The 72,089-nt window shown below is 37.6% G+C and overlaps 2 protein-coding genes, 1 long non-coding RNA gene and 1 pseudogene across 3 annotated transcripts in view; 3 read left to right on the top strand and 1 right to left on the bottom strand.

Moving 5' to 3' along the window:
* The first annotated feature begins 23,687 nt into the window (after positions 1–23,687).
* On the top strand, positions 23,688–24,558 carry LOC148737332 (uncharacterized; annotated as a pseudogene).
* A 3,829-nt stretch (positions 24,559–28,387) lies between these two features.
* LOC148737331 (uncharacterized) lies at positions 28,388–38,566 on the top strand. The gene is made up of 3 exons (XR_015996620.1): positions 28,388–28,453; positions 34,501–34,572; positions 38,321–38,566. It is a non-coding gene; the product is annotated as an uncharacterized LOC148737331 (long non-coding RNA).
* A 5,054-nt stretch (positions 38,567–43,620) lies between these two features.
* LOC148737330 (uncharacterized) lies at positions 43,621–66,769 on the top strand. The gene is made up of 18 exons (XM_088749293.1): positions 43,621–43,673; positions 45,801–45,872; positions 46,236–46,307; positions 46,685–46,756; positions 47,420–47,491; positions 49,475–50,471; positions 50,838–50,922; positions 51,513–51,572; positions 51,714–51,794; positions 53,040–53,293; positions 53,825–54,092; positions 63,775–63,831; positions 64,210–64,269; positions 64,663–64,707; positions 64,884–64,949; positions 65,417–65,491; positions 65,669–65,740; positions 66,666–66,769. Exons 1-18 carry the CDS (start codon positions 43,621–43,623, stop codon positions 66,767–66,769), a joined length of 2,565 nt encoding a protein of 854 aa, XP_088605419.1.
* A 4,780-nt stretch (positions 66,770–71,549) lies between these two features.
* Positions 71,550–72,089, bottom strand: part of LOC148737329 (uncharacterized) — a 6,036-nt gene continuing 5,496 nt past the window's right edge. The window contains exon 1 of the mRNA XM_088749292.1: positions 71,550–72,089. This exon is cut by the window's right edge and continues 5,496 nt beyond it. Coding sequence (XP_088605418.1) covers positions 71,550–72,089 — 540 coding nt within the window.

The following is a 72,089-nucleotide window of genomic DNA, read 5'->3' as shown; positions in this document are numbered from 1 at the left end:
AAGTGTTGCGGCGTTTACAGTACGGCAAGTGCATATTTACAGAGGAAATGCACTCGCTTCTCGACAAGGCAAAGACGCCTTTGAAAAGCATTAAGAAGGATCTACTGCACAGACCTATATTGCCACTTCTGAAATTGCAGAGTATAGAATTCAGGCGTTACTGCAGAGCTGGGCATTGCGATGTTCGAGAAAGGCTTACCATTTTAGTGCTAAGCAGAAGGCCTTCTTAGTAGACAAATTTAAAAAAGGAGAACACAGTGAATCATAGGAGATCCGGCAGAGGTGGCTCAGGATATGGGGCATGGAAATCATAAATATTGGAGCGCATATCAGTCATTGTAGATGAATTCCCAGCACCCAAGCAAATGATGGTCAGTTGCCTAGGGTATTCCTCTCGCAACTCTGATGCCCGCTGGCGTAGAAATCGTCAGCGGCAGTTGGCACGAACAGTAAAGGCTTCTTCAAAAGTGGAGGCAATAAATGACAGCGCGAACACATCAAACAAACTATGTTTAAGGCATTTAGGCTTGGAGGATGAAACAGAGAGAGGAGACCGGTTTTGTAATACCAAGATGAAGATTTCTGCAGAGAAACAATACGTAAGGAGGTTTCGTTTTGCAGAAAATAAACCCAACTATGGGATGAGAGACCAAGAATGGTGAGAAAATCACGCTAAGTTTCCAAAGGCTCGACACAACAGAGAAATTTGGTCTCCGGCGAGATTTAAGGGAGAGAATTTTCTCAAGAGGCGGCACTTTGAGAAATTTCCTTAGGATGGTCGCGTGCTTCAAAGTTACAGCGGCGAGTCAATTATTGTTGTGACGCAAACTACGCCGCTTCAAATTATTTACTCAGTATAACATGAAAGGGTAACAACCTCATTTTACGTGCTGCGCTATGATCGAGAAGGATTTGGAAAAGACTCAAATTTACAAAAGCTTTTGAATTTGAATACGATCTAGCTTGACAGTTAATTAGGTAACAGCAAGACTTGCTAATGTTTGGTAAGACCTTGTCACGAAACTTTCATATAGCAAAAGAATGACAACCCTGAATGTAATCTGAAACAGTTTTCTGAAGGAAACATGTTTATTAATACAAGTATATATTTTAAAATCTAACCTTTATATCTTGTAGAAAGAAATACACTGGAGTAAATAAATAGAAGTATGGTTTTACCTAAACATAACAGCTAAAAGCTTGCTAATTATTTGACCAACAATATGTCTGATTCATCTATGCAATTATCCTATCAGTATAGAGATATATACTCCTTTTACATACAAATTTCATTTATCTATGAAGACTTCATCCTGCTCTTAAAACTATCAAGCTGCTACCTTTTGTAGCTTTTATTTAAGAGAAATCCATTACTAAAATAAATGCATTGTGTCAACATAACAAGCAAACTGCTCAGTCATTAGTTATTAACCCTTTGACCCCTAACAGTGACCAGCACTTAATTTCTTCTTAAAATATTGCCCAAATTAAACAAAGTCACAAGACAGGAAATATTACTAACTAAAGAAGCTCTTGATTGTTAAACAAATTCTCCTTGTCGGCACTTTGAAAAATGTATTGAGAACAGTATGGAGAATATTCATACTGTTGTTAGCATCTAAACGGTTTAGTGGTGAAACCTTTATGTACAAAACTCCATAAATACATTAGAGCAGAAACCCTGCCTCTAAAATGCAAGTCAGTTAAAAAAACGGGTTGGAAAGATCCTGGAAAGACCCTGGAAAGACCCTGGAAAGACCCGACTTACCGGGACAGAAAAGTGGAACTTGGGGACCAAGTAAATACAGTGCCGGAAAAGATGCCCAGATGTGTTATAAAATATGTGAGGTCAAGGTTTCTTAACCCTCCAGGCATTCCTTACATGGGGCATAAAAGGTAATAAGGAAATTCTCATACAAATGCCCATGTCAAGGAGAGCAATTATAAATAACAATTGAATAAGTTCATGAAACATATACAGTAAAAAGAAAATTAAGAGGTGGAAACATCAATAAAACTGCATGGAAAGTCCCTGAGTAATACCTAATACTCATGAATGCTTCACTACTTAGTACCAGCAGTTGCTGTAATTATTCTTCCCTGGTTTCCTCACATCTTTTACAAGACATTTGAGCTCCCAAGTTATCGCGAGAAGTCAGAATCACTGGTAAGCAGAATGGACATCAGTTATTTAGATTAAAAAAGGTAGACCAGATGGTTTCCCTGAATTTGAATGTTTTTGCAGTAAGCACCCTGATCTCTGCCAGACGCTTCGGATTCCGGGCAAAGTGGTAAATCTGCATAGACAATACTTCTCTATTCACATTTTCATTCTGCAAGAGAAATAAGTCAATAAGAAAGAGTAAGCATAGCATTCAAAAAGTGCCAAAGCAATTGTGCAGAATTAGCAACAGCATAAGTCTTTTACGCAATCAAGAATGGCTAGTTCCATGTGCATGTTTGAGGTGTCATCCCCATAATGGATCCGCTTAGCAGCAGAAATGAGCATCACTGAATGGAGAGATTCAATCCAGTAGGTTTCCCTACACTGCAGAAGGTAACAGATTTTGAGTGGCTTTTACTGTAACTGGAATTTGAGTTTTTTGCAACTCTTTCAAGGCCTTAACTGCAACGTCGCTAATTTGGAAAAGGCAAACTTTTTCATACAAAGAAACAAACACATACAGTAGCATGTGCCAATTAATTACCCGCATGTAATCATATGCATGTCTATATATTGAGGTGCCCAGAATGGCTTTCCTATATGCAGCTACAGCTTTAGGTTTAATTAAAACCTTTTGCTCATTGGTAGCCATTCTACTTGCACCGTGACTCTGAATGGCAATTGACACGGTTTCCCTGAGTCATAAATAAAGAAAATTATAGAAAAACAAATTAATAGATCAGTATTAATAATAGTAAGTATAATGCTTCTGGTTTTCTATTTTTACAGAAAATTGTGTAATCTTCAAGTTCATGAATTATGCTATGTCTTGTTGGAATTACATAACACAATGTGTTCATAACAACAAAAATTAATAATTAATAATTTTGGTTTCGTGAAATTGTTCTTTTGAAGGAGTAACCTAAGAAAAACTCTTTGTACATTCTGACTACTACGCATTCTCTCAAAAAAGAGTCATTCAAATCACCTGATTAATGGTCAGCAACAATCAGCAGATTAGCCTGAGATTCTTCCTCACTGAGTGGACTGTTCTTCCTGCAGAAGTACAAATGAGAAATAAATAGACAAACAAAAACAAAAGAATTACTTTAGTCACACTATAAAGGATTTTTCTGTCCTCCATACTCATATTACATCAATGGTAGCATATTATTGAGGATGCAAATGTTCATACCTTGGGTCTCAGTTAGAAAAGTCAGCAGCTCTTTTGTCATAGGGACTTCATGGCTCGCTGTTGAAGTTTCACTAGCCCTACTCCAGTTTACAACTCCTAAAACTTTTTTGGTCCTAAACAGAATCAGTAAAAATAAAAATAGTTTTGGGAATAGCATTGAGTGTATCAAGGTTCAACATATCATACAAAGCATCTTACTAGAAAGAAAGGGCCGACACCGTCGTGTGTGCTGCTGATCTACTCGAATCATTCCTTGCATCTGTAATAACACACTACAGGAAGAAATGGTAGATATCAAAACATAACATTGAACACATTTCTGCACCCATAAACCTCTCAGGGTTTACAATTTGATATCAGATATTGTATGCTTAGATGTGCTAGTCAGCAGAACTTTGCAGAAGTCTACTAGATCCCATGCATCAAATTGACTGCTTGCAGAGATGCTGGCTTGCAAAAAGGAACATTTGAACAAAACTCAAGCATGCACCTCCCATACTCTAAGACTGGTGTATAAGTATGTCGCCAAAGACAAAATAAAATCGAAATCAACTTGTACCTCTCCAATTACAACAGAACCAGGGGTGTTTTTCACTTCTTCCTGGGCAGCAGACATTGACTCATTACAAACCCTATTCACAATGGTTGCATAACAATGGTTTTTTAAGACTGTTGAAGTAATTAAAAAAAGAGGTATTTTAGAATTCAGGTAAAAAAGAAACCATATAAAAAACTGCTCAGTCCATTTGAAGAATTTTGGTGCATGGAGAGATCATCATTTAACTTCCTGTAAACTGTTGTTGACAGCCATTTGCTTGCTTGAAGAAATACAACATAGGAGCATTAGAGAAAGTGCATTGCCAATCTATGAAAAACAGAGGCAGATAAGTGACCAGTTACAACAAAACTCAAGAATACAGAGAGAGCGAATTTCAGAACATTTCCAGCTGGAAACGAAAAGGTACTTACCTCAAATTTACATAGTACTTTGGTGGAGATCCTGCCATGATAGAGGAGGAGAGCCACCTGAATGAATCTCCAGTACACGTGAAACTGTTACGGGCACAACGTGACTTTGTCGATTAAAGATTTTTAAATCGCAATAAATGAGTTTTCCATAGTAACAGCATGCTGTGGAGAGAGAGAGTTACAAAAAAAAAAAAAAGAATACAGAGTTCGCAGAGCTCCCCCGCTGCAGAGATAATTATGGGGTCGTTCTCTGCTGAAGGCGTAGTGATCTGCATTCTTTGTGGTTTATGGTCTGCATGTGGAGGGGAAATTGGAGAAACAGCATCAGTGAAAGGTAAAGAAATACACGAAGATGGAGTGGAAGACGCTAAAGGAAAAGAAAACCGTGTGGTAGATGGTGTAGAAACAAGAGATGGGTCCGGACTAGCTGTGCTTCCAGTTGATGATAAGCTCAGTTGGCTCGATGTCAGTCCTTTCCTCTCCAATTTCTCCTCAAAAACCAACAGAAGAGCCTCCATCAGATCCGCATTCTGTGTATTTGAGTTCGCTTTTATTAGATTTAGCGCGCCTATTGCCATTTTCACGCGGTCTTTGATGCCAAGAAGTCTGCTCTCTTTAGGAAGCTCTCTGTTGAAAGAGAACTGCTGAAGACCTCGATCTGTTGGACGCTTTTTCTTGGGCATAGATGGGTTATTTCCGTCAGCCATAACGCACAAAATTCACAATAAATATCCTTTGAGCAGCGACAGCTAAGAGTGTTGCCGAACAACCACTAGAGTTCTGAAATTCTGGCTGCTAACCGCACTTACTTAGAGGCATTATCAGCGATAATATTGCTCATGCAGTATTTATGACGCCGCTAGTTGCAATGGGAATAATCTGAAGGCTCTGTTAACCGATGTGTATAAGGGGCTTGGGGATGTAAGCCAAAGTTACACAGCGCGAATTTTGAAAAGACAACTGTACGACTGCATAGTGGATCGTAGATCGCACTTTGAACGGCCTAACGATATGTTGGTGCCAAATAAAATGCATAGAAGCTAAATTATGGGAATGAGAGTCAACACGACTAAATATCTTTTAATTGTTGACCCAAAATAATACTTTTACAGCGTCTTCCATGCACACGGTTTCACTTATGGTCAGACCGTTGGTCGCAATATTGGATGACTCTTTCATTTTAGCTTAAATCAAGGGGCGGAGCCAACCTATTTATAGCGCGCCCTCCTGTTTAAATCTGCTCAAGCCGTGAACGCGTCATCACGTGACCTTTAAGATAGTAACGGGAGGAATTTACAAATCAAGCGGGCATAGTATTTATATGATTAATTAATTAACTAATTAATTGTACACAAATGACTTTATTTCATCTTTACATGCTCACTTTAGAGGCTGGTTGGCTGCCTGTGATGCTTTAATGCATGTGATGCTTTAATGTGACAGCGTGATGCTGTTAGTGAGCCTCTATGCGCTAGCTGATGTTTGGCTGTGTAGCCGCGTGGTGCGGTTCCAGTCAATCCTTGGGTCTCACCCACGTGACCAATACCTTAGCAACGGTTACTATCCGCCATCTTGGTGTCCCTCGAGCGTAAACAAACCGTATCTAACGAAGAGTTCATGTGAGAAAGAAGGGATGGTTTTATGCATTATTGCTGGCTGTTCGAGCAAAAGTGGAAAGCATAAAGACAAAGGATTTTCTCGTATAATAATTTAATAATGTTATTATTTCTATAGCGCAGAACTCATTATATATATGATCTAATGCGCTATACCTAAGATCATCACAAATCAAGGGGAAGAACAGGAGGAACTAGAAGTTGTTGTACTGTTCGAGGCTTGCGGCTGTTGTAGATCCTCGACTTTTTGGTCGAGCTTTTCTTTGAGCTTCTTAGCCGATGAGAAATCGATGTCTTTAGCCCTCGCATACGGCACTTCCTTGACCTATGTCGGCAAAATCCATGAGCATTTTACCTGAGTGCAAGTAAGCTTGGGGTGTCACGAAAACTCACACCCCGAAAACTCAGACCTCAGACCTCAGACCCCGAAAACTCAGACTCCTCGAAAATTCAAGAGATAAACATGACTCATGATCACTCCTGGTAATCCCGCGTGTATTTTGACCTTTTGGGTCTTCATCCAACTGAAGCAGCAAAAGCAAGGCCGCAAGTTGCACGTTTCGCAAAATCGTCCGATGGTTGAGTATTAAAACATTTTAGAGTGACACAAGATTTCATTTACCTTAGATTTCCTCCATTTTTCCCGTTAATCTTGAACTTTTCATTCACAGTTAACGGGATCAAATGCGCTCGCTCAAACACCAAATAATTAAAATGTGGCGTGATTTTGACGAGCCGAAAGGGACGTTTGTTTACCTTTTTGTACTTCGTCGCACAGATCCTTGTTGTCGCTCTGTTAAAATTCTTAAATATTTCGCGATAATAATGGATACAAACAGAGACTCGGCCCACCAGTCCAAAAACGAAGACAATTTTGCGACCCTTGGGCTAGAGTTCTTAAATGAGGCAGAAAAAGAAGAACAACGCGAAAGAAGACTCGGCATCAGCGCCGTCACGATTCGCCTCACTGAAGAATCACTCTTGATACTGTTGTCCGTCTTACGCGTCGGATTTGTTGCATTATTCCACCGGTTATATTATAAAAAAAAAATGATTCATGCCTCATGCTATGCACTATCGAATTATGGAGCACTTCGGAAGCTTGGAGAACACTTCGAGGGACCTGAGTTTTCGGTGTCGGAGTTTTCGTGACACCCAGCGACCTTGCCATGAATTCTAGTAGTTGCCTCTAACATAAATAAAACACTGGCGATATGTTAGCATGACTCAGCCAGTCCAGCTTTGCATTCCAAGCAATGGGCTGGCAAAATAGTCCCATCCTTTTCGGAAATGACCCAAATGTTCACTAAAGGATCATTCATATGCTGTGAATGCCAAACTCGTGCTCTCGCGGCATACTTGCCGGCGATTACTTTGCCTACAACTGAGGTTACAAATCCCGACACCATTTGATTAAACGCCTCTAGACTCTTGAACGCTTTGAACTGCTTCTTGATGTAGGAGCTGGTCTCAAGAACGAGGTAACTCAGCAAGTCCGACGCTTGCACAGGAGGCAAGCATTTTGGACTGAACTTCTCGGCTGGTATGCTTGCAGGGTCAACCCCAATGACCGAGATCTTCTGCAAACATCTTTCCTTCCAACTCTCTAAGCTTTTGGCATACTCAGAGAGCACTGGGATACCTTAAGATGAATGCCAGATACTTTTATCGCTTTTTTCTTCCTGGATATTCATGTAGTTGGCGAAATAACACGGCGATAAGAGAGAGGGCTTCACTATAGAAAGCGAATAATTATTGATAAATTTGACACCCGAGGGACACCAACATGGCGGACACTAACTTCAGCAAAGCTTGTGACGTCACCTGAAACCCAACCATACCCACTAATTGACCCTTGCTCACCATAGAGTCTCCTGTAGCTCATTGGTTAGAGCATCCGACTAGATCACGGAGGGTCGTCGGTTCAAATCCAATCTGGAAACTCGATTTTTTAATTGTTTATTTCATCTTTACATGCTCAAAAATGACTTTTACTACTTTATATCTGCAACGATTACAATATTTCCGGGTGCAGATTCTGAAAACTATTCCAATCTTTTTTTTTTTTTTTTTTTTACACCAATGTCTTTTAAGCGCAAAAGCTCACGAATAAAATAGATACCGGGATAGTATGAGAATGCACGGTGCGAGTAATATGAAACATTTATGCATTTTCTTTCCAGAATTTATCATAATTGTACACCGTTCACCGTCCCTCATTCAATTCTTCATTTTAAAAATCCCTGTGCTATTAAGTCAATAAACCTCTTCTGGCCCGCGGCTGGTATGTCGGCTGATAATGTCCGCGGCTGAGAGATTGTCCGAAAAATGAATATTTAGCCGAGAAGCAAAGTTTCGAGGGCAAATATCAAATTTTTAGGATAATCTCTCAGCCATGGTCATTATCGTCCGACATACCAGCGAGCCAGGACGGGGTTAATTTATTTTTCAACCCTCCCAATAATTTCAAATTAATTTTTGAGCAGGAGAGTGCAGGCGCGAGCCTGTGTTCACGTACGGTAATCCTCCGAAGCTTTTTAATCTCTTTCGTCACCTGATTCTGTGACTATGCTTTCGGGAATTGAGATATTATTTGGATCTAACAATTGTCAAAGGTCTTCGACTTAAGCCTCAATGAATTTCTCCAGAAAAATGCTTGATCTGAAAATCGCTGGAGAAACTAATTATGTTAAAAGACAGAAAGTTTTGATATCTTCCTACTAAAAGTCAGCTGTCAAGGACCTAGAATTAAACAATCAACCATCAAAATTGAGAACGATTCATCGTAAATTGTCAAAGTTAACATCGTCTCCCCACCCCCCCCCCTCCCCACCTCTTAAGTACAACAGTTTCATACAATTTGTCACCCAAAGAAAAACTCGGTAAAATATTTCCATTTGTACTACAAAGACGATAGGATTCCACAGAACTTGGTTGTCTATGAAGATGCAAAGTAATAAAGTTTACCTAAATCAATTACGGGTCAAGCGATCATAAATCCTTAGGAAAAAATAAGGCAATGTCCACAGATAAGCGGAAAGGATAGGATATCCTTACCGGAAAATGATACTTTGGAAATGAATACTGCTCTTAAAGGCACCAAGTTTAGTATAAATATTGCTTATTAACTTGTCAAAGACTCGATCTACAAGATCGGCGATAAGTTCTGAACGGTAAGAGCTTCTTCGCGGGATTATTCCAATGTGCTCACTTCCAGTTGTATCGCCAGCAGCTGGGTTCATATTTCAAGGGTAGAAATTATCGTAACCGTATGTGCTATCTTAAATCTGCAAACTTGGGGTGAACACTCTTGCACATGACCTCTTTATCTACCTGGTCAATTTACAAATAATTGCTCATTATTAGAATGCGTAATAAATTCTCGTCAGGAAATATAAGAAAATACACTTGCATAAATGTGCCCTTCTACCAAAGGAAAATTTATATTCTAGATACATGTAGGCCTGAAATAAAATTCACTGTAGTTTCAGTACTTTCCGGATTGATATATCAAGGAAATATAATACAAAAGTTAAAAAAAAAAAATTATTTTTGCTGCAAATTTTTTTTATCAAGCTAGAATTGAATCTCGATCCCTGGGTTGATATACACATATGCGATAGACCGTCGAACGAAGAATCTTTCTCTCTTTCTTTTTTATCCTATTCTTTGGAGCGTTCTTATATCAAAGCGGAGAACTGGAATCTATACTTGAAGAAATTACCAAAGTATTGGGCGAACATAGTGTAGTACACCGCGGTTAAATTGAAAAGCGTTTACTCACGTCCGTTACACATATGCTCTTAACCAAAAAAAAGAAAAAACTGCATATCCTAGAGTAAATGAAATATATGCGATATATATGCATGCAAATCCGTAGGTCCTGAGTGTATTACAAGTTGTTGCTTACTGTTGCTCGCGGATCTTGATTACTAGCTTTATCGAGAATTACGATCTAGACTTGTCTTTTATTCCAAAAAGGATCATGAGTACACGGTGTCTTATCCTGGACTAAAACTCTTATTATAATTTTTTTTTATCTAAAAAGCACTAGCTAACTAAACAAGGAGAAGTCAATCTAACCAAACTATCAAGAAACCAAAAAGCGATTAGTAAAGTAACCAGATCATTCGGCTTAAATGAAAACCCTGAAAATCTCTTAAAGTTCTACTTTAAGGGTTAACAAATTGGCGTAAACGAAATGTCAAAACAAAAGTATATTATCAACACACCGACACTGTGATGTTTTCATAGGTTCTACCTTATCTGGTTTGGGTCATCGTTACCACGCGCTGGTCTTTGGCTGGCCCATAATGACATTTGTAAATTAATTGCAAAAATTACAAAAATTGTGAAAAAATTATCTCTCCTTACATTTCATAATGGCAAAGAAAAAGGTTCCTTTCTACAAAGTTAGGCTTTTAATTCTGCATTACTGCGCAGCACCTTATTACGAAAAATTGATACATTGTTTCAAATACTCCTTGACAAAACGACTGTGTTCTCAGTTCATTTCTTAATGGTAAAGGAAATGTCACCAAAGAAAGCACGAACGCCCTGTGGATTCTCAAAAATAGGATTGGCCAATGGCTAATACATGTTACATGGATGGATGTCTGATATATGGGCTCCGCGGGATCAACGAAATGTAATATTGCAGTGGACACGTTTGGCTCACAATATGAATCTCTTGCAGTATCAGTAGCTTTCCTTCTTACCCAATACATTTTTCACAACTTGAAGGTATTGATGATAACGATAATGCATTTATATCAGCAATGCAGCTGAACGCTCGTTACACAAACTAACTGCCATCATTTGTTGACAGGCACTTGAACAACAACCAGTTGGAGGACTTACCAAAAGAGATATTCCTGAACAATACCAAGCTACTGGTCCTGTAAGTCAAAAATGAAGCCTGTTCCTACTTATTTTAATCCTGCAGGCAATGTAAAAGGACAATGCAGTACCTGTGAGTCAAAAACAAAGGCTATTCCTCCTATATTTAATCCTACAGGCAATGTAACAGGGCAATGCACAAGGAAAACGAAAGTGTTAAAGAGATAGTTGATAGTTGTAACAGTTATTACACTGAAATGATCAGACATATTCACCAAAGTTAAAAAATATATATATACTATTGTTTAAAATAGAATACTGATATATAAGGCCACACTTCGTAGTCGTCAATCAGACAATCGTTATGATATAAGTATATCAACCCAGTCCACAGGTTCTTAGCCTAGTTACCCTTCGAGTTTTAGGGTGGGAGGAAGGAGGTGGGATGGAAAGTTGCGCAGCCACTGGAGGCATATTTCTTCCATCTTAGGGGGGAGGAAACTCGTCCACTTCCGCTTGATTCTGCCGGCGTGAACTCCCTAGCGTCCTTTTTGCGGTAGAAAGCCTTACGGGTTACCAGGACGAGACATGAAATGAATGATAATCTTCTTTCTGCTGTGAATTCAAAGCAATTTGTAGGGGGCATGGCCGGAAGGTTGAAAGGAAAAGAGGCTGTAGTCCAATATCTCTACCAATAGAAAATAAATTACGCTAGTCAATAACGCTTCAGATATAAGGTGACGAAATATATACGTAAGAAGTACTTAAGTCTTTCAATTCTACAAGAAATAAGGTGACTATGGTAAAAAGAGAATCAATTTCAATTGAATAAACCTATCTGAGAGTCGCATGAGAAGAGTATGATTTTTAACATAAGAGATGTTGTTTAAAAACATTTTCATTTCTCAACTTAAAGTCAGCCGAAGCACATATAATCAGGGAAAATGGCACAGACAGTGTATATATCTAGTAGTATATCATCAAATGTTACAACTTTCATATTAGAGCCGTTAGACCACGAGGGATATTTTGTTCTGGTTACAATGCGAACAGTTTTTGCAATAATATTTGCTTACTTGCCATAAAAAAATATTTAAAGTGATGACAAAAAAATACAGTTTAAGAAGAATTTTTTCTTACTCTTTAGTTACAGTGTAACAAGAACGTGGTTACCTTGTTTCCTTTTATTATAAGTTATTTTGATGTTTTCCAAGCCTTTTTACTTTTTAATTTAGCATGGGGCGGTGGAAACATTCTACCTATTAAAGAGGTGTTTAATATTGAACCAGAAATATTTTGTTAAGATTCGGGTGTAAATTTAAAGAAAACTGTTCAAAACCAATAGTGGAAAAAAACAAAAAGGATAGAACAGAATACGATAGCAGACTTATTTAAGACCTTCAAACTTTCTGCCTATTCTGATCTAAACAAGTCCGTTTGCAAATAATCTTTCTTTTCCACCGTTTGGAGCGAACATCAGTAATCATAAGATATGCAAAGTTTGTGTAATACAGCTTGAATGCGAGACAACTATGTCGGGTTTCTTTTGATTTTAAAAGCTTCAGCTGATTCCTTAGCAGAGAGACAAATTCTATTCTCTCCCTCTGCCTTGAGAAATAAGCCTGATCGTATCATATGAATCTGTGCGTGCACGATAGAACAGGTTTTAGGTAATCTTCAACAAACTATTTCCAATATACGTTTTACATGACTATTCCAATATTTCCCGCTCCAAACCATTGCTGTTAATTTACTCACCCTTTATCCCCTACTCAGTGTTGCTTGCATTATTATGAGGACTACAATACATGACAGTGTGTAATGTCGAGCCTTGTGTAGTACAACAATAATGAATCAATTTGCTTTCAGAGCTAAAAAAATCGAATCTATCTCAATTCATATTGTCACAGATTATAGCTTCTTATCCTCTCTGGTGCCTTGAGATGTCAGACTAAAATGTAGATATCAAATCAATGACAACATTGGTTTAATGAAGTGTATGATATTTTAGGCCCTCGTATCAGCACATGAGGAATAGATTCAAGCATTACAATGGAATACATGAATCCCGTACAGGCCGGATTTTTTTCAGGTCTGATTTTCGCTATTGCTTAAATAGCGCTATCTACTGCGAGGATCGTGCATCATACGTATCTAATACCGCAGTTCAAAATATATGAACTTCATGCATTCCATTGTCACTGATTAGTCACTTTCACGGGTTTATTACGAATCAAATTAATGGCCTGCTTCCAGTTGGCTTGTTAGCTCAATTGGTAAGAGCGCTGCACTAGTATCGCAGAGGTCAGTGGTTCAAATCCCGTACAGGCCTGATTTTTTTCAGGTCTGATTTTCGCTATTGCTTAAATAGCGCTATCTACTGCGAGGATCGTGCATCATACGTAGATTGAAGCATATTTATTTTCTGATCTTCGTTGTCAAATACTATGTAATTGACACTACATTTACTAAATTTCGGCTGGTGGCTGGACAACAGCCAGTTGAAGAAATTGCCATCAGGCATTTTCAGTAACAATACCCAGCTGGAATGGCTGTAAGTTTGGAGTGTTTAATTGATATTGGTGTAAGAGAAACAAGTCAAATTTGACCTTCAAAACAGACATTTGAATGGGTTGTATTGCATATTTCATGTATATCATTGGTCATGTCCCAATAAAGCCGCACTAAAACACAGACTAAGAAACTGCCTCTAGAACATGCATTGTATTCGTTCGCAAAAATGGATTATCGAAGAAAAATTTGTGAGGGAATTTGAGGGAACATTCTAGTGTCAAATTTACCGTTAGACCCTTCCCCTCTTCTTCAAATAGTCTCGCTATCAAGTCAAGAATATTCTATGTAATTCAGTGTTCAAGGGTGTGTTTCAGTCTTCTGTTTATTCTCCTTTGCACGAACGAACGATTAAAAAAGATTAGAAAAAAAACAACAACAACAACAACAACAACAAAATAACAGCTTAGTGACACCTATAGTGACAACCCAGTTTAAATGAGCCAGCCGCCAGAATATTTCGAGAATCGAAAATCAGTGACGAAAAATTAAATTTTTTTCTATTTTACCAACACATCCCTTTCTTATATGAGCACGATCCTTCGTAGTAAAGCACTATTTGAGCAATAGTGAAAATCAGACCTGAAAAAAAAAAAATTTCAGGCCTGTACGGGCTCATATACGTCTCATAACCGCAGTTCACACATATGTTTCATATGTTTGTTGTTGTTTGATTTATCATCTACGGGTTTATGTCGAATTAATTTGATGGCCTGCTCCCAGTTGGCTTGTTAGCTCAATTGGTAGAGCGCTGCACTAGTATCGCAGAGGTCAGTGGTTCGAATCCCGTACAGGCCTGAAATTTTTTTCAGGTCTGATTTTCACTATTGCTCAAATAGTGCTTTACTGCGAAGGATCGTGCTCATATACGTCTCATAACCGCAGTTCACACATATGTTTCATATGTTTGTTGTTGTTACATCCCTTTCTGTGATCTAGTTTCGAAAAAAATAGTTTAAAGTTCCAGCGTTTTTTTTTTTCCGGCTGAAATTGAAAAAAGTTTGAAAATTCCCTAAAATAGCCGTTTTTGCCTTGCCTAAACGTGGGTCAAATTATCACGCAACTTTAGAAAGATGTTGGCAGCCCTAAACAAGTCCATTCCTCATCAAACTTTGCAGAGTAATTACAATATCCCTGCACGATAAAAGCATATAAAATTTTTTTGGTAATTCTCTTTGGTATGGGTTTTACCGCCGTTTTTATATATAAAGGTGTATTTTGCACGTCTTTTTGGGAAACAAAATAAAGGCTAACTTTGACCAGTTTAAACGACACCTGGTACCTAAAAAATTTCGACATTAAAACCATATCAGACGAGAGCTCATTTATCAAACTATATACCTGGAAAGTTTGGCCGTTGGATACTAATTCTCGTCTCGGTAGTTAAATAAACGTGATGCCACCCAAGCGCCATGTAAGCGTGCAGAATTCGATGTTCATTTCAAGCTAATTGTGTTTGTCGAAAATACACAGAAAAAACCTAAATGACCATTGAACGGCGTCAGCATCGTTATGTTTCCTTTGTGAAGCTGTGAATGTAAAGCAAAGTAGTTTTTAATCTTTTAATCTTTCTTAATCACGTTTGAAGTGCCAGCCTGTCTCTTCACGCATGTTAACACGGCTGATGGGATTTAAAAACTTCAGAACATGTCGAAAACAATCATAGTGTTGCCTAAAACGCCGCTAAATTAATGATGTGTTGAGTTGCTTCTTATCAAATCCACACAAGAGTCTTCGTGCTAAAATGAAGAAAAATAAAGCTATGTGGATTATTCACAGCATTCATGGCATAGAAAACGCATGCAATTTATCAAGTTGTATAATGATCTCTGCGTGACCTAAGTCGTGACGCTTAACATGTTCAGGTAAACAAAGAATCCCCTCAAGTCCTTTTATTTCTGCTTTAAAAATCTTGGATGAAAGAAGAAGATAAAAATCCGTCGAGGAAACTATCTTAATATTTTTTTTAAAGAACTTTCCGAGAATTATTTGTGGAAAAATCTATCGTCGCGTAATTGGCCTCCTTGAATGGCAGGGATTTTCCCATGAAATCCAATCGTGCAGTCAAGGAAGTCCTGAGGTTGTAGCTATCATGCAGGATGTTCTGAAGACCCTAAAGCTGAACACGGGGAAGGAAGGAAGGCATATCTCTGCCAAGACAACGCCGGTTGCTATCATTCATCATGTTCGATCCTAGCGTGTCCAGCCATTGCAGAATCTACTGGAGTCCAGGTTATAGGAATTCACTTTTTTGACCCGCAGGGAGGTAAAGGTACCGAGTAAAGGCCACGTAAGGGTCTATATAAACGAAGGCAACGACAGGAAGACAGTTCCAAGAAGTTCTCCTTTCCCATAGAGGCATCGAAGGAGCGAGAGTAGTTACAATTGACAGCATGGAGGATTTCGTCATTGATGAAGCAAGGAATATTCCCGGTATGAGCAAGCTCAACAATTTTAAGTTAAACCCCGAAAGCATTATAGCTTAGCGTGCCTATGAAATCGGGAGTGGGAGAGATATCGGATTAGAGAAGCAATCTTCCGGTAAGTGCTAGGGAGCTACATACAGTGTTGACAAGTAGCATATTTTTGTTATGTTGCAATCTCCTTTGCCACCTGTCCGTGCGCAAGTCCCCGGTCCATATTCGACCACACCCGTGTTCCTGGGTGTGTTCACCCGACCGTCTGATCGTGCATCCATCGATTCTTCTTTCTCTTGTCGAGCATGTGTTTGTTAATTGATCGCTTCCTTCCCACTTACCGTTTCTCCTTTTTTTTTTTTTTTCCTGTCGATCAGATCCGTTAGCCAGTCTCACTTTAGGCAATTTACAATTAACATGGCAATACTTATTTTTACATGCATGGTCTTTTTCGTACCAAATCTTCTTTGCAAAATCGCATAAAAAAATTATCACAAGTTAACAACGTCCTCTTTACGTAATTTTTTGATGACGACAACATCATTCTATTTTCAGAGTGTAATTATCGCTTGATGGGGTCAACATTTTCCACAGGTAGTTTTAAATTGCTCAGCAAAAAACAGCCCACGCAGACGGAGCCGGAGACTACAGAGAAATCTGAAGTTTCTAAGACGCATGAAGAGACTGCTGGTAATGAAGCAGCAGCATTTGTCTGCCCTCAAGACGGGTGCGTGAGAGTTCTTCTAAGGCATTCTGCCTTAGAGAAACACCTGTCCTCAGAAAAATTCACAAAGTCTTTAGAGAAGAGATCTTTGCTAGACCTGGCCAAGATCGCATATAAATCTGCATTGGAAAAAGGTGTGGGAACCATACCAAGTCTGCAACCAGTTCCAGAAAGTGAACGTCGAACTGATTGCTGTGATAAGACTGAGATTTTAAGTCAACCAAGAAGGCCTACAGGCTTATTGAGAAGCAAAAGGCATACCTTTATGCCAAACTCAATATTGGCCAAACATCAGGTAGAAAATTAGATGGGGAAGTAGATGCAAGAGAGATGAGACGTGCCCAAGGACCTGACGGTGCCAAGGTTTGGAAACAACTACCGGATGATCGCGATGTTCAGGCCAGCGAGGAGGAAATCAACCTCACGATGGCAGAGAATTTGGCCCTAGAAACCATCTCTCTTCAGCACCCAATAGTGTTCGATCAGTTCGATATCTGTACCATAGTGAAGAACGACACGTTGAAGAAGCTAAAGCTTGGCATGGTGCAGAGTATTTGCCAGAACTTGGAGCTGAGTATTTATGAACCTGCCATTCGATGAAAAGCACTATACTGTAAGAAATGATTGACAATTCATAGTCACGTGACTCGGAGCACATGCTCTCGCAAGCTAGCTAGGCTTTGTTTTTTACACATTCTGTATGATTCTCGCTCAGTTATGTTGGAATGTGAATCGAACGATTAAACAATTTTAATTTGGTTGTGGAAAAACTCGAAATATTTGATACATACCTTGCTTTGCTTGGTGAAGCCGTTTCCCCGTGCACACGCCAGACTCGCCAGTAACCTATCTTAATCAGTTCTGATCGGTTATCTCGTTTGCCTGTTTTCAATACCTAGGGCTGTAATTGCTGAACAGATCGCCTAATCAATAATATTTTATTTAAATAAGTAAGTTTTAATCAGCCATTTTGGCCTTTTACGTGGTTTAGGAGTCTCTGTTTTGGTCATTTTAAGTTAATTAGGACAAGAGCCTCAGTAATTGAACAAAAAACAAAAAATACAAAATATACGTACGAGATAAGATTTAAAAAGACATGCAGCCAATGGAGTAAATTGATAACTTAATATAACTCTAGAAAAAGCGAGAAATGGACAAAAAGAACACAATTGTGCGATTTTAAAATTTCCCCCGTAACTGGGCATGTTCTAATGGTCCTTTTATCATTGGGGTTAGATTTAGTTCTCAGTAGACGTGTTTGAGACCCGAACAAGTGGCCCCTCGCTTAGGTTAATATAGTGGGATTATTACATGTTAGTTGACTTGCACATGTTGCACGGTGTCGACCAAGGCCACATTTTTTTTACACTAAAACGGGTATTTACTTGCTTTAACAGTGCCGTAAGGTGCTAGTCATTTGACGTTCGGTCATGTTTAAGTTGGCTTTTCTAAAACTATATGCAACTGTGTTTTGACAGCTGTTAAATTTCACCACTTGCAGCCCATCTCAAACTGCTTTCCCCAGGGAAATTCTCAGTTATGTTTCCAGTGCACTTTCTCTTGCGGATTTTCAGTGTGGCACCAAAGATTCTTCATAGGAGTTTGAAGAAGTGAGCAGGGGTTAGGTCACGTACACAAAATGGTCACGCTAAGGATGAACTTACCAGAGAATTTTCAAATGTTATCTACGTTTTCGGTAGTTATATATAAGTCACCAAACCTAACATACTTTCTCTTTTACTAAGTTTAAGTTTTAAGAAGACGCTGAAATGCATTTTTGGATATGTAGTATAAACTAAACAGATCATCTCTTCAAGTATAAGAAGCGATGTTTTTGTTAACAAATGTTTCGAAAGGTTTTTAAGTTCATAAACCGCTTCTGTCGCGTTAATAATAATAGTAACAATAATAATAATAATATATTTATAGAGCGCTTAAACTATTGGTCAATATTGAAAAGCGCTGTACAATAAGAATATATATCAAATAGACCAAAATTCACAAATTAAAAGCCTTTTTAAAAAGAAAAGTCTTAGTCTTTTTTTAAACACAGAAATAATGGTACTAGAGCTAATAGTCAGTGGTAAAGAGTTCCATAGAACTGGTGCAGCGTGGGTGAAAGCGCGATTTCCAAATTTAGAGTAGTTGACTCTGGGAACTGAAAGAAGAAACTGTGAGGACGAAAGAAGAGAACAGTTGGATCCGGTTTTCAGAGACAGAAGTTCGTTAATATAATCTGGAGCATGGTTATGTGAGGACTTATAGACAATTAGAAGCAGTTTGAACTGGACTCGGAACTCTAAAGGGAGCCAGTGTAGGTCAACAAGAGCAGGCGTTATGTGGTCGAACTTAGACAATTGAAAAAAAACTCTAGCTGCTGCGTTCTGGACTTTCTGAAGGCGATCGAGTTGATATTTAGGTAGGCAAAAGAGACATGCTGGCACTTAAAGCGTGATTAAGAAAGATTAAAAGCGACTTTACTTAACATTCACAGCTCCACAGAAGAAACATAAAGATGCTGACTACTTTCAATGGTCATTTAATTTTTTCTGTGTATTTTCGAAAAACTGACTCTATAACTAGCTTGAGATGAATATTGAATTCTGCACACTCACATGGCACCTGGGTGGTATCACGTGTTATTTAACTGCCGAGACAATACTTAAATTACCTATAGCCCCCAAAAACTATTTTGGCCATATTAAATCTCTCTATTGCACTGAGAAAAAGGCCGAAAAAAAGTTGTGTTTGGTTAAAGCCGCAATTTTTGACGATTTTTCAAAGTCGGGTTTATTTTTCGAGCGCCAGAGTGAACCAGAGACTGGGGCTAGTGACGTCATTCCAGACCATCGCCAGTGGCCCTCTGATCCAATCTCAGTCAATATTGTCGCGTTATATTTGGTGGAAAAAAAAACAGAGCTTTATTTAGCTTTTGAATAACCTGTTCTTGGAAAATGGCATCAAGCGATGTTGCTTCTAACTTAAGCTCGGATTCTGAGAATTCTGAAGCCTGGGAGACAGAGTCAGAGGCAGAATACACTTTGGAAGTGGAAGGCTCACCAAACTCGAGCAATGGAGAAGACCCCGATCAAACTGAACCAGAGGAGGCCAGGCATATCAAAAGTTTCACAAACAGCAAGTAAGTTATATAAAGCGATACGTTCACAACGAGATGAAACCTTCGCTAAAGCCTGATCTGTTAAATTTTTCTCACCTTTCTCTTACTTCGCTCGCTTTCAGCTGATTTCGTCTCATCAACATTCCACGCGTGAACAGTCGGAAAGACGCAAATTCCAACTCCATCTTTTCCAACCTTCGCTGCATGGTCTCGCCAGTCGGAGCAGAAAAAAATGACTGAATAGTCTTCTTCTCGGAAGTGGTTGGAACACACGGCCGAGTATTCTGTGGGCTTCCAATGTGCACGCTTCAATTGCACAAAGTCAACCCACTTCTTTCTTTTAATTTTTTTTCTCAGGTCATTTGTCCCATGAAAAGTTATCGGATAAAGTGCTATGGGAGTGTTGCTACACCTGGAAAAACGCACTTATCAGGCATATCCGTCAAGTTACTTAATCCAGTCCTTGACTCTGAAGCAAACTCATTGGAAAGCCTGGAATGACGTCATAAACTGTGTTCGACCCAGACCCACCTTAATAATTCCGTGCCTCGGTCATGTTTTGCAAAAGTGCGATTTTCCACTACTTTGAAAACTCATAAAAAATCGTGGTTTTAACCAAACACAAAAACTTTTGCGGCATTTTGTTCAGTGCAATAGAGAGATTTAATATGCTCAAAAAAATTTTTGGGGGTAATAGGCACTTTAATTTTCAAAGGCCAAAGTCTCCAGGTTTAAATTTTGATAAATGAGCTTTCGTCTGGTATGGTTAATATGTCGAAATTGTAGGTACCAGGTGTCGCTTAAGCCGGTCAAATTTAGTCTTCATTTTGTCTCCCAAAACATCGTACAAAATACACCTCTATGAAGACAGCGATAATAATCATACCAAAGAGAACTACAGAAAAATTTTTATATGCTTCCATTTTGCAGTGATATTGTAATTATTGTGAAAAGTTTGATGGTGACTAGACTTTCTTAGCGCTGCCAACATCTTCCTAAAGTTGCGTGACGATTTGACCGCTTAGGCAAAAAGAAAACGGCTTTTTTAATGAATTTTCAAACTTTTAAATATTCAGCCGGAACTGAAAATCGCTGGAACTTTGAAATATTGTTTTCGAAACTAGATCACAGTGAGGGATGTCTATGAAAAATAAAAAAAATTGGATTTTTAGTCACCGATTTTCGATTCTCGAAACTTCTGGCGGCTTCTCCTAAACTTACAGTGCAATAACTGTAAACGACTATTTAAAAATGTGTCATTTCCCTAATTTCTCTCCAACCGTCTATGAAATATTATTACGGTGTATGCGAGATTTAGAAACTTTGTTGATCTGAGGAAAATGTTCAAGACTTTGGTGGGTGTGCGAATCCCGTGTACTAGTCCTTCCTAAATCCAGACCCCCCATTCTTGTGTCTCCGAACCACCTTTCTTTAGCTCAATGAAGTAACAAAATACCAGTGGTGAGCACCTCAGCTCTCATTCTCTGCACATTATCACAAAATACAGGACGGTGTTAGATAACTCACGAACCTCCATGGATTTTTTAAGGCCTTTATAGAGACATCTGGCTCCTTAGAACCGTACTTGAATTTGACAATTTACTGCTGTTTATATTTCTGTTAACCTGGATTAAAGGATGCGCTAGAATTAGGGTGCAAAGGGGGTCTGGTGTGTTGTTTCCATTTTGTCCTTTTTCCAAGTCTTCTAGTTGAAAATTGTTTTTTAAATCAGATTTTTTTACAATTTTGAGGTTATAACCTCGGATATAAATACAAAGAAAGTAATAAAATAGCATAATTCAAAAGAAACTTTTACTTGGTGAGCGACTTTGGCCAATTTTTTCGTAGATCAAATTAAACTTAATTACTTAAGAGCGGCCATCCCTAAATATCGCCTGGAGGAGCTAGGTGTGCAATATGAAAAAGTCGAAAATCCCCAAGCTTTGCCAGAATATAAGTCTGGATAAACTATTTTTAGACAAAATCGCTTAAGTTCCATTGTATTTTTAACTTTACACCAACGGCGGTAAAATGGGTTTGGAGCTCCCATGTCAGCTTTACTAGGTCCAGACAACTCATTATTTGAACGTCGCTTGAGGATAAAAAAAAGATAGTAAAATAGGGTAAATGTGACCAACGATTTTCTCAATAGAAAGAAAACGTATATACGAACAGTCTGAAGTGTTATTTGTCTAATTCCGTCGCGAACTAAGTTTTTGGGAAAGTTTGTTATTTTCATGACTCCACTTATTTAGGGGAACAAAGAGATGGGAAAGTTGAGAGGGTAAAATCGCACCTTGGTATATGGCATGGAGTTATACCTAGTTAATCCATCGAAGAAGAAGGCTTCTTATTCACAAAAATCCAATAAAATTTTTGGGCTACTCAAGACTACGAAACGTTAGGACCCCAAACAAAAGTAAGACAGAGGTCAAAATAAGCCATTCCTAGTCACGCAATTGGAGGTGAAAAATCAACAAGGCGGCGTTGAAAAGACATCAGGCCGTTATGGGGCAAAATATCGTTTCTACACTAGATAGAAAGCTAATTTACTTCAACTTTCGTCGTTTCTGTTGTTCAGGTTACCTGATATTTAAAATGTTAGCGGTTATTTTCCAAAGAAAACAGGCCAAAATGCAAAATCGTCCAGTAAAGTGCGGATACAATTTGAAACTGGTAACGATCCATAAAATCAATATGCCTGCCATATTTACACTTGAATTTGAGTATTGTTAATGAATTTGTACATACCATGCATTAGCGCCAAACATGGATTTTGCATTCGCTTCGCTCCTGTATCTATTAATTCCGTCTCCTGCATCTAATAACTAGTTAATTTGGTTAGGCAGGGGAAGTTAAAGAACCCACTCTCGAGATTACTGTGATGTGGTCTGGCCTGTTTATTGGGAGTTGGGGTGAAGGGGGGATATTGAAATAAGTTTCCTTCGATTGTTTGTAAACTGCTGATGCAGTCCGGCCAAAGTCCCCCGAAAAGTGTTGTGATGCGCATTTGATCATATCCACTTGTTAATTTGCGCAATATAAATAATAAATTATTAAAAATTATTAAATTATTATTCGCTTCACAAGTTACTGCCGTGAACTCGCCCTCTGCTGCTCTCGGTTTGCATGAGATGCGGACCCACAAGTCCTGGGCCACAATTGCAATAGCACGCGTCTCTACCACAAACACTGGCATTCTTTCCTTATAAACTTGCTCGCTTTTCCCAAATGTTAATTTCTCACGCGTGTTATTTATAGTCATCTTTTATAGCCATCTTTTCATCCTCTCTTTTTTTGTTCAAACTGATGGGTTCAGTGACGGATCCAGTCTTTCCCGACAGTTGCTTTTCTTCGGGAGAATTCTAACTGAAGACATCCTTTTGTTTGACAAAAAGCAGTCTTCTCTTTAAGAAAAGAAAAAAAGATATCTTTTAAGGAGAGGAGAAGTTGCATCCATTGACAGCAAACACGCCGATCTTTTTTCTTTTTAAGTTGAAGGATCCGTGAGTACTTTTCAGCGCCACTACACGGTTTAGCAGTGTATACAGTATGGCAAGTGCATATTTATAGAGGAAAGGCACTCGCTTCAATTCTCGACAAGGTAAAGATGCTTTACATTGAAAAACATCAGGAAGGATCTAGTGCACAGCCGTATATTGCTCGTTCTGAGATTGCAGAGTAAAGTGTTGAGGCGTTACCGCAGAGCTGAAGCTGGGCATTGCGATCCTCCTGAAAGGCTTCCCGTTTTAGTGTTAAGCAGAAGACCTTCCTAGAGGTGAAATTTAAAGTAGGAGAACACACTGCATTTAAAGCAGATCCGGGACAGGTGGCTCAAGATATGGGCTTTGGAAATCATGAATATGGAGCAGCAGATCAGTCATTGTAGATGAATTCCTAACACCAATGCAAATGAAGGTCGGTTGCTTAGGGTTTTCCTTCCGCAACTCTGATGCGCGCTGGCGCAGAAATCGTCAGCAGCAGTTGGCACGAAAAGTAACGGCCTATTCAAAAATGGCGGCAAATAATGACAGCGCGAGCACATCAAACAAACTATGTTTAACGCACTTCGACATGGAGGATGAAACGGAGAGAGAGAAGACCGGTTTTGAAATACCAACTCAGTAGAGATGAAATTTTCTGCGGAGAAATAATGGTTAAGGAGGGTTCGTTTTGCAGAAAATAACCCCAACTACGGGATGAGAGACCTTGATCCCGTGTTAGAGAAACTCACAGGCAACAAGCTGGAGCCTGCGGGTCCGTGGTGAATGGCTTTGTTAAGGAAATCGGGCTCTCTATTGATGCAAAGCTCACTCGCACTAGAATGACCGATCCTATGACCCCAATCATTGTATTTATGCCATGTCAAGTCTTTAAGCATATCTGGGTTTTTAGTACAAGGCTACGGGGGAAGCGCGGAAACAACCAAAAATGGTAAGAAAATCACGCTCAATTGCCAAACTGAAGGCTCGACACGGCAGAGAAAATTTGGTCTCCAGCGAGATTTAAGGGAGAGAATTTTCTCAAGAAGCGGCACTTCGAGAATATTCCTGAGGATCGTCGCTTGCTTGAAAGCTACAGCGGCAAGTTAATTGTTGTTGTCACGCAAACTACGCCGCTTCAATCGATTTACTCAGTAAAACAACAAAAGGTAACAACCACATTTTACGTGAAGCGCTATGATCGAGAAGGATTTGCAAAGGACTCAAGTTTACAAATGCTATTGAATTTGAACACCATCTGACTTGGCAGTTATTTAGGTAACAGCATAACTTGCTAATGTATTGTTAGCCCTTGTCACGAAACTTCATATAGCTAAGAATGACAACCCTGAACGTAATCTGAAACAAAGTTCTAAAAAAAAATACATTTTTAGTACAAGCATATATTCTACAATTTCATCTTTATATCTTGTAGACAGAAATACACTGGAGTAAATAGATAGAAGTATGGATTTACCTAAACATAACAGCTAAAAGCATGTTTATTACTTGACTGACAATGATGTCTTATTCATTTATGAAATTATCCTATCAGTATAGAGAATTACTCCTATTAAATACAAATTTCATTTATCTATGTTTGCATCATCCTGCTCTTAAAACTATTAAGCTGCAACCTTTTGTACCTTTTATTTAAGACAGATCTATTACTAAAACAAATGCATTGTGTCAACATAATAAGCAAAATGCTGAGTCATTAGTTATTATTCCTTTGACCCCTAACAGCTACCAGCATCTAATTTCTTTTTACAATATGAACCCCAAATTAAACATAAAGTCACAAGAATGAAGGAAATAATTACTAACTAGGGAATCTTTTGATTGTTAAACAAATTCTCCTTGTCAGCACCTTGGAAAATGTATTGAGAACAGTATGGAGAATATTTATACTGTTGTTAGCATGTAAAGGGTTTATTGGCCAAACCTTTATGTACAAAATTCCATAAAACATTAGAGCAGAAATCCTAGCTGCCTCTAGAATGCAAGTCAGTAAAAAAAAAAAAAATGGGTTTATAAAGTTTTCTATCTAATATATCAGTGCACACCAGCAAATATCAGTGACAAAAGTACTTTTGTGTTCCGACAGGTTTAACCTGTTTAGCAAACATAGCTACTTTAAACAGCTTTGCACCAGTTTTAAAACATTTATCTTATAAAGTAGGCATATTACTCACATTACAGGTACACAGAATTTGTTGAGAGCTTAGTTATCATTCTAATAGCAAGGATGCCTTATTGTGCACCAACTTAACCAAGAAAAATAAAAATCAAATGAAATATTTTAGGAGATTGAAACTGTTGATTAAAAAATAAATCAACTACTCTTCTCCAGCCAATGCACCTTCAATTTCCTTACTACCTGCAGTGCTTAATCCTCTACTATGTAAAGCTTCCTTTAAACCAGGTACTGTCATCAAAGTTGGATTGATAGCTACACTTCTTACCTCAGGGGTATTGCAGGACTTCAGATGAGACAACAGTGATAAGTTATCAGGAAAGCAAGTATTGCACTATTTATAGACAATGGGTTTTAGTGCACACAACACTGATTCTGTCAGGTCTCTGTTGCTTGAACAAGTCACATGGTCAATACTAGACGAACAAACTTGACAACTGAGAAAGTAATTTTCTTTATTCCCACCACAATTGCAAACATTTGATTGGCAACAGTGTGGTAGAGAACGTGATAGGTAGTGTTATTTAATTAATCATTTCAGCTATCTCAGTATATCTATATTTTTATTTGTAATTATCTTTCATTAATTGAGTGTAAATAAATATATATAATTTATGATTTTATACAAAGAATTGTATAATTTTAGTTATTAATTACTGTTGTGATGAGCTTTTGAATATTTTATAGAAAAAGCGATATACAAATAATAAATGTTATTATTGTTATTGTTAGTGTGAGGTATAAGAAGAGGGCATTGGTTGATGTTCTGGGAGGTCAAATCAGCAAAAATAATTACTTCACATTACTTGCCACCATTTACCTGTGGCAGTGCTTACATTTGACCGGTTAGTTAAGGTTAAATCTTCCTTCACTCCAGAATGTTTGGCCTCTTTAGCCTGCAAAGAGACAATGCCATAACCCACCCTATACCTCGTAAACAGCAAATTTGCATGATAGGGAATAGCATGTCCAACTGTTCATGTTGTGACATTAACACTGGATGAAAAAAACAAAGACATCAAATTAAAATACATACTACACATTTCTTTCAGTTCTGCCACTTGAGCAGAATTGGTCTCTATTCTATTAACCCCCTCCCCCCCTGCATTCCTCAGAAGGTTAACCCATCCTGCTAAGAGCCAGTCATTGGATTGTTTGTGCCTCAGTTTCATCCTCATTTCTTAAGTGTCAACAAGACGATAGTAATATCGAGCCAATGAAATGGCTTGAATGCCAATAAGCCTAACTGGTAACTTGTTATACCTGTTAGCTTCATCACTAAAATGTTCTTTTACTCTTGAAGCCAAGTATCCCAGTCCGCACCCCCTGACCTGATACCTACCTTACATGACGAAAATCTGTCTTCTGCAAGTATTGTTTCAGGTCCTCCTCTGATTTCTGCAACATCTCCTGCTTTCTAGCACGCTCCCCAACGCCGTCTTTACCAGAAACCCTCAAAAGAGTCTTTGGGGGTGGTCCTCCTTTAACATCTCCATCTCTATTGCCTATAGGTGCTCTCAGAACAGAAACAAAAGGATCAAACTTTCCTCTTCTCACTGCCTCTAAGTATAGGAGATCAATACAATGCTACAAGGCATTGATCTGTCAATGCATGGGTTCTGGCCTTAACCTGTCTGCAAAATGCCCAATCCAAGGGAGACCTAACTGTCCAATGCCATTTTAAATCGTGAACTGTAACTCTCTGGAATTTGTATTTTTTTTTTTTTTTTCTGAAAGGTTTGGGGGAAGAGAGGCAAGAAAGTTGTTTACCTTTTCAGTATTAGAGGTTCTCATTTCCATAGTGTAAGGCTTTCAGATGTCATCTTTACCCATTCCAATACTACCCCCCCCCCCCCATAGTGTTTAAATTTCCTTTATGAACATTTGCATATGGGGAAGGATATGTAGCTGCCTGGTTGAGTTCATTGGCAGCCCAGCTCTGCCAGAGCATATCTGCTCCTGGCTGAAATTCGACAGTGCACTCTTTATGATTTATAATTTTGACAAACAGTCAAAACATTATCTTCCAACATTTTCACCTCTTCAGTGTGCTGCTTCCAGAGGTAATGCATTATTTGATCTGTCTCTTTTACACTTACACTGTGGAGGAAGTACTGGAAGTGTCTACTTCGTACCTGATCACCAAAGTCTCAGCACACCATACTTCCAATTAACATTGTCAGCTCATTTGATTAAGAAGTTCCATTATTTGAGAGCTGAAAAATTAAATGATTTTAACTTTCACTGCACCAGATAAGTTTACAAGAATTATGTGTTTAATCACGTTTATTGGCATGAAAATGGTGGGGGACTTACACGGGAACAATTATTAAGAGAATATCACAAGACACTTATCAGTTGTTGGGTCAGGTAACACGTCCAGACATAATCGAGAGAAATAAAAAAAAGGATTATTAGGCGAGATTTTGTTGGATAGTAGCTCGTTCCTGAGAAATTTTCATGAGCTGATACGGCCTCCTCCTCGCCTTTAATAGAAAACCCCGTTTCCAGCACGACATTAAATGAATTCCAATATTCTTTCACTCGCTTATATTACGACCAAATATGTAGGTAGAAAATACTTGAGTCCTGCAATTCTACAAGAAATAAGGTGTCTACATTATATGTTAAAAAGAGAATCATTATAAACTGAACAAACTTATAATCATGAGAAGAAAATAATGGGTATCTAGGAGATATTGTTTGAATTTATTTTCGTAGTCAACTTTACTTCAAGCCCATCTCAGCCCATATGAAAAGGAGATGGAAAGGGAAGGGTTTATTTCACTGTAAAGCGTTGCCTTGTAACCAAAAATTCTTCTTCAACTTAGCCTCAGCCCACGCCCTTCCCTTTCTCCCCTTCCATCCATCCCTGTCGTACACAGGGATACCAACAAGGATGTTACTTGTTGATGTTGTCTGTTTGTTAATTTTTTTCCTTGTTCCTTCTGTTTCTCTGTTTGTGTTTTAATTTGTCTCTTCATTTGTACACAGTGATGCCATATTACTTGCCGTTTTTTTGCTTTTAGGTCTTTTGTCATCTTAAAAGTCTTTTTTAATCAATGCTTTAAAATATTTTCTTGTTATAGGTTTCTCGATGAAAACCAGCTGAAGAATTTGTCTTCAGGAATTTTTAGAAAGAACCCTTTTCTGTTGTATCTGTAAGTAGGGGATGCCACTGTATTTAGTAACAGTACTATGCGAGACACCTGTGAGAAAGCCTGGAGGACCAACGGATAATTTTTTTTTAATGTAGCTCTGATTTGAGTTTATTCATGTTGGCTCGGATAAAATCTTGCACTTTTATGGAATTCCTTAATTAATTTTAAATACCCCAAAGCATAAACTGCAACCAAAATTGCATGGAATTGTAATGAACCTTGTCAACATAGTTACGTGGACTCTATTGCATGGAGAGTTCAATTTCAGCAGAAATGAAGACCGCGCGTTTGATACATCAAAGAATGCGCTAGTTGAATCAGATTTTTAAGTAAAAGGGTGCAAGAACCTACACTATACGAATGAAAAATAATTCGGTGTTCATCATCAGAATTGGTCTGAGTGGAAAAAATAAGGGAAGACGATTAAAACGAAGGAGACAGGAACACAAAGGCAAAATAATAACAATATTAAGGATAATAGTTAAAGAACTGATGATTATGATGATGATTATAATAATGATTATTATAATAGTAACAGTAATACCTATATTGTTGTTAATAAATGAGCTAACAGGTGAAATAAAACAAATAACAGGGGGTTGGAGATTTATGAAAAAAAAGAAAAAGAGTGGCCGAACGCTCCATGTAGCATGAGACTTTTTCTTATAAGCGTTACAGATATCCAGAATTGCGAAGAGAGTTTAACTGTTCCGGAAAAAAATTTGAAGTAGATGGAGGAGAAAAAGAGAAGGCTAAGCACGACTTTTATGAGTTTGAAACCGCCAGATAGATGGCAGAGAGATAGCAAAAAAAAAAAAAAACAATATATATATATAGCCAAAATAGCCGAATGAGATCATCATCTACTAAAAAGTGCCCAATAGCAGGGCTAGAGCCATGGATAATAATACCTCAAGGTTTAGGTTACTCGAACTTTTACTGCAACTCTGAGTTTCATGCCTCTTGCGAAGCAATCGTCAGGCAACTGCCAGAAATAACGGTTACAATCCACCAAAATTTAAAAGACAAAACAATGTGTACATGCGCGCACAACATACTGCACGCGCTATCGTAACGTTACGTTCTTTAACACGAATTTCCTGACATGTCTGCAACTTGATGTCAGCTCATTTCGTTTGTTTAAACTTGCCATCTGCGGTTTACAAATGATAAAATATTTTTTCCACAAACACAAAGTGCATCTTTTAGCTACATTGGAATACGAACTAGCTTGTTTCACCTTGCGCCACTTAATATTAAACTTAGTGTCCTTATCTTTAAGACTCCATATATATTTGCTAAGTTCAGTAGCATGCCTGTAAAAAAATAAAGTAAAAAAATAAGTTCAGTAGCATGCCTGTTGTTACAGGCATGCTACTGAACTTAGAAAATATATAGGGAGTCTTAAAAATATATATGGAGTCTTAAAGATAAGGACACTAAGTTTAATATTAAGTGGCGCAAGGTGAAACAAGCTAGTTCGTATTCCAATGTAGCTAAAAGATGCACTTTGTGTTTGTGGGAAAAATATTTTATCATTTGCAAACCGCAGATGGCAAGTTTAAACAAAAGAAATGAGCTGACATCAGGTTGCAGACATGTCAGGAAATTCCTGTTAAAGAACGTAACGTTACGATAGCGCGTGCAGTATGTTGCGCGCGCATGTACACATTGTTTTGTCTTTTAAATTTTGGTGGATTGTAACCGTTATTTCTGGCAGTTGCCTGACGATCACTTCGCAAGAGGCATGAAACTCAGAGTTGCAGTAAAAGTTCAAGTAACCTAAACCTTGAGGTATTATTATATATATATATATATATATATATATAACTAACTGCAGACAGTACTGTTTCGGCGTTCTGGGCCTTATCAGTGCAATGCTGATGCTAAGATGGGGGGGGGGGGGGGAACCGAGACGTTCACCCCAAACGACCCAACCTTTGTGGTATCCTCTAAGCCATGCCAGAGTGCTCAAACTAGAGTAAACTAGCGAGCATGCGCAATTGCAACAGCAATGAATCATCCTAGATAGAGTGCTCAATTTGGACATGAAATCAAAGCTTTGTATGCCAAAGAGCTATATCTAACCTGCAGACAGTAATGTTTCGGCCTTCTGGGTCTCATCAGTGCAGTGCTGATGCTAGGATGGGGAGAACCGAGATGGTCACCCCAAACGACCCGATATATATATATATATATATATATATAAAGTGTCACTTGATTTTCGTAGAACAGTGCTCAATACATAGAAGTAGAGCGAAGTATATATTGTGGTAGGAAAAAGACAAGTAAACTACAAGTTCATCCCTACAAGCCTGTTTCGTGGTCGCCCACTCATCAGGGGATTTTCCTGATGAGTGGGCGACCACGAAATCCCCTGATGAGTGGGCGACCACGAAAAAGGCTTGTAGGGATGAACTTGTAGTTTACTTGTCTTTTTCCTACCACAATATATATATAATTATCCATAGCTCTAGCCCTGCTATTGAACACTTTTTAGTAGATGATGATCTCATTCCGCTATTTTGGTTATATATATATATCAAAACACCGAATGGTGGCTTGGTTTTAGTTTGAAGTTATTCATTTTGTTGGGTCAAAAAGTAAAAGCATGTCATCCCCGCGGATTTAGAGCATCAAACAGTTGAAAACTGTCTCGCTTTGGATCGATACTTTCGGGGTATCGTTGAACCCGCAGAACTAAAAAACGACATGATTAGTAGGCCTTCCCCTGAGGCGAACGCGATAAAGTTCTTAAGCGAAATGGAGTACAAAAGGAAAACAAAACAAAACAGAAGGCGCGTACAATTTGGTGTTAGGATCTGACATACGCTTTTCGGGGACCTTCGGCATTTGGCTTCAATCCATAATTAAAGTGAAAAGTGTCTGCATGTATCGAGAACAAGCTATGCCAGTAGAGTTTAATTGCATGGAAATTTGAAATTTCTATTTATCCATTTATTAATTCGAAAAAGACACCTTGTTGCAGGCATGATTAAATACCACGGTAATTCCAGAATAATAGATTAAACAAGTGAAATTAAGCATAGAAGAGAGCTAGTAAGGAGAGGTAGGAAAAAAAACATTGTGGGGAAGGAAACCATTCAGACAATTAAAAAACACAATTATAGATTGGAATTGGGTGACTATAAAGAAAGAGTCCCATGAGTATTTTGACAGCGGGCTTGAACCCAGACCACCGGATACAGTACTCTCATCGCGCGCTAACGCTAACCCTATCAGAGAGCCTTGGAAATATCGTATCATATATATATATATATATATATATTTATTTATATATATAATAAGTTAAAAGGCCTCGAGCCAACAGTGACGCCGCGCCAGAAGGATCCAAAAGGATTCACAGTCCAAACCTCGATAAATGGTAGGAGAAGTAGTGTAGCACACGAGGACGGACAACTTCGAGCGAAGGGAGACATATACTCAATGAAAGGTCTAAAAACTCTAATAAAAAACGTTTCGGTCCGAGACATTCATCAGTTGTAATACAATGACTTAAAAATTCCTTGAATAGATTTATATAGGGCCTGATGACACATATAAACAAACACAGTAATTACTACCCGAAAAATTATCACTATAAAAAGAAATAGAAAAATTGTCCAATCCACTGAAAATGTAAAGGAACCAACGTTGACTTGAAAGGCGAGAATTGTACTAAAATTCCCAATTAACGCTGAGACTGGGACCTTTGACGCCCGCCCAATTTGAAAAAATTATCCGCATTAATTATAGTTTATTATTTTTTTGGGGTGAAATTCCTGGCGCTTACTGAAGCCGAAGGGTGCCAGAGGGAACAGCTGTGTGCTCCAATATGCTTCTTTGGTAATTAGAAGTTTCTCGATGTTACCTGAACTGTTTACTGTTGCCTGCACTTGATCAATGCATTGGAATGAGAAATCGGTTAAATCATGTGGTGTTTTGTTAAAATGTACCGCTACTTCACAGGTCTTTTTCTTAGTGACCATAGCAGACTTGTGGTTGCGAAATCTAACCCTAAAGTCATTTGATGTGGAACCAATGTATTGTAGGCGGCATTTCTTGCACGAAGCCAAATAAATTATGTTCTTATAATCACAGGAAAGTTCCGATCGTACCTTGTAACTTTTGCCTGTTTGAAAACTTAGAAAGGTATTAGATTCAACCAAAAAGTTGCGACAAAGATCGTATCTTGTTCTATTACATTTAAAACATCCCTTGACCACGGCAACCCCTTCGCTTTCAGTGATAGGTCCGTAACGGGATGGCGCCAACAATTCTTTAAGGTTTTTAGAGCGGAAGGATGCTATGATGGAATTTAAAGGAAAAAGCTCTTTTAACTTGGGAATGAACTCAAAAATACCCAGATGTTTTTTAATGATGCGACTTACATCAGGTAAATTTGGATTAAATGTGGTCACAAATGGGAATAGTTTTCTCTTAGATCTGGCCTGAGTCCTAAGTAGATCATCTCTAGGTATGGTAGAGGCCTTACGAAACTGGTCGTCCACTAATTTGGAAGGGTAACTCTGAGTAACCAGATAACCCTTGTATTCGGTTATTCTCTTGACAAGAAAAGCTTGTTCGGAGCAATTTCTTTGTAACCTCGTCGCCACACTATAAGGGATCGCTTTGAAAACGTGTTTAGGATGACTATCAGGTGACTATCAGTTGGCTTTGAGTAAATGTCTGTCCTAATAAGACCCTCGATAAGATGTAGAGTTAAATCTAGCACATGAAGCTCTCCTTCGGAAAAAGCTAATTCGAATTTTATAGGGGGGTACAAAGAGTTTATAAATTCAGTAAACTCATGCAGTGCCGGAAGGCCTTTTTGCCAGAGATCAAAAACATCATCACGGTATCGCCACCCCAAAGCCGGCTTTATGTGGCCAGACAACTTAGCCTGAGAATCTATTTCACCCATGGCAAGATCTGCATAACTGCAGGCGTTCTTAGGGCCCATGGCTATGCCATGAACCTGTAGAAAGAAAGTTAACAAAACACCACACGATTTAAGCGATTTCTCATTCCAATGCATTGATCAAGTGCAGGCAACAGTAAACAGCTCAGGTAACATCGAGAAACTTCTAATTACCAAAGAAGCATATTGGAGCGCACAGCTGTTCTCTCTGGCACCCTTCGGCTTAAATAAGCGCCAGGAATTTCACTCCAAAAAGAGAATAAACTATAATTAATGCGGATAATTTTTTCAAATTGGGCGGGCGTCAAAGGTCCCAGTCTCAGCATTAATTGGGAATTTTAGTACAATTCTCGCCTTTCAAGTCAACGCTGGTTCCTTTACATTTTCAGTGGATTGGACAATTTTTCTATTTCTTTTTATAGTGATAATTTTTCGCGTAGTAATTACTATGTTTGTTTATATGTGTCGTCACGCCCTATATAAATCTATTTAAGGAATTTTTAAGTCATTGTATTACAACTGATGAAGGTCTCGGACCGAAACGTTTTTTATTAAAGTTTTTAGACCTTTTATTGAGTATATGTCTTCCTTCGCTCGAAGTTGTCCGTCCTCGTGTGCCACACTACTTCTCCTATATATAAATATAAATTGGGCGGGCATCAAAGGTCCCAGTCTCAGCATCGATTAGGAATTTTAGTACAATTCTCGCCTTTCAAGTCAACGGTGGTTCTTTAACATTTTCAGTGGATTCCACAATTTTTCCATTTCTTTTTATCGTGATAATTTCTCGCGTAGTAATTACTGTGTTTGTTTATATGTGTCATCACGCCCTATATAAATCTATTTAAAGAATTTGTAAGTCATTGTATTACAACTGATGAAGGTCTCGGACCGAAACGTATTTTATTAAACTTTCTTAGACTTTTTATTTCAGTAGATGTCTTTCTTAGCTCGAAGTTGTCCGTCCTCGTGTACTACAATATTTTTCCTATATATATATATATATATAGGCGAGTAATTACCTCTCTTTGTTACAGGTTTCTAGCTTCAAAGGTCTTAAAATAAGTCTACAATTAATTAGTTATAAATGCACTTGTAACTTATTTTGTTTTTGTTGCATTTGTAGTTCATTGTCCAGAAACCCGTTGAAGGAATTGGCGTCAGATATTTTTAGTACAAATACCGAACTGGGTTGGCTGTAAGTTGGGTTTAACTATTTTAAGACACTATAAGAGTAGCAATAAAGAGCTAAAGTACCCATTTTCCTTTATAGCGTATAATTCGGTGACGCTTCCACTTTTAGATACAATAACTTGATATGGGAAATTATATTACATGTAGGAGGACTTTTTCAAGAGAATGATTGTGCCAGCAAATTCATGTTAAAGTCCGTAGATCAGAAATCTCAAGAACAACTTCAAGATTAATTCGTATGAGGAGGAAGGAACTCACGACTACGAACTGAACAGTTGGCAAAGGCATCGTTCATTACTTTTCAGTTGTATTTTAAGAGATCATGCGATCACAAACAAAACTTATAGGATCGTTTGTTTCAAGAGCATACATAAAGCAATGCGATAAAAGACAAAACAAAAGGAAAAATAAATGAATAAAGAAATAGAAAACAAAAACAAAAACAAACACGCAAATCTTTTAATTTACCTAAAGCTGCTATAAGAATAGTTATTATCCTATGTCTATAAATTTGACTTATTGTTGAAGTTTTTGACCCTATGTGGATATGGATTAATGACCCTTTGGTTTCCTTTTTTTCTTTTTTTTATTTGAAAACTGATAATTTTAGGGCGAAAAGAATGACGCTGCAGTGAAAATTTTCCTCATTAGTAACCTCAGTCTCTACTCCGAAAAAGACCAAGCATTATTGGCACCATTAGAGTGAGGAGTATGCAGCTAGGCCACTAGGAACTGGATGTTCGACATCTTAGGTTCTTTGTGGGACTTTACTGTCGATAAATATGCATGGAGATTCGCTTGCTTGCTTCTGGCATTTCCTATACAATGTTAGACATCGAAAAGTTAGAAAGAAGTAATGGAAAGTCAATGCCCAAAAAAAGGCTACGTCCCTTTAAAAAGCAATGTTTTGTTAAGGTTATAGCGTCCTTCTCTTTTTTTTTCATTTTTTCCTTAAAACGAGCTTCCAACGATAAGTTTTGCCCGGTTATTTCTCAAAAGCTGCGATCATTCTTTTAACAATTAACCAGAGGTTTTCATAGAAACATTGTGACCTCTTTAAAAAAATATCTTCTGCTTCATAGGCCTGCCAATCCTGGTTTTGGTAGCCTCTATTTTTATAACTGAATTGCAATTAGTATATCAAGAAACGCAAAATGATTCAAAATTCATCTACTTCATCGAAAAGTATTTCCTATCCTATATATCCAAATATATAAATGACTTTAGACTAAGAAGACTGAATGCTAAAAAAAAATCAGAGCTACGATCAGCAATAGAGCTGCACCTGTTTGGCATGATGATTAAATTCAGTAAAAGCTGATAGAGTTGTCGGGCATATGTCGTAAAATGAAAACATCGCAAGTCGAAGCTATTTCCGAGACACCATATAGGAAAAGGGCTCGGGGAGACCGAGTAATATCTGAAGAAGAACCGCCTGAAAAACATTTGTTTCAGGTCGTTAATTGTTGGAATGGGGCCAGAAAACTCACATCAGACTGGTTCAAATAAACAATACCGCAAAGACTCTATGTGCCGGTTGGCACGAGATTTACAGATTATGACAGCTATAACTATTACAACTATAATGACGATGATGGATACAATAATCCAACATCTAGTCCGCATGAGGGGTAAGACAAATTTGAGTACAACACTTACTGAAGATTCTTCCTCACTAATCCCAGAGATTTGAAAACCCAGCTCTTTTTTTACGTGGAAGGTGGGTGTAATGATTGAATTTCTTTTCACCATGGCCATTACTCCTCTTTACACTGCAATTCCTAATGGCGAAGGTCTTCTGGTCCTCCCATTTTTTTTTTTATCAACGCGCTGTTAAGGAACCTAACTCTGAAACCCTACTTCGCTTAACTGAGCTAGAGCTCGCGCTTAATTGTTTTTCATTCGGGGACCACTTTTTCAAACAAACCAATGGCGTAGCCATGGGTACCAAAATGGGACCCATCTATGCCAATCTTTTTGTAGGTTTTGTTGAACACAATTTTTTTAGCCAAAACATTGGCCCCAAACCTGAACTATACGGTCGCTACATCGACGAAGATATCGGCGCTACCTCCTCTACCAGAGAGGAGCTAATTCAATTCATAACTGCAGTCAATTCTTTTCACCCGGCTCTGAAATAAACCTGGGAAATTTCCGACAATTCTCCCCCTTTTTTAGATATCAAAGTTTCAATAGAAGGCTTCGGTTTATGCACTAGTGTGTATTACAAACCTACAGACTCACATAGTTACTTGCTGTATTCATCTTCGCATCCATCTCATGTTAAGAATTCCATTCCCTTTTCTCAGTTTCTAGGACGTCGTCGTTTACGTAGTGATGACTCTGATTTTTCCCACAAATCAGAGTCAGTGTGCCAGATTTTCGAAAAATGTGGTTACCTTGTTTGTGTTGTTCGAGTGGGTCACCACCGCCCAACTTATTGATCGACAGTCAGCACTACAAACATCACAGAAGGAAAGTTCCGACCGCATTCCATTCACTCTCACGTTTCACCCTCACAACCACTCAGTTAAATCCACTATTCTTAAAAACTTTAAATTACTTCAAAATGATCGAGAGACTGGCACTATCTTTTCGCAACCTCCACTTATTTCATTCCACACTAATGACCAACCCGGTACTTCTATACGTGTTCGCGCACGATGCAAAACTTGTACTTTCATTCAAAATGCTGAGAAAATGTCGGGACCCAAACGATCCATTAAGATCACCGATCACTTCACGTGTACCTTCGCTAACGTAATCTATTACATGACTTGCATTAATTACAAAAAGTTGTACATCGGCGAACCAGGAAGACGAATAAGTGACCGATTCCGAGAACACCTTCGCGACGTAGAAAGGAATGACAAGGACGCATCAAAACCGTCGCTAGACATTTTAATTTATCTTATCATTCTAAGCAACATATGGCTGGTGGCAATCTGCGGTCTTTCCTTGCATTTAGGTAATACGGAAAGCCGCAAAACTCTTGAACAAAACTTTATCTTTCAAATCGACACTCTTAATCCCACAATTATCAACGAACGCTTTTCATTCCGTTAATTTATTCGTGTTATTCTCGTCGCCATGTTCCCACCTATGGCGTAGCTCCACTTTCTGCATATAAACCCACACACAACCCACAACTCCTCCATTCGCTCTGACGAAGGACTAACGCTCGAAACGTCAGCTCTTTTACTCGTTACCGTGGCTAATTTACAATTTCAACTTACTTGATATAACTAAATTACCTGTGAATCTAGTTACTATGTTCCGTTTCGTATTTGCTGGGATTTCCTCGTTCTTGTCATAACTTGCCACCAATAAGTACGTTAGGAATTCACAAAATTTTCAAGATTAAATGTCAAGTGAAATGTCCTTCGCCAGAAGACACCTGATTACAAATTCTTGCGGCTCAGAATATCATGAAAATTAAGTGGGCTTCGAGGTACAGTCAGGTTTACAAACAAATAAGGTATCTCTGTGGCTGGATACATTAAGTTAAAAGATGTGCTACTGGCACTTGGTTTTACCATTAGTTTATACCAAGAGAAATCATCTTACAGCCTATTAATTAATATTTATTCGAAAAAAGGAATCGAACTGAAAGAAGAAATTGACTCATAGCCAAATACTTAAAGTTACACTTCTAGTGTAGGAGTACCTAACTAACAAGTAAATGATTTTGAATGGTATTGCTGCTGTCTTATATGCTATGCAACATTTATGTATGTGGGATTTGTCTATAGGTACTTGTCTGAGATTCAAGTGCAAAACCTTCCCCCGGGAATCTTTGACAAGAACACAAAGTTGTGGTCTTTGTGAGTAATATTCTTTTTTTTTTCTGTGCGAATTTTCAATCTAAGGATTACTGACAAGTGGGTCTTCGCCCATATTGATGTACGTAAAGATACCTAGAGACCGAGTTTTAAAGATAAAAAAAGTCCTGCTCTTTTGATTTCAATTTGTGCTGTAAAAAAAAAAAAAAAAAGAAACCCCCCCCGAGAAAAAAAACAATGAAACAAATTAAGGACAGAGAATTCTCCCAGCCATCTTTGACAACCGCTGGTTGAAAACTCGGACTTCAGACCAGTTATCACCAGTCTCTCAAGGCTAGACGAACAAAAACTTGTAATGATTAAGTGGTGGATAATATGTATTGTCAAATCTTTCTGAAAGAGGGGCCAAGATGTGTATCTTTTGCTGCACAACAACTCTAAAAGTCTCTTAACGTTTTTGTTTGAAACTGATGCAAGTCAAGGTGTTACAGAATCTATGACAGGTGTATCAGATTCCCCGTTCCAAGTGGTCATCTTAGTTTTTATAACAAAAATGCAACCTGACATGAACTGTCACATTCTTGACATGAAATTCTATAATCTGACAATGGTCCAACACTGCCCGTTTACGAAATCCACTCTTTATATGACAGGCGTTCCCTAGTGTCTTTAATAATAAAAGATTTCAATTAAATGGCCGTTAATTATACATAAGTTAGGGAATTAGAGAGGGCACATGGGTTCTCTGTAACTCTGTCTGACGTGCGCTTAGGCGCGAAACTCAGAGATACAGAGAATCGATGCGTCCTCTTTAATTCCTTAACTTATGTATATATATATATATATATATATATATATATATATTTATTAAAAACTGGATCGTTGGATAATGCAATTCAAGACTTTTTATTGGCTTAGCCATTATGGTATATCAGCCAATATACCGTAATCTACAAATATGGTAAGCGTTCGCATCAGCTTAAAATCAAAAGGGAGCTAAAAAATCCAGTTTCTTCTTACAAAATAATATTTTCTTGGGGGCGTTTTTAATAAAACAACTATTCCACTCGCGCTTGTTGGATATGAGATGATTATAGCCAACTCGGCGCTACGCGCCTCGTTGGCTATCTATCATCTCATATCCAACGCGCGCTCGTGGAATAATTGTTAAATATAACAGGTTAAAAGGCCTCAAGCCAACAGTGACGCCGCGCATTCTCAGTGGATTCGACAATTTTTCCATTTAATTATTTTTATTGTGATAATTTTTCGCGTAGTAATTACTCTGTTTGTTTATATGTGTCATCACGCCCTATATAAATCTATTTAAGGAATATGTAAGTCATTGTATCACAACTGATGAAGTTTTCAGACCGAAACGTATTTTATTTAACTTTCTTAGACTTTTTATTTGAGTATATGTCTTTCTTTGCTCGAAGTTGTCGGTCCTCGTGTGCTACAATATTTTTCCCACTATTTATCGAGGTTTGGACTGTAAATCCTTTTGGATCCTTCTGGCGCGGCGTCACTGTTGGCTCGAGGCCTTTTAACTTGTTATATATGTAAAGAAACTGTCAAATTCTATATCAAATAAAGATACTAAAACCAATGAAAAACGAAAGTCCTCTTTCTCTTTTCTTTGCTTTTGCGCTACGCGTTTCACTGCTGATGCAGCTCTTAAGGCGTACTCGGGTATTTGGAGAACGAATTATACAACCAGGTCTCTGACAAAATGGGAGAAGAAATAAGCCATAAACTGGGGAAGATTCTTAGATGACTGTTATATAAACTGGCAATACGGTGAGGAAAAATTAAAGGAGATTCATGATATCTTAAACAGTCTAGATAACAGCATTCAACTTAATGCTTAAACTAGCTGCAAAAAACTTCCGTTCCTTGATGTGATGATGAGAAAAGACAATACTTACCTAACAACTTATATTTATTATGAATCGACGGATTCATTCCAATATCTCCCATATACATCCAGCCATTCCAAGACACACTAAAAATAAGATACCATACAACCTGGCTCGGAGGATATGTATCACTGTTGAGGACCAGGACAGAAGGAAACGGCGCCTCCACGATCTCAAAAGAATCCTGCTGAGGAAACTATATTCAGCTTAGATACTTGATTACGGTGTAAACAAGGCCCTCACTCAAACGACGGAAGGGTTAAGAAGGGTGTGAGAGCAAACTACCGAAATTAATGTCCTTTGTCTTGTAACAACTTTGAATCCCAACAATCCGCAAGTATTTCAGCTGGTCAGGAGAAGATTTCCAATGTTGAACCAAAACTCCTTATTAAAATCCATTATGAGCAAGACTAAAGTAATTCACAGTCAGCGACAACCCAGAAACCTAAAAGGGATGTTAACAAACTACTATTTCTCCAAGCAAAAGAACACTGATACGGAAGTTAAAATTTGTAAAACAAAACGTTGCCGAACATGCCCCTATTTAAAACAGGGTAAAGAATTCACCTTCTCAGCCACGAATAAAGCATTTCGGTTAAAACACTCGATGAACTGCTCCTGAACGAACTTGATTTACGTAATACCATGTACAAGATGTCGATATAATTATATAGGAGAAATAGGTGATGTCCTGAGAAATAGAGTGACAGTTCATAAACAACAAATTAGAGACCCGCGTACACCTATGCTGGGAGTCAGCAAGCATATTGATGAATGCGTTGCGAGATTGACCCCTCAGTTCACTATCAACAACAAACATATGAAACATATGTATGAACTGCGGTTATGAAACATATATATGCACGATCCTTCGCAGTAAAGCACTATTTGATCTACGGGTTTATGTCGAATTAATTTGATGGCCTGCTCCCAGTTGGCTTGTTAGCTCAATTGGTAGAGCGCTGCACTAGTATCGCAGAGGTCAGTGGTTCGAATCCCGTACAGGCCTGAAATTTTTTTCAGGTCTGATTTTCACTATTGCTCAAATAGTGCTTTACTGCGAAGGATCGTGCATATATACGTCAGTACACTATCTTTCCGTCTTACAAGACTCTCGGCCCTTCCGAGGTCATGAGAAAGAACAAAGAAAGATTCTTTTATTTCGAAATGTAAACCCGTTCTTAATGATTTGAAATTACGCTAGTTACTCACGCGAGCTTCGAATTGCAATAGCAATTATTATTGCAATTACAATTAGATCTGTGACGTGATAAGTGAATAAACACACTTTGCTATGCCTGAAGTGCCGCAACAGCGGTGAAATGCGTAGTGCATAAGCAAAGAAAAAGAAAAAGAGGATTTTCGTTTTTCATTGGTTTTAGTATATATATATATAAATAGTAAAATCAACAACGAAAGCATGAAATTGCGAAAGCATGAAACTACGAGTCACGGAAACTTTGTTTCCTTGTTGATTTTACTATTTCTATTTACGCTCTACTTTATGTATTGAGCACTATACAGCCAACTAAAGCATCTCCTCCAGATATATATAATATATATTTATTATATAATATATAATCTGTCTGATGAGTGCGTAAGCACGAAACCTCGAATAACAGAAACGATGTGTCGTCTTGTCTGATTGCGACCTACTGGGCGGGCATCATAGGTCCAGGTCTCAGCTTTGATTGGAAATTTTGGTACAATTCTCGCCTTATTTCAACGCTGGTTCCTTAACATTTCTAGTGGATCTGACAATTTTTTAATTTCTATGCTTGTTTTTCTTGTAGATTGCGATAATTTTTCGCGTAGTAATTACTGTTTTTGTTAATACATGTCATCACGCCCTCTTCGTAAACATATTTAAGGAGTTTGTAAGTTAATTGTATTACAACTGATGAAGGTCTCAGATCGAAACGTTTTTTATCTATTGGAGTATATGTCTTCCTTTGCTCGAAATTGTCCGTCCTCGTGTGCCACATTACTTATATATATATATATATATATATATATATATATATATTTAGAGCTTAGCAAGGAGTTTCCAGCAATCGGATTAGTCGAGCAGTTCCTTATATGACGCTATATAAACCGCTCCACGCGGTTTATATAAAATATTAATTTATTATGTTAATAAATGTTACTAAAATGTGATGATTTTAAAAATTTCTCTGTTGTTCAGGGCTGAAATTATACTAAAACAATTATTCGCCTCAGGTTCGGTGAATATTGTCGAATAATCCCCTTGACTTCGTCTAGGGGACTATTCGACGATATTCACCGAACCTGAGGCTAATAATTGTTAAATATATAGAGGGTTAAACTTGATGTGCGTAAAACAGTGCTTGATACATGTAGTAGAGTGAGTATAACGTGTGATAAGCAGAAAAAAAGTCAATCAACTACACTTTATCCTTACAGATCTATTTCGTGGTTGCTATCGCCTCGCGCGACTCTTACGCTTCTTTCTTGCTTAGTAACCTCCCGCTTGCATCCATAACTCAATAGTACACGCTTTGGCGTCCACCATTTGTTAAATATATAACTGCAGACAGGGCGCACACTGTTTCAACCTATGTGGGTCTCATCAGTGCAATGCAGATACTGGGCCAAGCTCTGGAATAAACCATTGCCTTGGTGCTACACTTGTGGCACCAAGTGCAGGCATCTTGCCATGCGAGAGTGCACATATATATATAAATATATATTGCTTCGTGTTTCATCGTTTTACACTTACTTATATATAGAACTTATATATATTATATATATATATATTTATTAAAAACTGGATCATTGGATAATGCAATTCAAGACTTACGTAAATCACTTAAATCACATCTTCGATTCACGTAAATCACATAAATCGCGTAAATCACATAAATCACGTAAGTCACGTAAATCACGTAAATCACGTAAATCACATCTTCGATTGCCGTGTTGCCAGCATGGTTGTCCTGATAGTGTAGTGGTCATCACACCTGACTAGTAACAGGGGGACGTGGGTTCCAATCCCGCTCAGGGCAAATTTTCTTTTCAAGCATTTATTCTATTTATATATGTATATAAATAGACACACACACACACATATGTATATATGTGTGTATGTGTGTGTGTGTGTTGTGGTTTGAGGAGTATTCATTAAGTTTCTACCTATGACAGATCCTGACTCAGGAGGCGGATATCAGTTTTTGATTAATGCTTAATTGTAAAAACACTAATATCTGTCAAGGACAACGGGCCCGGAAAGTTTCAGTGATCCCCCTGTCTAAGAAAATACACTTTAGTACTATCTTAATTATGTTAATCAGTGTATATGATAAATAACGCAGACGCCTGAATGACAATGACATGAAAGGATTAAATGAAAATTCCTTCAAAGACATGATTGGATTAGAGGAACTGTAAGTAAATTTAAAAATACTCTTTTAAAGGCATTCCTCGCCCCCCCAAAACGAAATTTCTCACGGTGACAGTTTATCATTTTGTATTGCTGAATCGCGCTGTATTAAGATCTCTTTTGTGAATCATCACAAGCGATAATGTGGAAACAGATAAAAAACAGAACTAACAACATTTTGAAATTATTCAAATTATAAAAGTTATCGGATGTTTCTTAATTCTGACTCGACTGGGACTCTCCTTGTTAATAATATTTATCTCGAAAGGCTTGATCAAGATATATTCTGGAGCGAATAAGTGCTCCGCATTTCAGAACTGAGATAGACTAAGTATGAAATCTTTATATTGTATCAGGTTGAGAACCATTATCAGTATGTGGAAATTGAACTGCTCAATTTTATCTTATCACATGACACAACCCGCTCCACTCGGTCCTTACGTCAAGATTTCGAGATCAAAAATTTCTACTTCGGCCTCCTTCTCATTGAGTAAATTTTAACGACTTGATCGCCTGCTTTGCATTGCATTGAGTCGAATTGCATTGTTTTGTAACGTGTGGTTAGAAACATAATCATCATAACAGTACAACCGTTCACTCCCTCCTATTAGCTTTTAGTTGTTGGTTTTGTTCCTCTTTAACCATTTTTTTTTTAATTTTATTCCATTGTTTTCAATGATTTCCCCTGGATCTCTATATGCAGAAAAAAAAAATTATTTTAATTTCTTTGTGTTTTTTTCTTTAACTTTTATCGAGTCGAAGAGTGTTGTGTTACAGAAGTTGCACCCTCGATATAATCACTAACCTTAACACATTCTATTTTAAGATTTTAATTTTGCTAACGCCTGTTTATCCTCACATACAGTTGACTTTCCCAGTTCATCCTCTGATCATCCATCAGAGGAGAGGAATCCCATCTGTCTGGGATTCCTTTTACCAGCAACAAAAAAGCCAAATAGGTTGCTAGTGAAACTTGTAATTAATATTTTATCACACACATACAACCAGAGAAATAGTCATTTTGTAAGCTTCTTAATAAAACCACATCACTTTCTCTTTTTCAACACAGATGGTTGCAAAACAACAATTTCACTGAGTTGCCTCCCAAATTATTCCAAGATCTAAAAAGTCTGAAACAACTGTAAGTTACATGCAAACGCCTTTTACAGTAATTAGCTTGATAGCTGAGCTAAAGGAATGATTTTTAGCTTTTATTGTCATCTCTGTTCGAAAACAAGGCAGCTCATGAGTATTGTAAGCTGTTTTAAGTTCTCAGGTGCTTGTTTCGTTTAGAAAAAATCGTGACCTAGCTAAGACGAATGTATCACAATACCTGTTCCATCCTCTTCACTAGAATACGCATATTGTTTGCACATGAATGATTACCTTCAGCTCTTTGCATTTGATCACTTTTAATTTAATGACAAGCGTCTGTATGTATTTTGAATTATTAGTTACAAATAACAGGGTAAATCAAGACTCAATTTGTTCCTTTGCCTTTCCAATCAGCTATTTGTCAAATAGCAAATTGGATAATCTTCCAGAAGGAATTTTTGACAGCCTCTCGAAGCTGACACTTCTGTGAGTAAAATGAATAAAATAAAATCTTATGAAAAGAGGTAATCCGAACTTTCTAAGACCCCGACTGTCAAAGCTGTGCGCCATATTCAGTTAACTGAGACATGGTAAAATTGATAGGTCTGACAAATGTTTCTAAATCAAAATTTCCAAATGTTAATTCCTTGTTACAGACACACCACGGTGTTTTTTTTTTATAAATTTTAAACACAAGCTCGCTAATTAAAGAGCTAGAAAACTATAACGAAAGTAATATAGGATCAAGGAAGACCAATTGCTCGAGGATCTTTATTCGTCATAATGATTAGCAAAAACTAAGGATAAAAAGTAAGCGTACTTTTAATTGTCTCGATGTCTTGAAAATTTTTAAGAAAACATTTGCGAAACTTTTTAGATGAATTTACACAATGCCATATCATGTAGCTGTGTTTGGTAATTGAAGTTGAGGTGCAGTTGTTCTTCAGAAGCCGTAAATGATTTTTATTCTGCGAATGAATGGTGATATCTCACAATTATAGATTTTCAACCCTGTTTTGTTTTGTTTTTTATTCAGGGATTTGTCAAATAATCAACTTGGAAATCTACCGCCATACATCTTCAAAAACATTACAGAAGTAGAAATGCTGTAAGTGAGGTTTTCTGTTTTCTTTAAGAAATTGAAAATTACTTCGACGGATTGTCTTGCAAATAACAACGAGTGGTAAATAGATCAGCTTCCAGTTATGAAAATTTACATTTGTACATTTTTTTTCATCAGTTAAGAACGTTTTGTCTTATCATAACTTTTTTTTAAGAGAGAGAGAGAAGCTTAGAACTTGTTGCCTTGGAGATGTTTCACCCTGAATTTTAAACATCAAAACTGGCTGCTAATTCACTAAAAAAATTCCCTGTAGTAGATTTAGAAGAAAGCTCTAAGCAGAGTTGAGGATATCAATCCACGGTTACATGTGCGTCTTTCAGTCTAAACTTTGCACGGTGCTTTCTTCAGGAAAATGGACTATAACAAAATTGAGATGCTTCATGAAGATCAGTTCCAGGGCTTGGGGAAATTGTACGATTTGTAAGTATATTTAGAACCGACACGTTAATTTTCCAAGGTGATCTTTTGTATTTACAAAACAATCCAGAACGAGCCCATTGAACTGCATTTTAAAAGCACGGTAAATAAAAGTTGCAGTGAGACTGTCTACAGATATTAGTTGGTAACATATATTCGGAGCCATAACAGGAAACACCTCATAAGGGAATGGAGTTAGAATCCTCTATCAGTGACGGCTAGTATAATAAATCTATTAGAATATTTGCCATCAGATAGATATTTGCAAAGAGTGTGATAATATTTAATGTTAATTATTACGGTGAATTGAAATGTGCCATGCCTTATTACAATGTTTCAGTTGTATATTAATTTAGAAAATTCCTTTTCACCTGTTTAAGATATCTCTCGGAGAACAGAATTGAGGTCTTACCTGACAAACTTTTCAAGGGCCTTAACAAACTCAAGTCCCTGTAAGTACAGCCGATCACGTACAAAAAATGTCTAGAGTTTTCTAAGGAGATGGAATGTATGTAGCAGAAACATTTCAAATATGGAATCTTGATTTCGAAATGTTAACCTGAAGTAGAACAGGCGTGTTAAAAAAAATTGCAATGCTCGACAATGTAATTTTTGCTGATAATTTTTTTTTGAGCTAAAAAAGGTAACCTTTTTAGTAACACATGCTTTTAATGACCAAAGTGAATATTTTCAAAAACGCTAACAAACATAGCTGAGTACTTTTTAGCTTTAAAGGCCACTCTATGTGAATTTTTAAGGAATCAAACAGCGTTTACCTTCTGTTTGTAAATAGTTCTGTTATTCATTTTTACAGCAACATCTTCGGTAATAAGATACAAGACGTGAGCAGGACGACTTTTAAGCATGCCAATGAACTGCGATTTTTGTAAGTTCATTGTAAATGACTGATCTTTGTCATGGTAAATAAAGTCGCATGTTTTGCAATCGGATGAGATGTCGGTGTGAATTTTATTTAGAGTATTGAAGTGGATTCACTTTCAGTTTTTCTGCAGTCAGAGGGAAGGCTTGTAAATAGTTATTTGGGAAAATGAGATAATGGAACATTTTATACATCATAATCTAAGGTACTTTTCACTTTCTACTCGAAATTGCAGGTTCATGCATTACAACCTAATGGCTGAGCTGCCCAAAGGATTTTTCGATTATTTTCCGCACATTATCAGAGTGTAAGATTCCAATGTTATCATTTTACTCAATGATTTAAAAAGGATGTTTGAGGCGAATGCTGTATGAATTGTCTTGGAAAAAAGTAATAATAAAAAAATATATATATATATACAGCCAAAAACTAACGATAAAATTCCGACGTTTCGGCGACATGTTGGCGTCATTGTCAAGGAAAACTAAATTAAATATGCGATTTCAAGAATAACTAATAAGAATTCTAAACCCTAACCCTAACTCTAATCCAGAGTCACTAATTTGCAAAGGTCAGCCAAAGACCTTGGCGCGAACTGAGTCTGATTGTACGTTCAAACACAGTCGTAGTTTTTTAATGGGTAACATCTCATTAAAGAGACAATCAGACTTGTTATGGAAATTTTTCAACACCTTAAAACAATTGTGAAAGTCATCTGGAATCCTGCCCGCGTGTCTACAGTCATAGTGTTTGCGCACTGACGAGGTCTTTCCTCTATATCCATCAACGCGTACGAAGAGATGGCCACGGATGTGTCCGACATAACCAGCATCGCACTGGTCACATTTGAAGTTATACACAACGCATCATTGATCAATAAGCATTAGGCTTTGGTTCGCTTGTCGGAAACTCCTGGGCAATCTTGCGGTTCATAAACACTGGTTGGACAATGGTCTGGAGTTTCACACTGAGATCTTTTAACTGTGTCTTAACTATGTTAGTTGATTCCTGGTCTTTAATAGAGGGTCTGGCAAGCCGAGTGGTGTTTGCAGTCGTAGATTTTAACCGCAATGAAGACTGTGATGCCTGATTTTTCTACAGCAAGGGACCTCCTCAACACCCTCAACCACACCCACCCCGCCATCAAATTCACTATGGAGGTCGAAAATGATGGAATGCTCCCCTTTCTCGGTATTCGACTCCTAAACCAAGCGCCCCACAGTGAAACTAAAGTGTTCATGAAACCAACAAACGGCAGTCTGCTCCTCCATTACCATAGTCATGTTGATAATAGGTCCACGCGCGGCCTTTTGACAACTATCCTCGATCGCGCATATCGCCTGTTCTCGTCATGGTCTTACTTCACTGAGGAGTGCGAACGACTGTAGTATTTGTTCTCTAAACTGAGGTTTCCCTTGCAACTTGTGGACCTCATTTTTAAAACTTTCCTAAACTTAAGGATCGCTGACCAGTCTTCATTGCGTTAAAATCTACCACTGCAAACACCACTCGGCGGGTAGGATTCCGGATGACTTTCACAATTGTTTTAAGGTGTTGAAAAAATTCCCTAACAAGTTTGATTGTCTCGTTAATGAGATATTACTCATAAAACAACTACGACCGTGTTTGAACGCACATTCGGACTCAATTCGCTCAAAGGTCTTGGCTGACCTATGCAAATAAGTGACTCTGGATTCTTAGTTACTCTTGAAATCGCATATCTAATTTAGTTTTTCTGGACAATGGCGCCAAGATGTCGCCGGAACGTCGGGCTTTTATCGTTAGTTTTTGGCTGTATATGTTTATCGAAAGCATTTTTCATTAAAAAAATAATAGTAAAAGGATTGTCAAATTTTGACATGAGGCGCTGCAACTTGCATACAACTTTACTACAGTAGACTAATAACAACTTTAAACTTTAACGTCTCTTACTTTGACATGCATCGTGTTGTTATCATTTCAATTATTTTGTCCCAGCTCAGCCTTTTATAGTTCAGATCACCAGTGACATTGGATTCATGAAAACGTTCCCCAGCACTTCGAATTTCAATATTGGAAATGATATGCTATAGTTAGATTTCAAACGCAAGTGCTTCAAACAAACTTTGTGAGGCTTTCTTATTATTATTCAATCAATGAAAAAGAAAGAAATTACTTTCTTATCAATCATCTTTGTCTAAGCTTGTAAAAATCACTGTTTTGCCGATTTTTTTTTATATCTATATAATTTCGTTCTCAATGTTCTAGCGATGCACCTTTTAAAATTTCCTTTTCTTTTCTCAAATTCCAGAACTCTGGACACTAATCTGATGTGCTGTCACCTTGATCTTTTCAAAGAGAATGCCGATTGCGAATATTCCTTCAATGACAACTTTGCAAGCTGTCAATCCATGTTCCGCAATCTTGCTCCAAGGAGAAGTCTTTGGGCTGTCGGCCTGCTGTCGTTGTTTGGCTCTCTGTTTGTAGTTGGGTGGCAGTATTTTTTCCCTGATAGCAATGTGGTCCAGTCTATCATGTTGGTGAATCTTGGTATATCAGATGGCATCATGGGTATTTACCTTATCATTATTGGTATAAAAGACCTACAATGGTCAGGGGAATACTACATGCACGACTATAAGTGGCGCACCGGTTGGTTTTGCCATTTCAATGGCGCCATGTCTGTCCTTTCAAGTGAGGTGTCAGTTATGATGATTTCTCTGATTGCATGGGACAGGCTCAATAACATTGTGTTTCCTTACACGTTTGCAAAAATTACACCGAGGCAGACTCGTGTAATGTGCGCAGTGATCTGGCTGGTGGGAGGCATTATGGCATTCCTTCCCTTGTCTGGAATGCAATACTTTGGTGACTGGTATTATGGCAAGAACGTTGTGTGCCTGCCCCTGCAACTTTCCCCGCAATTACAAGAAGGCTGGGAATACTCCACTTCTATCTTTATCATGCTAAATTTTTCTCTGTTCATCTTCACTATGGTGGCTTATGTTACCATCTTGTTGAAATCGTGGTCTTCAAGCAGACGGCTCGGTGCTCATGGAACTGTTCGTGAAATACGAGCAAGAGCACAAAGTGCACAGGCCAAAAGAGAAAGGGAACTTGCCAAGAGAGTCTTCTTTATTATTCTTACCGATTTCTTGTGTTGGATACCCATAATTGCTATTGGTATCAAGTCGCACGTCGAGAAAACGTTTGATCCACCTGGTGATCTGGCGGTGTGGATTGCAGTGTTCGCCCTGCCGATCAATTCAGCTATCAACCCGCTGCTGTATACCCTTTCTACTCCACAGGTAACATTTTTCTCTTTCTTTGAAATAGGATAAACTTTAATTTTTAGCTCCACAGACACGCTGCAAGATAATTAATTGAGACAAAAACCGATAGATGGTCCCCAGAGTTGTTGGCGATAGTTTTACTTCGACGACGGTCTCTTTTTTTTTTCATGACGGACAAGAAATACTCTAAAACCATCAATTTTAATTCGAGGATTGCTTTTTTTTGCAAAATAACCCGAAATGGAGACAAAAGGGTAACATATAAAAATACAGTAAATGATCTCACAGCCTTTTTTTGTTGTTGTTGTTTTCTTTTTGACGTTTGATCATACCCACGGAGTCCATTTTTCACTAACAAGCGGATAAATTTCTAATGTATAGGTGCAAGCTGTGTTGAAACCAAAACTGAGGAAGCTGTGGGCCAATGTTCAATCTATTTTTCGCTGCAATGGACAAAATGAAAAAGGTTCAGTTTTATGTTTCATTTACTTATACTATAAGGTTTTGAAAGGGGATAAAGGTGAAATAGGTTTGAAATGGTAGAAGAGACATTGTTTCCAATAAAAAGGTAAATAATTGAAGCCACAAAGGTGTAAAAAGCAAAATGTGAAAACAGGATTATTATTATTATTAAGATCATAAAGTGTCACAGTAGAAGTAGGTAGGAAGAAATCAGTCAAAGGAGTGGCTTTAAATTCAAAGGTAGAGTTGGGGACAAAGGACTTAATGAATAAATTCAATAGGGGCAACCACGCGATTTGAAATCATGATTTAATTTCAATTTATGGACGCTGATATCTTTAAAGATAGTTGTTAGGAATATTGAACTAACGGGATTCAACTTGTAAACTTGCTGGAATTATAAATATGAGCGGAAATTTCTAAACTATTCTTAAAATATAAATAGATTAACTTCTGTCTCAAGGTTCAAAGGCGAAGATACAAATCGGCTCTTTCGCATTATTTTTCAAAATCAATATTTGGAAAAGCTCGACATTAGTTTTTTTCTCCGGTTTGAGAAGTTCACTACAAATTTATTGTTTTTTCATGGCACAGAAGAAGCAGGAAAAGATCAGCAGAGACAGTTGGGAAATGAAGATGAAGGCGCTAACAAAGGTAAATATGAGTATTTCCAGTGTAATTAAATATAAAAAGCTTTCTCCCCTTTTTGGCAGGGTTCTGCATGTTATAAATCTCTTTCGTTTCTTTTCTTCCCTTTCGTAGTCCTATTTTTTTGTTGCACTTTTATCCTCATAGGAGAACGGATTATAATGCATGAAATAAAACACAACGAGATCCCAGAAGTAGAAGCCCCTAAACTGCCTGCTCCACAACCAGGTCTGTACTCCATCTGTATACTTATTTATTCGTGTTTTTCTTGTTGCCATGCTCCCACCAATAACGTAGCTCCATTTTCTGCCTTTAAAAGTACACACAACCCACAATTCTTCTATTCGCTCCGACGAAGGGCTAACGCTCGAAACGTCAGCTTTTGTAATCGTTACGGTGGCCAATTTACCATTTCAACTTTGTCGATATATATATCTTATTAGATGTTTTGTTGTGTGGTATCGTTGAGTATTTTTACGAGTTGTGCCGTATTTTGACGACCCCGTAGGGCGAGTCAAAATGCAAATAACACGTAAAAATACTCAGCGATACTACACAACAAAACGCCTAATAAGTTATTTATTATCCAACACGCCAAACTGTTATTTCTGTGCGACGAATCTCACGGATTTTATTTACGGGGAGTGCGTGACAGAAGTATGCGAAGCGGAACAGAATTGGCCCGTTGTTGTGTCGCAGTTTTTATTTTCCTCATAAAATGAGGAAATTTTCTGGTCGTCAGGCTGTTTTTCTTCGTTCGATTGATCTAATGAACTTGGACCTATATCTGCCAGTAATTCTGACTCTTCTTCGTCGGAAATATGATTCAAATTGTCCGCCACTTCCTTTTTTTTTTTTCGTAACTACAATCCAATTCTTCGCTTGCGCGATGCGAGAAAGCTTGTTTAACCGGTACTACAATAGACGAGTACACATACCGCGCGATATTTTTACTCGTCTATGGTGTTATTTGTACTCGTCTAGGTGTAGTTAGATAATAAATCCAAATTATTTGTATACTTATTTACACTGATAAGTCATTTCACACTTATTAAAGTGGACAATGAAATGGGAAAGCTCTGAACTCAATAATTCCTATTAGAATTCATTAATCTATGAAACGGTAGGTCTTGAAAATATTGATATATCTAGATTGAAACCATAGGATTTTTTTTTGCTCTGATATATTACGTATGTGCACTTTTAAAAGGTAAAGATTAAGCTTTGGTTTCCTCATATGACATGGTTGGGAAGAGATTTGGTGTTATCATCCCTTTAGATAAGTAACATCTACCTTTTATTGTCTGAGGAATTTATCCTCGTTATCCATATGGCACAGATCTAGTTTGAGGTATTGACAATAACCATTCAATGTTTCAAGTTTTCGAACTTATTAAATGATAAATAGGTCTAACTAAAAAATAACTATTTGCTCCATCGATAGTAATGGTATTCATCCTTTTGTCCACTTAGGTTCGGTTGAATTAATTGCTCAGCTTCAGCAGATGCAACTCGAGGCAAGGAGTGTGAATAAAAAGACAGACCTTAAACTTGAGTTGAAGAAAATTGCTTCAGACAAGGGCTTCAGAATTGTTGACAATGAAGGATCAGGAAATTGTATGTTCTATGCTTTATCAGATCAACTGGAAATTGCTTTGGGAATCAAAATCAAACATGGCGAATTAAGACAAATATTGGCCCAGTACCTCAGAAAAAACCCTGAACTAGTAAGTTGACGTCTTATACTCTATGTTAACCACTCGCCTCAGTAAATACTTACCCCTATTCACTTTTATTTCGAAGAATAGTTGTTTAATATTTCTGGATTGCCCGTAAAAAAACGCTGTGTGGTTCAAGATTTTTAGTAGAGACCATGTCCGGGTCCCGGATGAATTTAGACCTCCTTGTAATAAGGGCTTTATCCTATGAAGAACGCAGGCAACCCAAGGTTTTTAAAAGTGCTTTGCACTTGAATCTCCCCCAGATAGGTCAATACTAATTGGATAACCTTGACTCTGGATAAGGTGGACACCAGATATTCGATGTTTCAAAAGGGAAAATGCCGGAGTTGAGACCGCTAAATCCAATGTAGATCCTTATGTTCGTTACTCTGATTGGTTATTATCCGCACTTACTGTTATTTAGTATCTCGTTGTTTATTTACTCATACGATGACTCCTTCCAACGTACTCAACTTGGTCCATTGTACCATTAACTTTACACTCTAAGTTTTGTTCACTATTTCACTACTCTAACAGCCGGATGAGACAGATTTGTTTCACTTCGTCCATGGACATCAATCATGGGCTGATTACTTAACGTACATGGAACAAGATGGCGCTTGGGGTGACCATGTTATTCTATATGCCGCCGCAAACTGCTACAAAACTTGCATTCATGTGGTCAGCAGTCTTTCCCCTGCTCATGATGTCATTTTACGGCCACAATGTCCTGTTGAAAAAAGCAGGACACTTGTGTTGGGACACATCCATGAAGTACACTATATCAGCCTTCATACCACACAAGGTACAATTCTTTACATTACACATAGTAAATTAGGTGTGGGTTTATAATGATAATTTTTGTAGTCATCTATATCACCTAGGAGGGAGGAGGTGACTCTTTTATTCTCTGGTATAAGTCGCCGTCAAATGGTCACTGCCAATGTGACGTCACATAGCCACGTTGGAAGCGCTTCATTAAGTTTCTCAGTGGAACTTAAGGATAGTACTAGGAGCTTACAAAGAAAATGACATTACGGGCTCCTAGTGGGCTATTGACTAATTTTCTATGAGTGTACAAGCTTTGCCCTTCATATTGTGAATTTTAACAGTGCAATGTCTTGTGAAAATATTTGGTTGCAAAATCATCATTACAATTCGGAACGAGTGCAGCTAACCGGCATATTTACTTCGGCGCGTGTCAAAACAAACCAAAACGTACGTCGTTTTTGCTATAAACTTTGAACAAATCAGCCTCATAAAAGGAGATTTTATTTCTTCTTTATGTAGGTTTATACTTATTGCTGATGAGTCATTTGATTTTTTATCCTTAAAGAGCAAATGCGGCCGAAAATGGAACATTTTCGAAATATCGTGGCAGCGGCCAAAAAATCGATTCGACTCATATCCTCAAGTTCGGCGGACCTTACAGTGAAACAAACCACTGAATCCCTCCTTTGGCTGAATGTCGATTTATTTTCGAGAAAATCGATAATAACGCCAAAATTCCATTTTAGTAGCTCAAAATTTCAGACGAGTCTCGGAGTATCGCGCACCAACGAAAACCCTTGGACCGATAAAAAGTACCAAGTCTTGAAAAGCAACTACATTATGATTTAGATTGACAGCAATTCTTGATTCCTTGTATACACAATCTAATCGAATCCATCCGTCCTTCTTCTGACTAGATGGATCATGTCTACTAACGGTCGGTCGATGTATCGGCCGACTATCGGTCGATATGTCGACCGATAGTCGGCCAATATATCGACCGATAGTCGGTCAATAGTCGGCCGGTACTCGATCGATAGTCGGCTGGTAGTCGACCGACTCGCAACCGATAGTCGGTCGCTAGCCGTGTCGACCGATACATTCTTACACTATCGATACTCGACCGATACTCGACCGATACATGACCGATACTCGACCGATACATGACCGATACCTGACCGATACATGACCGATACTTGACCGATACATGACCGATGCTTGACCGATACAGCGATCGATATTCGGCCGATATATCAACCGATAGTCGGTCGATACTCGGCCGGTAGTCGATCGATAGTCGGATGGTAGTCGGCCGACTGGCAACCGATAGTCGGCCGACTAGCAACCGAAAGTCGGTCGCTAGCCGTGTTGATCGATACATTCTTACACCATCGATACTCGACCGATACTCGCCCGATACATGACTGATACATGACCGATACTTGACCGATACAGCACCGATATTTGACCGACACTTGACCAATACTCATCCCCCTGAGGGAGGGGGCTCTCCTTTGATAAAAGATGTAAACTTCTAATAAATAATACGACTACCTCATACTTAGGATGTAAATTTGTATCTGCATTTGGAATCCAATTTAAATTTCTCTTTGCGCGTGTCGCCTCCTTCAGCGAATTCCAAGGCCTTACAATAAAGTAATATATTTCCCATGGGTTACGTAACCCTTGCTTCGGGGTGTTGCTTGTTCTGTTTTTACAATTGCTTCATTAGCAATATATTCTTTCTTAAAAAATGCAAGTTTCACTTTGTTAGCTGTAATATACAGTTTTTTTAGAGAAGTATGAACAATCTTTCTCACAAGTTTGAGATAAATATTTTCTTCTGATTCTGCCGTCTGTGAATTAAATCTCGCCTACACTTTCTTGATCTCTGTTCACTTAAACAATATGTTTATATTTAAGGTAACCACTTGCACTTCTCTATTTTCCTTTCATAAAAATGTCAATGTTCACAATCCTGGATCCAACAATGATTTCATTTTCCTTTTCATCTTCCAGTGAGTTGTTTAGGAAAGTTCTCATTCATTTCATTTTATTAAAGATAAAATCCAATGCGAAACAAACCGTAGCACTCAGAGTTATCCAATTAAAACCTACCGAGCGACCTTTTTCATGTGGTTTCCACTTCACCATCCTCCTTTTTGACCAGTTTCGGCTCTGATTGCTCTTTTTCTTTTTTTTCTTTTTGATAAATTTATTTAAAGCATTTTTTTTACTTTTACATATAAAACAGGAATTAAAAAAAAACCTAAAATAACAAAAAAGGCAACTAGGCACACGCACACAAATCCGTAAAGAAAGAAGAATACACACACACAAAGTAGTTACAGCAAATACATTTCCCCAGTATATAAGGCGAGGCGTTGTGCCCTTGAAACGTATGGTAAAAATAATGCGAGGTCCGCTTTTAGGCTTGGCTAAATCTATTTCAACAATAGAGTGTTTCTATCTAGGAACTTTCGGCTCATAGTTGACCCGCGCAAATTTGATGTTCTTAAAACAAACATATTCCCAAGAAGCGAAGGTTCGAGGCCAAATATGCTGGTTTTAAGAACATCAAATTTCCAAGGGGTAACTATCAGACCTTTATAGGTCACCATTGAATTTTCTCCGATTCTTATTGGTTTAAATTGATCAGGTGACGCAATAGTGTTCATCCGTGGAGAGACACTATCAGCCCTTATAGTTCACCGCTAAAATTTCTCCGATTCTTATTGGTTTAAATTGATCACGTGACGCGCTAGTGTTCATCCGTGGAGAGACACTGTCGGCCCTTATTATCCAACTACACTTCAAAAAGTACAAATAACGCCATTGACGAGTACAAATATCACGCGGTATTTGTACTCTAGAGTACCGGTTAAACAGGTTTTCTCGCATCGCGCAAGTGAAGAGTTGAATTGTAGTTAGGAAAAAAAATGGCCGACAATTTGAATCATATTTCCGACGACAAAGAGTCAGAATGGCTGGCAAAGATACAGCCAAGTTTGTTAGATGAATCTAAGGAAGAAAAACAGCTAGACGACCTGGAAATGTCTGCATTTATTGAAGAAAATAGTAACAGCAACACGACAACGCGCCAATTCCGTTTCGCTTCGCATACTTCTGTCATGCACTCTCCGTAAATAAATATCCACGAAATTCGCCCGCTCTGAAATAACAGTTTGGCGTGTTGGATAATAAATAACTTATTAGACGTTTTGTTGTGCAGTATTGCTAAGTATTTTTACTCATTGTATTGTTTTAATTTTTTTTTTTTTTTAAAGTTTTAAACATAGACTAGTGAGAAGCACTTCTGTGAACAGTAGTTTTAAAACTTTTATTTTCCTACCCGTTTTGTCTAACTGTCGTAGACTTCCTCAGGGAGTTTTACAACTATAACTAAACACCTGTATTTATAAGCCAAATTTACAGGGGCCGATGACCGTAAAGGCTTGGCCGGACTTACGAACAGGAACAGGCGAAGTTGTGAAAAAGTTGTGAAAAATTTAACACGTGTAAGACAAGGTGAGAAATATGTTTTGGGAGCCACGGTAGCTAAAACCGTTTTGGAAGCGACTGCGACTTAGAGCCTATCCTTTTTAAGTTTATACTGCCGCTGTTTCACGGTGTGCGTTACTACGAGAGGGAGACTTGGATCTCCCGGCCGCCTAAACATAAATCTCGGCCAAGCAGGACTCTTGTCTTTAAGACTACGTTCAACTGCAGTCATGCCCGTATTAAGAAGGTTATCAGTAATATTCTGCCAGACTTATATTGTACTGTGTGTTGCATGAAAACTGTAACAATAGCTAATCTATATAAGTAAGTTTTTGGGGGCCACGGTTTTAGCTAAAACCGTGGCCCCCAAAATATATTTCTCACCTTAGCTTACACGTGTTAAATTTTTCACAAATTTTTCACAACTTCGCCTGTTTCACTTCGTAAATCCGGCCAAGCCTTTACGGTCATAGGCTCCTGTAGCTTTGGCTTGTAAATACAGACGTTTAGTTATACTTGTAAAACTCCCTGAAGAAGTCTACGACAGTTAGACGAAACGCGTCAGAAAACAAAAGAAGTTTTACGACTATTGTTCGCAGAAGTGCTGCTCACCAGTCTATATTTAAAAAAAAAATTAAAAAATAAAAAAAAAATTAATAAAAAAAAAATTTAAAAAAAAATTATTAAAAAAATACAGCACAACTCGTAAAAATACTCAGCGATACTATACAACAAAACGTCTAATAAGATATATATAGTACCCGTCCGCGGAAAATACCCGGATGGTTAGTACCCGTTCGTGGAAAATACCCGGATGGATAGTACTCATCCGTGAAAACTTTTGAATGGTTTGACGGCAGCGAAGTTAGGCAGATCGGAAAAGCAGTGAATTTTTAATTCTGACAGGTAGAACGTATTATTTAGCAAATGTAAGGTTGCGAATTATTGACATTTGTGACAGGTTGTACGCATGAATAAATATTTGATTGATCTGCATTTAGTGGGTTTTGACTAGTTTTCCACTGGCGGGCGGAAGAAAATTCAGTGGGGAATAATAAAGACAGTAGAGTCTTTATGTCTCAGAACTATTTAAACAGTAGAGTTTTTCTGTCGAGGAACTAACCGTGCGGTAAAAAGATCTGTTGAAGCCTCCTTAAAATAAAAACGTATTCAGCATGGATTTCATAACCCTCTCTTTGGGGTGTTGCGTGATATGTTCTTACAATTGCTTTTTTATCGGTAGGGTATATCTTCGAGTTGTCATTTACATTCATTCGCGTCTTACGACCTGTCCTTCGCCCTCAAAATAAAATACCCATTGCATAGGTATTGTCGTTTTTATGCTTTAGTACAACATCTCTTCTGGAAATGGCTGTAGACAGTCTCATCCACAGCGACCTTAATTGCATCACAAGGAGGCTGACGAGAGAGAAGAGAGATCGCGCTCACATTTCTTTGGAGGGAGAATGGTAGGAGGCTCTGCGCGATAAAGAAGGGATATATCTGTTACTCCGCGTTCGAGAGGTTTAGACGCGAATTTTAGGTGCACCAAAAATTTTAGGTGCTGCACGACTTCCGCTTCTGTTTGCAATTGTTTTAAAACCATTGGTACTGTCCTCCCCAATAGACGATGTACAAGATATATACCGGTTACTACAAGATATATACCGGTTACTACAAGATATATACCGGTTACTACAAGATATACACCTGTTACTGCAATTTCTCATCCGAAAAGAAAATTACATTCTAAAACTCAAATTTGGAGATGGGTTTTGAGTGCATTCATTTCATCAAAAGCGTAAGTGACTATCTCTCCTTTGATCTTTAAAAAGGCACCATTTTTTAAGGAGGAACATGAATTGAAACCTGGAATTACTTTCGCGCTAAAAGGGTAGTGAAGTAACATTCTTGTTTCAACTTATTTTTCTTCCAGGATTTTTTTTTTCCTTTTTTTTTCCCAAAAATTAGCTAAAAACAAAATACTTGGACTTATGAAATATTCCTCAATCTCGTCCCGTCCCCCATTCGACTTTCTACTTTCCTGCAAGTAAAACTAATTATGATAATGGTGATTACGATAATGACTGATTCACATTGATGCTCGGCATTCAATCATTAATTTTATTACAGCATAATATAAATATGTTTTTTTTTTACAATTTAAAAGTGGATGTTGGATAAAAGGAGTAATATTTGGTTACTCGTTCTTATTTTGAAAAAGTTGCAACAACCTTACTGCATAGCATTCTATTTTCATAATCATCTACATTCAAAGCCTAAAGAACAGCAACAACAAACCAAAATTTCTCACAACAAAGTTATCTTAAACATTTTCTTGGCACACATTCAAAGGTTTTCTTTTCGGTGTACTTTTCTTTAAAACCTAACAACAAATAATCTGTTAATAACGCATTTATTATAGGATGCACATATTATAAAAATTGAGTAATTTGTTATGTGGTGCAAACTATACCAAGAAGCACATGAAATAAAACGTTTAAACCCCTCTGCATAAGAACCTCAATAGCCTAATATTTGAAACAAGTTGTTATTTGATATAAAACTAAAGGGTACACATCTGTACAAATAAGATAGGTCAGCATTCTGGACTTCTTGGGAGAAACAGATTTATTAAGTTTTTCTAATTACATGCCGGTGAATAGTGGGGGGGGGGAGGAGCTCATGAAAATGCGGGGCGGGGAGGGTACGGGAGGCGGAAGAGGAACGGGTGGGAAGCGGGAGAGAAATTCAAAACGCTAATTGGTTAGCTAGAAAAAAATTAATGTATGTAGGGCAAAAGCATTTTATTAGGTCTTAACACAAGTCAGTATTTTACGGTGTAGTAAAAGGTCTTTACATCGAAGAATAGTTCGTTGCAAATTATCGAGGGAACGTTCTGCAAAATTAGGAATAGAACTTTCGTGGATTAATTTAACGTTTGATACTGGCCAGTTAGGTCACGAGGCATGAAAATGATTGATGATGATTGACCAATTAAGAAAAAAGCTGTTTTGCATAATGTACATATTTTGTGGGTTAAATTCGACCTCACAAGCTTAAACAAACTTAAACTTTGTTGTTTGTTGTGCTGAAGGAACTGTGCCGAGACTCGGCGAAGATGGAATTGAAATCGTCGCAAAATTATCGGCGTCTCGAATAAGCAGCACCAGGGGAGAGAGGTTGGGAAGTCGCTCACGAGGGCGCTGTTCACACAGGGGTACCCAAAGGGGAAAATGCCCTTCACTATGGGGTAAAGGTTTATTTTTGGATAAAGGTTTATTTCACAAATACATACACGGGAGCCCCCTAAGGGGCTGAATTGCGTATTTCCAAAAATTGTAACAGAATATCTAATAGTATGACTACTGTAAGAATAATAATAGGCCTAAAAGTGAAATTGAGTACTGTAAAATGATAAAACTTATCATTAAAATTATAAAGCTATATTTATATAACATCATGCTCAATACAAGATCTCATTAAAAATATGTCCCTGAACCTATATGTTTTCCACATTGGTGTTTCGAAACGCCTGCATCCTCTTAGATGGTAAGACGACTTATGGGCTGAGGGTAAAAGATTTCTTAACCAGTTACTCTTGTCATTTAAAATAGAATTAAGGGTCTTCTTACAAATATTTTCATTGTAACGTTCAATGCTTGGTAGTTTAGTGCTGACTAAAGCATCGCTGTAGTCTATCACTCGGAAAATAACAGCCAGCGCCCTTTTCTGGATACAAGTGGGTCTTGCAGCGAGAACACTGGCGGCGCGCTCGGCTTTCAACAAATGGTTGATAGTTTTAAAAATATCTAGTTTCACTAGATAGTTTTACTAGTAACGTTAAAAAAACGAAGTAAAAATGGATTTTGCCAAAAAACTTCTAAGGAATTAGAATAACGCTAAGTTAAATTGCTGGACTAACAAAAATCAGTGATGTTTGAGGGTTGCCGTTCTACTTTAGTCTTCCGGTGAAAACACAGGCGGCATGCTCGGCTTTTAACAAAGAGGTGATAGTTTTAAAACTATCTAGTCTTACTAGTAACGTAAAACAGAATTTAGGAATTGAGAATTGAGAAATACGCTAAGTTAAGTTGCTGGACTAAAACAATCAGTGATATATGAGGGTTGTCGTTCTACTTTAGTTGCAGATTAATAATGTCGTTGGTCTATAATCTTAAGAGTTCAACTATTATGAACTAAAGTCTAGTCTAAGTTGGAAAAACCATATCTATACCCTAAAAGTAAGTAAAACTGTCGGTCTAATTGCGAGGCTAAAACATTTCGTTCCTAATCGAACTCTTCTTGATATTTATAAATCCCTCATTGCACCTTTTATAACGTATGGATTAACTTCTTGGGGAACTGCTTCTAAGACCTTGTTAAATGGTCTTCTTGTCTTACAAAAACGCTTACTCCGTCTTATTCACTTTGCCCCAGTAAGGGAGCATGCAATACCCTTTCAGTATTTTTGGAAGGAAAACTTATTCCACTAGAATTACAGTATTATGATAAAATTGCTAATTTAATGTACGAAGTCAATGCTACGTCTGCACCAAGTAATATTTCGAATTTGTTTTCGAGAATTTCCAGCGTTCACTCTTACGGCACGCCTTCATCAATGTGAGAGCATTTTTATACTAAAAAAAAATCTGCGCTTGATGTTAGAAATAAGGCTTTTTCACCTGTTGGCGTTAAAACCTGTAATGGGATACCAACTAGCCTCAAAAATTCATCCAAGAACTCTCTTAAAAAATCCATACTAAAAAATTAATGGATATTCTACCAACTGAAAACTCCCATGTTGAAATGCATATCATAACTTCAATACCCGCACTGGCCTTCATACAAATCATATCAATATGACTTTCCCAGCTCAGTTTTTCATCTATCTGAACTCCCACGCATTTATGTTTAAGTTCGTGAAACGGGTATGTTGTTTACCACAACGGATTGTTCGGTATTCTTATTGTTCAAATTATACGAGGAGCCAATAAACATCAATTTAGATTTACAGGGTGCATTTGAAGTTTGTTTTCTATGCCTTTTGTACACATGATCTTCGATATGATCAGTAATTTAATCGATACTTTACCGACACTTAAACGAAACTTGACCGATACTTGACCGATACTTGACCGATACTTGACCGATACTTGGCCGATACTGGGCCGATACAAGACCAATAGTTGATCGCTACACATCGGTCGACATATCGGCCGATAAATGACCGATATATCGGTCGACTATCGGTCAACTGTCGGTCGATATGTGGACCGATAGTCGGCCGATAGTCGGTCGACAGTCGACCGATAGTCGGCCGATATGTCGACCGGGACGGCCGTTAGTAGACATGATCCGACTAGATTAAAAATAGGTCAAAATGAACACGTTATTTAACTGTGAACTAAACAGAATAATTGACCGGAAATCTGGCTTTTGGAAGGCAAATTGTAGTTCTTTCGATCTTCGAAGGACCTTTCGGAGAAATTAGTCAGTGCGATTTAATTCAGTTTTAAAGTAAGATAAAATGCACAGATTTGACGGAGCCGTCAGTTGGTCGAAAGTATACACATGCACGCGCAAACTCGACTGTCTCGCATTTGAAATCCAAACTACAGCTTTTTGAACAAAATATCCACTTACCCTCCACGTTGCTGTAAAAAATCATTACCAGGAGGTGTTGACTATCCTTCCAAGTTATGTTGCTATTGTGAGAGCGATGCAATAATTTCCGGACTGCAATCCTCTATATTGATATAGTTATAGCAGATCTACGGAACTGATGATAAGTGATTGAAGGTTAAGGTGCCTACGGGAACCCTTTTTAATGGAGGAGACTTATCGTTGGTGTACATTGATACAAAAGTAAAATATATACAGCAATTGGTTCGATTTCAGTGAGCACATTATCTAGCTTTTGATAATGTTAAGATACATTCAATTTAAAGTTATTAAAAAAAGTCTGACTGAAAGTTAGCCCACCCAGCTTCGTATCAGTCATTTTGGATCTATGCGTCGATACAGCAACTGTGGCCGGTTTCAGTGAGCCAATCACCTTACTTTAATATTTACAGTAAAAACCACCTTATCTATTTGACGGCAATAGTGTTAGCCTGTACAATGACTATGAAGGTTACATTATAATTGTATTCTATACGTCACTCTCAGAGTGCTCATACTTCATTTAAACCAATAACTTTGTTATCACACAGCAGGAAAATCTGAGGAGCAACTGGAGAGTCAAGAGATTCTAGGGCAAAGCTGCAAAGGTAAAGAAGAAAATCGTTTTTACTTGGTCAATCAAGATATCAAGGCTCTATATGAGTTGCTATAGAATATTTCAGATTTGGTAGAAACTGAAAAAAAGAGGTCTTAAAATTCTTAGATAAAAACACGACTGAGTGACTGAACACTCATGTATCTTTTATCAAGAGAATCTACGGGTAGGCCTTGCATATGCACTTACATATACCTTGACGCAACAGAGATAGTGGTGACCGGGTAAATTGGTGGCCCCATAGCAAATGCTTTAAGAGGTCCTAGAATTTACCTGTGACCGTTTCAACGCTCTCGAATAATCAGTTATGTTTCCAAAATTTCGATCACGTGGTCGAACAAACATCAATGGGTTAGTATAATTTGCTCAGGTATTTCTGGAGGTCAAGAAGGAGGAAAAAATCCTGACACTGAAGAGCTAACTGAGGAAGGTAAATATGAGGTTTTTTTCAAGGAAATGTACATTGCTTAGCATAACTTTAGTTTACTTACGCATGCAATTCAAGCTTATTATTATCATTATAATTATAATTATTACTATTAGCTTTATTATTATTATTACTATTATTAATAATATTGATATTATTTGTCACTCAAGAGTTTAAGGCACTCATTCAGTACACGAGAAACAGAGACAATGATGATTGGGTAAATTAGTGACCCTCCAGCAAAGGCTTTAAAAGATGGTCAAAGTTTATCTCTGACTGTTTCTACGTTCTCGAATAAGCATTAATCTTCCTAAAATCTCGATCACTTCGTAAATTGTAAGTATTAAACTAAACATCAATCGTTGAGTTCAATTTGTTTAACATGTATTTCTTCAGGTCAAGGAGAAAAAAAGCCTGACACTGAAGAGCTAAGTGAGGAAGGTAAATATGACGTTTTTTTAGGAAGTGTACCCTGCTTAATATTAATATATTTCTGCATACAATTCAAGCGTGTTATAATTATAGTTATGATTATGATCATTTCTATTATTGCAATTATTGCCACTATTATTGATATGAATATATTATTATTATTATTATTATCATTAATATTTCAGCCAGGGGATCTGAAGAGAAAGTGGAAAGTGAAGACACTCCTGACACTGAAGAGCTAACTGAGGAAGGTAAAAACTTTTATTTCTTAGGAACTGTACATTGTTTAACATAACTTTAATTCATTTCTGCGTACTGTTGAAGTTTATAATTATTACTATTATTATTATTATTATTATTATTTTTAATATTCTATCTATTTATTCTACTTATTTCAATCAGAGTCAGCAGATTTTTAAATACATTTTGTTTTGAGATCTTCCTTAGCAACCTATTACTAATGTATTTACATTTGAAATTTAGTTATTTTCGACATATGAAAATATAAAGAGCTATAAATTCCATTGTAAATAGATTCTATCACTTGAAATAAAGTTACAGTTCCTCCTCGGTTTTTTTTTTTAATATTCGTATTATAAGATTGCTACTACCTTAAGATCATTATTTCTTATGGAATTAACGGAAGACTGGGCAAATTTAATGGCTTAATAGAGGGGCAGGGTTTTAAATGGTACTTATACTTTTTTTTGTAATTCAGAACTTTGTTATCCCACAGCTGGCGAATCTGAGGAGAAAGTGGAGAGTGATGAAACTCCAGTACCTATTGAGAAAGGTAAATGACAGGAAAGCTTTTTATTGGTCACTTCAGAGGTTAATGTACTAAAATCAGCTGTGGAAGCATATCTTTCATCTTTCTAGTCACTGGAAAAATCAGTGATTCTTTAATAAGTTCAGGTAAGAGACAAGATTGAAAGACTGAGTACTAGTGTCCTTTTTTTGTCAAATACAGAACTTTATGAAGCCAATAAAGTTGAACAAGAAGAGAAGGGGCTTGAGCCTGACATGGAGATTGCAGATCAGGGTAAAATTCCTAATAAATCAGTCAATGTACACTCAAAGCAGTTATATCGTGAATTATAATCAGTCCAACTTATCGCCTGAAGAAAGTCGAAAAAAGAAGTCCCTGAATTGAAAGCACAAAACAGAACACTTGAGAATTATTATGCGTCGTCACAGTGAAGGGCCAGAAACTGTCTTGAAGTACTGAAATTCAACATTGTCACATTTGAATTTGTGGAGCTGACCTACTTTTTATAACATTTATAGCTTTACAGATATTTGCTCGGATATATAATACATAGCTGCCACGTGGTACATCTCATTAAATCCAAAAAATGGTTATGACATGGTGTACCTCAATTTTTAAGACATTTCAACACAGACAGGTGAGCATTGTGTTTGAATTAGTAGACTCATAACATGGTAACTTAATTTGTACATATTCCTATCTCTTTTTGTAACAAGGTGAAGAAAAAGTGTTTGATACCAGGCTTTAGCTCTCTGTAAACGAGCCAAGGTAAATGTTTATTATGTTTGTTTTAATATTGAAACCACCGACTGACGGGGTGCGGAAACAAAGCTCATGAAAAGGTTGTGTTTTGATCCATATCTCATCAAACTGTTAAAAGTTTGGAAAGACTGGAAAGCCGTAAGACTACATCAACTTATTGGGCTAATGACTGTGAGGCTGACCGAGCTGTCTATCTAACTGCTGTTGTGACTATCAGGTTTAGTTTTTGCCTGAACTTTTGCCGGATTGTCTGCCTGACTGTACGCTAAACCAGTTGGCAGGGCAATCGCCTGACCCATTTTTTTGGCTGCCTGCCTGGAACAGACAGCCCAAACGGATTGCCGACCTTCTGATTGTCTGATCGGTAGATCAAGTAACCAACTAATTAGATATGTTTTGCTATCGTTTATCAATGTGCTTTTCTTCTTTTTATCAGTAAAGAGACCGTCAGGGCTGGAGAAAGGAATTCACCGGGGAGAAAAAGAATTCACCGGGGAGAAAAAAAGTATTTCTAGTAATCATCACGTACAGTGTCTGTGAAAGTATCTTAGTGAACACAATCTGACAAGTTTTCTTTTCCCCTGATCTAGTCATAACGTAAATTAGTTAGCTTGTTCACTAAACTTTAGATTCAATATAAGTTGGATAAATCAACAAAGTTGAAGTGGTAAATTGGCCACCGTAATGATCACAAAAGCTGACGTGTCGAGCGTTAGCCCTTCGCTCCGACGAAGGGCTAACGCTCGAAACGTCAGCTTGTGTAATCGTTACGGTGGCCAAATTTACCACTTCAACTTTGTTGATATATCCAAGTTATTTCGTTACTCCCACCGACGCAGCCCCAAACAGTTTCTTTCGAAACTATCAGCCTTTATTCATTTAGATTCAATAGCAGGGTATAGTTAATATTAATATTGGGCGCCATCTCTATTTGTCGGCAATTCTGTCTTTATTTCCGAATTCAATTGGTCTGCTTCTTTTCTTTCTTTATTTATTTTTTTGCTCAGTTCCGATAAGTCTAACTAAGTGATAATGTAAGTCTATTGCTTTTAGCATATATTAACATGGCCTGGTTTGTAGAAAACAGATCAGAAAATGTAATTTGATAAAATAACATATATCAAAATGGCAAACGCAATTGTTTAACTCTTAGATTGTGTTTTGACAGCTAAGTGTTATAAGTATCTCTGTTTAGGGAACAAACAAACATTATTTGAGAAAAAAATCAATATCATCTTGAGGAAAATACGTCGATCATAGCGGATTTAGTAGAATAACAAAGCTCTGTGGCTCATGCTTAACTCAAAACAAGTTTGGGAGTATTTTGTACTTAAAGTGCATTTTAAATCTAAAAAGAGCAGTATTTAGAATGGCTATAAAACAACTTGTTCGGTTCATATGGCAGATGCTTAGTAGTATCCTAGTAATCTAAATAGTTCATTTCTTAGAACTCTTTGACTCGTTTACAAGCATTTTCAGTAAATGAAAGTAACGGAAACGGTTATTTGAGACTGCAGATTATATAAAAGAACTTAGGAAAAGTTTATGATCAAGACTTTAGCCATGAGAAGTTAGATAACGATAGCCTACGTAACTTAGTTCCACAACTCGTCTGGCGAGCAATCGAGCTAAGTGTCGAGTTTTTTGCTTGTTTTGTTTTGTTTATTTTGTTTTTGTTTGTTTTGCTTTGCTTTGCTTTGCTTTAATTTGCTCTGCTTTGCTTTGCCTTGCTTTGTTTTGTTTTGTTTCGTTTTATTTTCTTTTAATTGTTTCATTGGTATCTCTAAATGGAAAGAAAAAAAATAAAAATGAACAAAAAAGGAGAAGATTTTACTAAATAGCACATCACTAATTAGTGTTCAGGCTTTAATTTATATCAGTAGCTCATTTTTGCAATCGTTATAACTTAATTTCAATATTTTAGAGTAACGTAGACGTAAAGTGAATTTTAAGTAGATGACTTCTACAAACGTTTGGGTAATTAAGTCAGTTATAAGTTAATGATAGGACAACAATATGAATAGCTTTTTTGCACAAATCGATTGCGAGTATTTTGCACTCAAGCTGCGAGTCGAAATATTGAATTTCATGGGTATCTCTAGTAGAAAAATAGACAAATGAATAAAACCAATAACAGCATGGCAAAAAAAAAGGACTCAGGATAAGACATCGCTTACTAGAGATTTCGTAGTTTATCAATGACCTAGCTCATTTGTTAGATTTCTAACTCGCTTGGGAGCATGACAGGCGAAGGGACTTTAAGTGACGTCCAATTATACTACGCTTATATTATTGATATTTCTCTCAAAAATAAAATTATAATATATAAAATGGTAACTATACTACGCTTATATTATTGATATTTCTCTCAAAAAAAAAGAAGATAATAATAATAATGATAATAACTAATTAAGTAAATAAAAAGGTCTAAGAATATCACTCCGTTAGATATTTGGTAGTGTTTCAGGTCTAATTTTGTAGTTCATTTCTAGATTGTTGAACTCATTTTGAGGATTCTAGTTCATTGTAGCACGTGGTATTCAATCTGTTTGATAACATGGTTCAAATGCGATCATCAAACGAGGCTGTTACATAAGAATAAGTTGAACGTGAAAGTGGCTTTTGGAGGGAAATGGCACCGAGTTTAGAACATTGTATCAAGTTATTAAGTTGTCAACGAGGGAGTCAGATCATCTTTAATGTAAACCAGAGCCTTCAATAAAACACCGTTTAGACCTTACGTTTGAGTCTGATGTCAGGAAAGTGTCGAGTCTCGCTTGATCTTTATCTGCAGTGTTATTCAATCAAATGGAGCTGGACTTTTGATTTTTGTGAACGTTTTAAGCAATCTAAAATTTTTATTATTATCATAAACAATGGAATTGTTACAGATGGGCTGTTGGACGAGCTTAATTGAAAAATTTCAAACAATAATGTAGATTTTGTTTAGATTAATTTTTTTGCCAACTCGGTACACTGTTTTTCAGTGCTCTGTATGTATTAAATCTAGCTTCCTCCGGCAAAAAAACAACGTGAAATGACCAAAAAATGCTTGCTTCGAGAAAGGGTACCCCGACAGCGAATTATTAACCTTTTCAATTCATCAATTCAAACTCAACACTGCTTATATAACTCTCCCTAAAGATGAAGTCTGACGCCACTGAGGAGGGTTTTAGCATTGACCCATTCACAAAATATCTTATATTTGGGTGAACAACTACTGAACTGTAAATTTCGTTATTTTAGGCAACATTATAACTATAGATTTGCTGTGTGTTATGAAGGATTCTAACTTATTTGGCTAGACCTGAAGGATGAAGCTTTTCCTATAAATTCATCAGGATTTTTAACATCAATTACAAGGAGAAAGGGCGCTCACAATTTCTTTTGTATCTCCCTATAAATCAAGAGAGAACGAAATTACATCACCTAAATAATTATAACTCGAAGATGTGTGCAGGATCTGCTGACTGATAATTTTTTTCACGAAAAATACTCTTATTCGTCATGGTGACCATTATCTGTGTGTTGAAATCCTTGACACCTATGAAATTTAAAACGTTAAGTCTAACAACTCAAACCACTTTTTATATAACACAAGAGAAATCGGGTTTGTAATTTACCCCAAGGTTATTATAACATACTGGTAAAATGTAATACAGGTGGGTATGTGGATTGATTCACTGAACAAAGTTATAAGCAGCTGAAACCACCTAAAAACCGTAGTGTATCATTATCATTAATATTATTATCATTATTATTATCATTATTATTATTATTATTATTATTATTATTATTATTATTATACGATAGCGCTTTCTTTAACCCAAATATAGTCACAGCATTTGGATATTTTTCCACAGTTCTCTTCAAAGGAAAACAAGTCAGTGGTTATAATGATGCAATTCTCTATTGTTATTGCAGTGTGCTACTTTTGCTAAGTTTTTGCCCAAGAATGCTAAAAGGATGAGCATTAGCCCCACTGGCCTCGTTCTCCAGTACAAAATTGAAAAGAATACATTATCTCAAGCGAGACCAGAAGGGCTAATTTAAATTTAAGCATTTATGCATAAATCATGCATGAATAACGCCAATCAGATAATTGATAACCACAATAAGCAGATTCTAAAGTCATAGACGCAAGCCAACGACACCGCCACAGCAAACCCTAATACTACTCAAGACAAGAAGACATGCAACTGCCGACAAATGAACACATGCCCACTCGAAGGAAACTGCATACAATTATCTGTCATCTACCAACCTACAGTCACACGCGGCGACAACAACAAAACAGAAACATACATCGGCCTCACGGAAAACGACTTCAAAACAAGATACCGAAACCATACCGCATCATTCTGCCACTCTAAACACAGAAACTCAACAGAACTAAGCAAGTACATCTGGACTCTCAAAGACAACAGCATCGAACACAATATTTCGAGGCGCATTCTGTCTTGGCATTCACCGTACAGCAGCTCAAGCAAAAGATGCAGCCTCTGCCTAAAGGAAAAATTTTTTGATAATTTACTGACCGAAACTTTCTACACTCAACAAACGTAATGAACTCGTGTCTTCTTGCCGCCATAGAAATAAAGCCCTCCTACGTAACAGCTGAACTATTAAACTTCGCGCCGCATAGATTAGATATATGTTAACTATTGTTACTATGTAAATTACTTTGTATATAAGAAGCGATGGTAAAGAATATTCTTATTAAATCCCCTGATGAGTGGGCACGCACAAAACAGGCTTGTCGGGATGAAAGCGTAGTTTATTTGTTTCTTTCCTCCACAAACATATACCTCGCTCTACATTAATGTATTGAGCACTGTTTCACGAATATCTACACTTATATATATCTATTAGAAACTATTCCTCATAACAATGGCTGCTTTAAATGCGATAGGAAAAGATGCGACCTCAGGCAGAATTTCTTTGTTGAGTCTAAATCATTTCTTAGCTTTCAGACGGGCAAAAATTAGACCATACACTCTACACTTTCCTGTGATTCTAAAAATGTGATTTAATTGGCTTCTTGCAAGAAATGTCGCCTGCAATACGTGGGATCTACTACTACCGACTTTAAAGTTTGTGTGGCGAAGGTTATCCGAACAAAATAAAACTTGGACAACGAGCGAGAACAGCAAAGGTTTTAATTCGTGATCCGAAAAACTACGCAATAACACAACAAGATGGCGGGTCCGACAAGCACATGTTTTTGTCTCTAGACTGTGGGGGACTAGGTTCTATTTTGATAGAATCCGCTGGCTAACGGGCAGTTGGCAACATAGCCACCCCTGTATAGGACTCGAGTCTATACACTACGTTCGGCCTCCTCAAGGAGGCAAAGCTTGGCGACTGGCCGTTTGAATGTCCCTTGTTTCGTCTGAACTTCGACAGTGCGAATGAGGCCATCATCTCCTGGGAATGTTTTGACGATTCGGCCAAGATTCCATCGACCACGGGGTAAATTGTCCTCAACCACTAGTACCAAGTCTCCAATTTGGGCATGGTTTTGAGGTCTGGTTCTCCACTTCCTCCGCTCAGTAAGGGCGGGCACGTACTCACGTAGCCATCTTCTCCAGAAATGGTCGGTTAGCGTCTGTGCTTGTCTCCACCGCTTTTTGGAATTCAAATCTCTCTCATCAAAGACATCGGGAGGTACGTTTGGACTGTTCCTTCCGATGAGGAAATGGTTAGGAGTGATTGCTTCAAGGTCCTGAGGATCAACGCTGACGTGAGTTAGCGGTCGGCTGTTGAGCAGACTCTCAACTTCTGCCGTTAATGTGAGCAAGGTTTCATCATTCACCAGTTGCCCATTGAGGGTGATCTTTAGAGCTTTCTTTGCTGATTT

This window comes from Stylophora pistillata, chromosome 2, assembly GCF_964205215.1.
Source record: "Stylophora pistillata chromosome 2, jaStyPist1.2, whole genome shotgun sequence".
Classification (NCBI taxonomy): Eukaryota; Metazoa; Cnidaria; class Anthozoa; order Scleractinia; family Pocilloporidae; genus Stylophora; species Stylophora pistillata.
The sequence above is the reverse complement of the archived record's forward strand: the minus strand, read 5'-3'. Positions and strand labels throughout refer to the sequence as shown.

What these genes read in the sequence shown, in the direction of transcription:
- LOC148737330 (XM_088749293.1), top strand. Translation starts at nt 43,621, where the DNA reads ATGAAAGGATTAAATGAAAATTCCTTCAAAGACATGATTGGATTAGAG. An exon ending in TTGGGGAAATTGTACGATTT is followed by an intron (nt 46,308 to 46,684) that starts GTAAGTATATTT and finishes CACCTGTTTAAG; the next exon opens with ATATCTCTCGGAGAACAGAA. An exon ending in AGATGAAGGCGCTAACAAAG is followed by an intron (nt 51,573 to 51,713) that starts GTAAATATGAGT and finishes TTATCCTCATAG; the next exon opens with GAGAACGGATTATAATGCAT.